Source organism: Macrotis lagotis, chromosome 1, assembly GCF_037893015.1.
Source record: "Macrotis lagotis isolate mMagLag1 chromosome 1, bilby.v1.9.chrom.fasta, whole genome shotgun sequence".
Lineage (NCBI taxonomy): Eukaryota > Metazoa > Chordata > Mammalia > Peramelemorphia > Peramelidae > Macrotis > Macrotis lagotis.
In genome coordinates, this window is record NC_133658.1 from 189,277,274 (window position 1) to 189,349,362 (window position 72,089).

A 72,089-nucleotide genomic window follows, 5' to 3' on the forward strand; every position below is an offset into this window, starting at 1 on the left:
AATCTGAAAGTGATTTTGCCTTCAAACTACCTGGGCAAGTAAAAACATTATTAAACATCACTGAAGTTAAATCTATGGGGCAATCTAGCAATGAAAGAAGAATGAACACCTCTACGAGGAAAACTGGTTATTTGTGACCAATAGCACTCCCATGTGCAAACCTGAACTTGATTTAAATTAAATTGGGAAATATTTAACAAAAGAAACAGAAATATTTCAGAACATTAGATAATACTAATATGTGTTTTTCTAAGACAATTTGCATCAGAAACATGCTTTATATGCTTAAGTGCTCTTCATTTCTTATTTGAAGTTGACCCCACTGTTCTACAATATGTAAAATACCAAATAACCAAGAGGGTTGAATTACTAAGAAGTTTTTGTGTCTCATGGACATGGTCAAAGTATAATTATGGGAAACAAGAAGATCCCTGATTTAGACCGTATCTCCTTCAATGGATGTCCTTCAATGCTTCACTGCTATTTTCCACCTAATTGAAAATGCACAAAATAGTTCTCAAAAGGATGACTGGAAAAAGGTTTATTTTTCTTCCTTTTCCTCCCCCTTCCAAGAATTGAAACTGGAACTTGAACCCAAGATCTCTTAACTTGGAGCATAGTTCTTCTCCACTGAACTTAACATTCATTCATTCATTCATTCAAAATACATTTATTAAAAGTCTACTATATGACAGGCACTGTGCTAGGTACAGGAGATATAAGACAAAAATGAAGCAATTCCTGCTTTTCAGGAGCTCACATCCCATGGGTAGGAAACAAAATATACCTCCTCCCAATAAATATAGAATATACACAAAATGTATACATGACAGTTTCTAGGAGGAAGTTTATGAGCAAGTGGGAAGGGGGAGATTTGGGGTATCAATGTAGGACTCATATAGGAAGTAGTCCTTGAGTTGAGTCTTGGAGAAATTCAAGGATTCTATGAAACACTACCAAGGAAGGAGAAAAATCTTGAGAGAGGAGAGTTCATGCAAAGGTATGGAAATGGGAGGTAGTATGTTATATGTGAGAAATAGGAAGTAGGCTGTTTTGGCTAGAATTCTATTTAGAATATAGGAGGGATAATGAAAAATATAATTTTGGAAAGGTAGATTGGATTCAGTTTTTTGAAGAGCTTCAGTTGCCATTAAGGGAGTTTAAATTTTATTCTAGAGGTAAAATGAAGGTTCTGGAGCCCTTAAGAGATTGATTCCATCAAATCTATGCCTTGGAAATATAAGTTTTTGCAACAAAGTAGAAAATGGAACAAGTAAGAGACTATTGTAGGGGCAGCTAGGTGGTGCAGTGGAGACAGCACTGGCTCCTTGGAGTCAGGAGGACTGGGGTTCAAATCCAGCCTCAGACACTTGATACTTACTAGATGTGTGATCCTGGACAAGGCACTTAATCCCACAAAAACAAAAAAAGAAAAGGAAAATTCCTAGGCTATATAAATTTCTCAATAATTCCAAAAACTGTAAAATTGAGTGAATTCCCACAAAATCCCACAAAATTTCCACAAAACTTGTCCATTTTCTGAAATCTATATACTCTATTGTCTTCATTCCTCTTTAGATGAACCTGCTGAACAGGCAAATTCCTATCAATCTTCTCTCATAACTCAGGGAGCCTTTAGAGACCTTCATGCCACTCCACTCACTTCCCCCACCAAATATATGTATACAGACACATACACTCACACTCAAATATCTCCTCCTTTTTTGCCTGGAAATAAGGAATTAAGTTAGGTAGTGAAGAGGCAAATGAAATTGCAACATGTGCCAATAGGGAGTAGGCAAAATATATTTGTGCTTGTAGTCCTAAACTAGAATGGTACTAGATTAAATTGGGCCTTAATTTATGTTTATATCAAGCTCAAAGAGTCTTAATGGGGGGATGATAACCTCAAGTTGCAGCTTTCCAATAAATTCAGCCAATATTTATTCAATACAGAGTCAGTCAACTGTTCTGGACAATGTTGAAAGATGGGGGGGGGGTGGGAAGAGACAGAGGGAGAGGGAAAGGGAAGAAAGGGAAGAGGAAATAAGATGTAGAGTTTAGATATTTTCCCTATTTTCATAGAACTCATTGTCTAGTAGGGAGTTAAGCAATGCAAAGCTGTGATATATAATATTATTTGATAAACAAATTAGGGAGGTGGAAATAATGTTCTGTAAGATGCCCTTGATAATGACTGGATGGGTCAGGTTCTGTAATTGGTCAATTATAGTCTTTTTTGTTAGTTATTGAAATTAATTTACAGTGATGCACTCATATCCTTCAATGGAAAGATAATCTTCTTGAAAAGCTTCAGTAAGTAAGAACATCATACCCATTATAAAAGTGTTCCTTATCTTCATCCTCATTGAGCCCTGTTCTCCAGTCTTCCTGGCAACCCCCAAAACATGAGGAGTTTTTGTCTTTGCTAAAAATGCCTCCGAGTAAAATGAGAATTTTAACAGGAAGAGATACAAACATGGATAGAAGGGTTGGTGGATGGAGGCTCCAAGGAGGTGATACTGATCCCAGGGGACTCTGAATCATTGTCTGTATTTTTCTGTTTTCCTGGAGGACCAATATAGCATGAATTTTATATTCCACATATAGAGGTAAAGAGAAGCTCATAAGGTCCTAGAATTTAGAACTGGACCAGAGTATAAATAGTTATCAATCTAACCTTTATGTAATGTAAAAACACTTTCTAGAGCATCCCAATAAATTTTCTTTGCATCATCTTCGTGATATCACTGCCCTTTCAAGAAAGGACAAATAACAAGATGTACCATCTGCTTAATAAAGATTCCATGACCATTCAATGCAATGTTATTTCAGAGATGAAAAGCTTTGATTATGAAATTATTGATTTTTTTGAGAAGTAGCTGTCTCCTTCCTCTAGTTTTCACTCCTTCCCAATCCCACTCTCAAAAATTTGGCATGTACAGAGTTGGTTGGTTTTTATCCTGTGACATGGTCATGTGCATGCAGTGGAGAGTGAGTGAGAAGGAACAGTGAGGTGTTCATAGTTGTCAAGATGGGCCTATCCCATTGATCCTGTCTTTTGAACTCTTAATTTCTCAATGGGGCCTTGCCTCCATGACCCATGTTAACCGTGTTTATCAAAAGAATTTGATTATGTTATTGAAGAACAAGTGCTGTTCAAACCTGTTCTGATTCAGCTGGAGTTGGGGGGGGGTCCCTGAGTTTCATCTCAAAGGTTCTAACAATAGAACATGAACTTCGACTTGTCCCACCAAGGGAATGAGAGACCTGCTGATGGAGTATGCATCTATCTCTGAGATACAGCCCATTTGAGTAGAAACAGATTTTATTTGGGGCTAATATCAGGAGGATGAATTTTTCTACCCTTACAGTTCATGGAAACTGGGCATAGAGAGTCTACAGTCTTCTTGAAGAAGTTACTGGATTTTATCCAAGGAGTATAATAGGGAGCCATGGAGCTTCTTGAGCAGGGGATTGACAGACATACCTATGTTATACCAATTTTTGTTTGCCTTCAAGTAAGCATAAGTTCTTAAAGCACTTTACAATTAATTTGATCCTGATATTATGGTATTATATTGATTGTTATAGTTTTATACTGACTATATACTATGTTGATAATGTAATATGGTTGAATACTATAGCATTTATCAATAACACACCCTTTCCCATGTGTGCTTCTTTTATGGGAATGTATTAGATGACTTCTTTCCCTTTATTACAAAATTAAGACTTTCACATGAATATTTATTATATATTATTATATAACATATTCTATTACATATTATATATTTATTATTTATAATATACATATATAAATATATGATCTTATCAACCCAATGACATTGATTATTCCTACTCTCTGATTAAATTGATTTTTCAGTTTCTTTTGTAGATGTCATTTCTCAATTTGTTTTGAATCTCCTCCTTCCACTTAGGAGGGCAGGGACACAATCAAATTTCCATCCTTTCTATTTACCTTCTAGTTGTCTCATTATCTTCTGTCTTTTCAGAGGTCACTGACAATCCTTAATTCAGAAAGTTGATTGTCCTTCATTTTAGGGTAATAGTTATCCTGACTTACCATTTATCCTTGAAATGTTCCATTATTGGACACACTTGATCCCACCCTTAAGACCTATGAACAGTAGCCACCAAAAAAGGGTTTTGTCTCTCACAGTGGTCCTATGACAGTTTGTTCCTGGAGATCTAGTCTCACTGCAGTCCTTCTCTCCCTCAGACATCCTGAGGGCATAATTAGTTGGGGAAAACCCTCCTTGGCTAGAAAGGTTAAGTTCTCTCATTGCCAGTATTAGCTAGCTCATCAGGGTGAGCATAAGACTCACTGGGAACAAGATTTCATTTGAAGAATGGATATGGGCCAAGAAAAGAATGCTAGGGCCATATGGTAAAATACTAGACTTAGTGCCATAGTGGACACCAGGTGAGGACTAGGGTTCCTTCTAAATTGGCCTCAGAAATATAACTGCATACCCAACAGTTTACCCCATTCTTGATAATTTAACTCCAGAACCCAAGTAATCCCCTTCCCTCATTTATCATTGGTTTGAGATCACATCATGCACAAATTTTATGCAAGTAAATGATTAGAGTCATGGATAGGAAATGCAGACTCCACCTTTGCCTGGATCAGGAGAGATCTTAACTAGAGATAATAGCACATTCCACCCCCCCCCCCCCAGTAGTTTTTATTTTACCAAAAGCTTTTCTTGCAGCATTGCAAGTATTATCATACCCATCCTACAAAAAAGAAACTGAGACTTGGGAAGAGATGTAGGTTGCTTAATGTTCTAATCTAACTCTAATCCTAATGCCTCATTTTATATTTATTATCAGTGCTGCTGTTCAAAACTAGGTCTCTTGACCCCACTTTTCTTCCTTGATATTTTTTGCTCTAAATGAAAAGATTCTCTCAAGGGAGAAGCATAGCTCTCATGATGTCTTTGCTCCTTATCCCTGAAGATCATAAGGTTATAGATTTACTGGAGGAAGAGATCTCAAAGGCCACAAAATCCAATCCCTACATTTTACAGAGGCGGAAATTGAGACAAACAAAGATAAAGTGACTCACTCAGGGTCACACAGTAAGTGTCTGAGGCAGAATTTAAAGCCACGCCATTCTATATTCTTGTCCAAGGTACTACCCAATGCACAGCAATGCTCCTGGTTCCTGGGAAGATTCAGCACCATCTTTTTCTTTTTAATATTTAAATATTTATTTATTTATTTTTTCCAACTTCACGCAACTGTAGTTTTCAACAATTTTTTGCAAGTTTGAGTTTTACATTTTCTGCCTCCCTTCCCTCCCCCTCGTCCTGACAGAAATCAATCTAATATAGGTTATACATATATAACAATGCTAAACATAGATACATATTAATCATGTTGTGAAATAAAAATCAAATCCAAATGGGAAAATACATTAGAAAGAAAAAAAGACATAATACATAAGACAACTCTTGAAAATTGAAGATAGCTAGTTTTGGTCTGCATTTAAATTTTGTACTTTAGATATGGATGATATTTTCCATCATACCATATTTCCCCATGTATAAGACTCACTTTAGGGGCAGCTAGGTGGCGCAGTGGATAGAGCACCGGCCCTGGAGTCAGGAGTACCTGAGTTCAAATCTGGCCTCAGACACTTAATAATTACCTAGCTGTGTGGCCTTGGGCAAGCCACTTAACCCCATTGCCTTGAAAAAAAAGACTCACTTTAATTTTGAGGTCAGAAATTTTAAAAAGAATGTATTATATAAAGTTATTGAATTTAAGTTTTATTCATCATAAAATTCATACAACTCCTCATCACTGTCAACCATTAGCTTGTTCTCATCTGTGTTTGATAAGGAATCACTATCTCAGGATAGGCTCTGACTGCTCTCCTGCCCCTGCTCTGGTCTGGGGTTGACTACAAGCACCCCTGGGCAAGTCTGGTGTGCACACATGCTTAGTCTATTCTGTTTCATGAACCTGAAGCACTGATAGTGTCCTCCTTGGAAATCAGGCATTTCTTTTTCATCAGCAATTCTTCTTGTCTCATGCTGAACCGTCTTCATGGAATTCCAAGGGTCTTTTGTTCTTTAATTCATCTCTTCAAATCACTCTCTAACTCAGGCCATTTGGCTGACTTGCCTCTCATGGTCTTCTTCTTCCACATTATTTTCAGTGGGCTTTCTTCTTCCTGTAGCCAGTTTTAAATTGTTTTTTCAGTTGGAGGAGGACCAAACTGACGTTCAGCAGTATGATTTCCATTCACTTTTGCAAACTGGATCACTTTGAACTTGAATTCATCTCTGTATGAAAATCTTTTCTGAGCCATTTCTGGGCAGAATATGGCAAAACATTAACCTAATATACTGGTAACAAAAGCAAAATAATGAATGCAAAGGCAAGTGTGAAAAAGCAGGAAATACAAGTAAAAAAATCTGCAACCACTGTATAAGACACTTTCAATTTCTAGACCCAAGGTTTTTCGAAAAAGGATGTGTCTTATACATGAAGAAATATGGTAAGTCTTGTAGTATTGTCTTTGATTATTGCACTGCTGAAATGAACAAGTCCATCATAACAGAATATCACCCAGGGTCAACACCATCTTTTTCACTCTGTGATACTACATTTTTTTTTCTGTTCTGAGTCAACTAAAGGATCTTTGAATGGTGTGATAGACTAAGAATGAGAAAGGCTCTTAGAACTATAGCCTTAGACATTTATTGCATGACTTTGAGCAAGGTTGAACAGGCATTCTGTGCCTCAATTTCCTCAATATCTTTAGAGTCCTACTAGGTACTGTTGAACTATAAATCTCTCTATTTTATAATCCTATGGCAAGGAAAATGGTTTTGAATGACCAAGGCATGTGTACTGGACTGTTAGGTCTGGGAGATTCAGGGTTGGGTTGAACTCTTCTTTCCACTTGAGTACTTATTTCCTTTAAAGATGAGCTGCTTACATTCATAAAATATTTTTGAATCTCTTCTCAAGGTACTTTTTAAGATATTTTGGAAAAAAGGGGTCATAGTGAAGCTGGACTTGGAGCAAGAAGAAATGAGTTCAAATCCAACCTCGAACATTTGCTAGCTGTATGACCCTGGGCAAGTCCCTTAAACTCTCTGTGCCTTAGTTTAATCATCTTTAGGATAACAACAATAGTTAGAATTTATATAAAAGTTATTTAAAAGTTTGCAAATCACTATCTATCTATCTATCTATCTATCTATCTATCTATCTATCCTCACTTTATACTTTCACAGCTATGGGATATAGAGTCTATTTTATAGATGAGGAAACTAAGAAAGGCAGTATAAGTGTAAATTAAGCATACATATCCCCATAATATTATTGTGAGAATTAAACGAGATAATATTTTTAAAGTTATTTTCAAACTTTAAAGCACTATTTAATTTATATATAAAAATAAATATATTATATATAAAATATATAAATATATATAAATGTATTAAAACTACATAAATTTATAAATATTTAAATATATGTAGGTTGCTTAAGTTCTATTCTACCTCTAATCCTAATGCATCATTTTATGTTATTGTCAATGCTGATGTTCAAAACCAGGTCTCTTGACTACATTTTTCTTCCTTGCTATATATATTTATATATTAATATATTAAAAAAACTAAATATATAAAAATATAAAACTAAATATATAAAATTTATTTACATATTGTTTATATGTAAATATATAAAAAACTAAATAAAGTTCTATAAATGCTAGCTATCATTATTGTTATTAATAATAATAACTGGGCATGTTTCCAAATATCTATAATATAATGCAATATAAGAAAGTAAGCATAACAGATCAATCAATAAATCAATAACATATAATAAATACCTGCGATAAGCTCTGAAGATACAAAGATACAAAGGCAATCCCTACCTTACTTAATTGGGATTCATATACTTCTGAATGGTTCAGCCATATAGAAGCAGAAGTTTGAATAGGGACAGACCTTAGAGGATATCTAGTTGAGTCAAATCTCTCATGTTCCAGATAAGGAAACTAACAACAACCACTCATTTTTGAGGTGAGAAACCTAATGCCTAGTGATTTGTCCCAAGGCACCTAAGTAATAAAAAGCTGGAATTGAAATCTTTTGACTCCAAATAATTCATAGAATCATGGATTTAGGCTAGAAGTATCCTTAGGAGCCATCTGGTTCTACCAACCCAAAATGTGTTACAAAAAGAATGGGGTTATGAAAAATTTTAAAGGTGCTCTGCAACAAAATCCATGTAGCTAAAATTGAAGGAAATAGGTAACTAGGAGAAAAAATTACAAATTTCTCCAAAGAAGGCCTCATTTTCAAGATCTATTAGAAACAAATTAAAATTTACAAGAATAAAATCATCCCCCCAGTTGAAAATTGATCAGAAGATATGAATAGGCAATTTAAAAAATATTTTCACATTAGTACAGTAATTTTGATATGAAAGCAAACATTACCCCTCCCGAAAAAAAAGATAGAGAAGACTCAAGAGAAATGAAGTGAGAACAAAAATGATGTAGTTCAGAATATGTTCATATACCATCAGCTCTGCCTCTAGAATGAGTTGCATTCTTTATCAGAAGTCCAACAGAGAAGTTCTTTTAATATTTTTTTCCCACAGTTGCTATTTTCCCAGTTTCTTCCCCACTCCCATTTATTCTATTCTCTTTCTTTCACCCTGCCCCCTCAGAATTGTGTCCTATCTGACTACCCTCTCCCACAATCTTCTCTCTCTTCTATCACTTAATCCCTTCACCCTCTCTGTTCTCCCATCCCTTTCCTCTAAGGTAAGAATGATTTCTATACCCTATTGAGTGTGTGTTATTTATTCTCTGAACCATTTCTTTTTTCTTTTTGTTTTTTGCAAGGCAATGGGGTTAAATGACTTGCCTAAGATCATACAGGTAATTATTAAGTGTCAGAGTGGATTTAAACTCAGGTACTTCTGACTTCAGGGCTGGTGCTCTATTCACTGCACCACCTAGCTGACCCTTTGAGTCATTTTTGATGAGAATGAAGGCTCACCAATTTGTACTCACTTGTTCCCTTTCACTCCAATGTAAATGATTTTTCTTGACTTTTATGTGAAATATCTTAGTTTATTATACTTCTCCTTTCCCTTTCTACCAGGACATTCATTTTTCACCCACTGATTCCATCTTTATATGATATTATACCATTATATTCAGCTCCCTCCTGAATCTTAACTATATATATACATATATATATATATATATGTATATATACTCCTAAGTACTCTTATAAATGAGAAGATTTATATGAATTATCAGTATCTTCATCTCATTCAGTGATACACACAGTTCAACATCATTAAATCCCTCTTAATTAGCCGTTTCTTTCTACCTACTCTATGCTTTACCTGAGTTCTGTATTTGGAGATCAAATTTTCTGTTCAGCTCTGGTCTTTTCAACAGGAAAATATGAAAGTTCCCTATTGCATTGAATATTCATCTTTTCTCTTGAAAGAGTAAGTTCAGTTTTGTTGGCTAGTTGATCCTTGATTATAATCCAAGCTCTTTTGCCTTCCTGAATATCATATTACAAGCCCTATGAGCCCTTAATGTAGATACTACCAAATCCTGTGTAATCCTGGCTATAGTGTCACAGTAATTGAATTGTTTCTCTATGTTTGCTTGTAGTATTTTCTCTTTGTCTTGGGAGTTCTGGAATTTAGCTATAATATTTCTGGGAGTTTGTTTTTTTTTTGGGGGGGGAAATCTTTTTCAGGAGGTGATTAGTGGATTCCCTCAATTTCTATTTTACCATCTACTTCCAGGATATCAGGGCAGTTTTGCTGGATTATTTCTTGGAAAATGAAGTCTAGGCTCTTTTCCTGGTCATGACTTTCAGGTAGCCCAATAATTATTAAATTGCCTTTTCCATTTTGTTTTCCAGGTCAGTTGTTTTCCCAATGAAATATTTTATGTTTTCTTCTGTTTTTTCATTCTTTTGGTTTTGCTTTATTGTTTCTTGAGTTCTTACAAAGACATCAGCTTCCTTTAGCTTCATTATGAATTTGAAGGAGTTGCTTTCTTCAGAGAGTTTTCTTATTTCCTTTTCCATCTGGCTAATTCTGCTTTTTCAGTTCTTCATCTCATTAACTTTGTGTGCTGCTTTTTCCATTTGACCTAAACTGGTTTTTAACTTATTTTCTTTGGTGTTTTTTTAAATCTCCACCAAACTCCTGACTTGGTTATCATTTTACTGCATTGCTCTCATTTCTCTTCCATTTTTTTCCTCTACTTACTTTACTTGATTTTTAAAGCTGTGGCTTTGTCATTTTCTAAGTGTTTATTTTGATCTTCCATGGGACCAAAGTTATTTTCTATGGTCAGATTATTTTTTTTCCTGCTGTTTGCTCATTTCCTTAGCTATGCCCTGATTTAAGGTAATTCCAAGGTTTTGGGGTCTTTTTGGTACACCCCCCCCCAAGGGAGCTTAATGCCCCTGAGGTCTTATCATAGGTTCTTTCTGCTTTCCTGTCTTGTGCTCTGGTCTGTGAATGACCACTAGCACTCGCCTCTGCCCTGGAGCTTGAGGAAGGTCCCTGTTCTTCTATGGTAGTGGAAGCCCATACTGCAATCAAGGTCTGTCCCAGGAATAGCAGAGAGACCTCTGCAGTCTCTTCTCATCCTTTTCCTTTCTGTGAGCTAAGCACCCTGGAAACTGCTATTGGGTGACTCCACAGGTTCCTGGGATGGGGCTACCATGAGGCCAATGCTGGCCTGGTATCTGAGATCACTCTGGTGTGGCAGAATTCTCCCACTCTCCCTCCAAGCCATCCCCTATGATCTCTGGGCCAAGAGGTCTGAAAACTACTCCCACTTTCAGAGCCCCAGGTGCCCCCAGAGACCCAGGCACCCCACTGGCTATTAGTGGAATGTTGGATCTGGTTTGTTTAGGTATGGTGACTGTAGCCAGGATTGAACTGTGGCTCTTTCCAACCCTGGTTCTAACAGAACAAACTTTTCCCATGTATCTACCAAGTTGTCTTGGGTTGAAAATTTGTTTTACTTGGTCTTTCTGTGCATTCCATCCCACTAGAATTTGGTTAGAGTCATAATTTTATGGTATCTAGAGTATTCTGGGGAAGAGCTTCTGGGAATTCTTACCTTCAGGCCACCATCTCGGCTTCATCCTTGAATAGGCATTTTTTTTTTAGCTTTTGCAAGGCAGTGGGGTGAAATGACTTGCCCAAGGTTACACAGCTAGGTAATTATTATGTGTCTGAGGCTGGATTTGAACTCGGGTCCTCCTGACTCCAGGTCTGGTGCTTTATCCACTGCGCCACCTAACTGCCCCAGTAATTTTCAAAGGAAGAAATCCAAATTATCAATAGCCATGTGGAAAAAAGTTCTAAATTACTATTAGAGAAATGAAAGCTGAAGCAGCTCCATCTTATACCAATTGACAAAGTTGACCAAAAGGTAAATAAATGTTGAAAGGGTAGCAAGACAACAGGTACATTAATGTATTGTTGGTTAAGTTGTGCATTATTCCAGTCATTATGAAAAAAGTAATATTGAATTGAACAGTTAGAAAACTGTTTATACATTTTGATCCAGTGATACTATTAATTCCCAAAGAGATCAAAGAGGAAATGGACATATATGTTCAAAATATTTTTTTGCAGTTCTTTTTCTAGTGACAAAGAACTAGAAAAGAAAGGGGTACCAACCAATTGAGGTATGACTAAATAAATTACAGTATATGAATGTAGAAAGAGATGAAAGAGATAGTGTCAGAGAACCTTGGAAAGAATTGTAGTAACTTTTTTTGCAAGGCAATAGGTTTAGTGACTTGCCCAAAGTCACAGGTAATTAGTAAGTGTCTGAGGCTGCATTTGAACTTGGGACCTCCTGACTCCAGGGCTGATGCTCTATTCACTGGCCACCTAGCTGCCTCTGAACTGTTTTTTGAAGACATATGCAGAAGAAAATGAGTAGAACCAAGAGAACAATACCATAAAATTCTAAAGACAAGCAACTTTGTAAGAATTAAGAACACTGATCAATATAAAGTCTCATTATGATTTCAGAGGACTTGTGATGAAAAATTCTAATGATCTCTTGATAGAAAAATGACTGAATTGAGGATACAAATTGAAACATATATTCTTGGATCAATTCACAATATTTTTTTTTGGCAAGACAATGGGGTTGAGTCATTTGACCAAGGTCACACAGCTAGGTAATTATCAAATATCTAAGCTCAGATTTCAACTCAGGTCCTCCTGACTCCATGGCTAGTGCCCTATTCACTGCACCACCTAGCTATACCTTTTTCTTGAAAATATGTATTTTTATAAGGTTTTTTCCTTCTCTTCCCTCTTCCGCTCAATGGGAAGGGAGAGAAAATATATTTATGGTCATTGAAAAAATGAAATAAGTTTTTTTGTAAATGGGGGGTGGAAGAACAGGAATACTCTGTCAGAAAGCTGGGTAATTAACAGAGTATAAGAAAATTTTTACATCACAATATGTTCTTTGTTACTAAGTTTTTTAAAATTATAATTACATGCCATTCAACTTCTTTTCATGATGGTTGTTCTTTCTATTTATCTTGTTGTGGTCATTTTTAAAATCATGAATTTTTTTTTACCCAAGGTTTCCTTTTTTTCATTTATAGACATGAACCAAGATTGGGTGAAGATGTATTCTACTTCATCATATTATCTCTGAAAATTTGAGAATTTTCTTCTTAAATTTGCTCTTTTGTTGGTAAATGCCCTTGTAATTTTATTTGAATCATGCATCCATTTTTTTAAAGTATAATTTTGTTGGAACCATGGATGACAATATTTATTGTGCTTCAGAATCCCTAAATATAAACCCAAATTCATCATCATTGTAATTATATTCTTCTGTGTAATTTGATGTTCTTAAAGGACTCCAAGTCAATTGTCTATCTGTTTTATTATCAGAATTTTGGATGTAAGCCCATTTGTTATTTCTGCCCAATTTTATACAGTGAATATAATATGCAGCAGTATAAAATATAGTTCATTTGTTTAAAGCTGGAAGACTCTTGGGTGTTTTATTGTACAATTACCCCATTTTACAGATGTTAATGCTGGAGACTACAGAAATTAAGTGCTTTTTGATACATTTTGATACAAGGTGTTACAAGTAGTAGGTACCAGAACCAAAATCTGAATTCTGATTATTTGACTATAAATTCCTTTTTTTTTCACTGAACTTAAGAATCCACAAGTATGTCCTAATGCTCCCAAATTGCAAAGGCAGAATAACAAGCAATACACATTACTGGAAGTTCTTTACTTATCAATAAGAACACAACTTTTTGATCCAATCAAATGCTTAGGGCCTTATATAGAGTAAAAATATAGGGATTTGGTGTGTGTGTTTGTCATCCAAACTTCCTTCTTTTCCATTACAAATTTCTTCTTTTCTTTGATGATCCCAAGGGCCCTAAAGAATTTTGAAAATTTCATATCACTTATACATGACTTCTCAGACATAGCACTCCTGGTGCAGGCCTTTATTTGTATTTATATCTCACACATTATTACTGCAATATCTTCAAGTGTCTTCCTTCTCTCCTCCTCCTACTCCCATTAGTTCAGCTTTCATTTGACTGTCAAAATTAACCTTTAAAAGAACCTATCTGACCATGTCTCTCCCGTTTAAATAATTTTCAGTGCTTCCTTACTACCTCCAAGATCAAATATGAAATTCTGTTTGGATTTCAAAGTCCTTTATAATTTGGTCCTTCTTACCTTTCTTACAACTTATTTCTTCCCTATCCTTTGTCTTCTCATCACATTTGTCCCCTTGCTATTACTTGCACAAGACACTCCATCTTCCATCTCTTGTCATTTTGGCTGGCTGTATCTCATGCCTAGAGTTTTCTCTCCTCATCTCTGCTTCATGTTTTCCTTCATGACTCAGCTGAAGTCCCCATTTCAGCATTGTATTTCTTATTCTCCTTTAATTCTGGAATTTTCCCTTTGTTTATCAACTCCAATTTATCCTGTTTCTATCTAGGCATATTTGTTTGCATATTGTTTCTCTTATTAAATCATACACTCCTTATGGGCAGGGACAATTTTTTCCCCTTTCTTTGTATATCTGAAGTACTTAGAACAGTTTCTGGCATATAATGATTATTTAATAAATGTTAGGTGATCTGAATTGATTTATCATTTCTAGGTTTCAAATCAAAACACTTAGTCTCAGGAAGGATGAATTTCCAGTGTTGCAGAACTACTAGTATTAAGAGGCAAGATATGAATTCACAGATATCCTGACTCAACATTTCCCTGACTAGCCAACTAGTTTTATCTATAGGAAATTGACATTTGTAAGGTTGTTATTCTTTGGGCTATTTTTCCAGGAATAATTTCTTAAGCCAAATAGGAAAAAATATAGTCAAACTTATTTTTGAAACTTTATACTGTTAAATGGGGATATTGGATGATTTGAGTGTGGATTTTACATATCTCTGGGGGTCTGGTTTTAATGACTTTAATTAATAGCTCTTTGTATCTTAGCTCTATCACAGAGATGGATATCTATGTAATTTTGAAATATCTCCCTTTGAACCTTTAATATCTGGCATTCTTCCTGACTATGTATATAAATGGCTGATTAAATTATGGAGATATGGATGACAAAGTGAAGAGAAAGGCTACATGATATAGTAGGCAGAGTATTAGGTGCAAAATCATAATGATCTAAGTTCAAATCTGTCCTCAGATCCTTTTTAGCTATGTGATTCTGGACAAATCACTTTCAGCCTTAGTCTTCATCCATGAAATAGGTGTAATAATAGCACTTATTTTAAAGAATTGTTGTGAAGATGATATATATATATATATATATATATATATATATATATATATATATATATAGGGTACTTTTTAAACCTTAAGTGCTCTATATAAATGCTAGCTATAATTGTTTTTATTATTTGATAAATTTTCTAAGGTCTTAGGTGTTGATAATGTTTTATTTTTCTCTTTAGAAGAAATTTTCTCTTATAACATTATCAGGAGAAAGTATATAAAATAAAACTGACTTTGAATGTCCCTTGCTGGAAAAGGGCAGTTTTCTAAAAGACCATCATCATTGGTATCTCTTTATCTATGCTTTCAAGTCTATATTTCCTGACACAACTCTTTCCAGAGCTCTAGGTTCAAATATTTAGCTGTCTGTTGTACATCACCTGGAAGTCTGTATCTTGTTAAAATTGACATGTACAAAATGAAATTGAAGTTATCTACAAATCCTGCCTCTCCTTTCACTCCTTTATTTCTGATGATGGTAGCACCAGCTTCCCATGTCAACAGAGATGAAATCTTGGAGTCATCCTTAACACTCTTCTCTCTTCTCCTTACTACCCTTTTCTCCCCTTAATCCAATCAAATGTTTTTTATGGCAAGGCAATGGGGTTAAGTGACTTGCCCAAGGTCACACAGCTAGGTAATTATTTTAATCCAATCAAATGTAAAATGTAAAATGGGTTATGCAACAGATCAAGTGTTATGCTCAGAATCAGGAAGATTCATATTCCTAAGTTCAAATACTACTGCTGACACTTACTAGCTTTGTTATCCTGGACAGGTCACTTAACACTATGTTCTCCATTACTCATCTGTAAAATGAACCAGAAAAGAAAAATAACAAATCATTCCAGTATCTTTGCCAAGAATACTCCAAATGGGGTCATGGGAAGTTAGACACGACTGAATTGACTGAACGACAGGAAAAGTTATAGGGGTTGTTGCAAGGATAAAGGCATCTGGAATAGTACCTCGGACATAGTGGGAATTATATTAATGTTTATTCCTTTTCCCTTTCTTCCTGTAGATCCCCAAAATTTAGCCTAAAATGGTTAAAGTCACCTACTGCATTCAGGGCCAACTCCAGTCATTCTGATCTAGATCTGACCGCGAACCCAGATGACTCTGGATGAGAAAGTGAGGCTAGTAACTTTGTACAGCAACTCCTCACTCAAATCCAATTAACTTGCCTGTTATAGAAATCACATCCTTGACATCATGGTCTTCTTCAAGAATGAAGGAGAGATAGCATCTTTCAACATAATCCTATGACTTCTACAGCATTTTGAAAGACCTCTTTAGCTATTGTAGTTATCAACTTGGCCATAGAAGCTTTGATTTTTTTTTTTTTGTCTGACCACATGCTCATTCTTCCCCACTCTCCCTCCTACTCCTCTGTTCCCTAGGGAGACTCTGTACTCCTCATAACTACATTATCTGGAAAGTTTATCTTCCACGGATACCTTTCTTCTATTCTATGCAAGAAAGAAAACTTCCTTGAGTCCTTTTAGAAGCATGAATCCTTTTAGTAAATTCCTGTTACATACATTTGTATTTCTAGGGATTAATTTAGTTCTTTGCATATAGTAGGAGCTTAATAATTTTTTGAGAATTAAAATTGAAAACCAAGATTAGCCCCAAAGAAGAGATAGAGAGTATATATTCCTTCTTTCTTTACAGAGGTGGGGGTACTATGGATATGGAACAATGCATATAATGTCAGACTTGGTAGATATATATAGTACATAGTTTTGATGAGGTGATTTGTTTTCATTCTTTAAATAATATAATTTGTCTTTCTAGGAGGGGGGAATAGATTTATTGGGAAATTCAAATGATACAAAAATAAAATATATCAGTAACATCTCAAGAATCAATCAATTAATTTACTTAATTAAACTAGAGTATCAGAAAGTCAAATTCACTTGACAAAAAAAAGATATGGCTGCCAAAGGAGATCAGTTGAGGCTCATTCCTCTCCCCTCCTAACCCTTCTTCCAAAGGCATAGTTGAGATCTTTATATAAGCAACTTATCTTCTACAAAATACCAAATCATGAAAATTCTTCATGAGAAACTTGGGTTTAGCCATCAGGGTCAAGATGTGAAGAGATATATGGGTTCTGGAAGAGTAATTTCTGAAATCCAAATTTCCATAGGAGTCCTGAATAAATTATTTCATTAAAATATTTCTTTAGTTTTGGAACTATGTTTTGATTTTATTTTATACTGTCTCCTCTAGATGAAAATCAGTGATCACATCTATCCTGAAATATATATTTAATCTCAAAACTTGGAAAAGGCAATAGAAAAATGTTTCTTTTATGCCGAATAATTCAGAACTTGTCTTGAATAGAATAAGCTAGCCCATGGACCTTGTCTCATGCATCAGTAATAACTAATAACTAGCATTTATATGGTACTTGAAGATTTGTGAAACTCTTTATATATGTTATCCCATTTGATTCTGACAACATTCTATGAGGTAGGTATTATTATTATTCACATTTTATATGTGAGGGGACTGAGGCTCAGAGAAATTAAATGTCTTGACTAGGGTCATATAACTAGTAAGTGTTTTAGGAAGGATTTGAACTCAGGTCTTTTCTAGGTCCCTCACTCTATCCACTGTTCCAAAAATATTCTAATAGAATACATAGGATCAGCAGGAAGATAATTATATTTAAATTAATTTATAAAAGTTATAGAAAAGGTTTACAGACCTAAAAGTTGTCAAGTAAGAGGTCAGTTAGTTAATTTCTTATTTAGAATTATGAAATCAGAGAATTACAGGAATTCCAACCTGGAGGTATTCTCATTTGTCATTTACTCCATCTCATACCTTAAAAAAGAATCTCTCTACGACATTTTTGACAGTTAGACACCCAGCCTTTCCTTGAATGTTTCCAGTGAGGGAATATTTCTCAAGATATCCTATTCTATCTTTTTGATGTCTATAATTATAAGGAAATTTTTCTTGATATCAAAACTAAATTTGTTTCTGAAACTTCCATCCCTCATTTCTAGTTCTGCTCTTTGAGTCCAAATAGAACAAATCTTAACCTTGTCCATGTGATAATCCTTCAACTACTGACTGAAGGAGGACTTTGGTTTAATGGGAAGCACTGCATTAACGTAAAAATAAGAACAGCCTGTAAAGAAGCTGATGAATTTGGAAATCTACTCATTGTTTCTGATGTATAATTGAAGATGGCAACTATACTTCTCATTTTTATAACTTGCAAAAGCAAAGACAGAAATATTTTTGAAAAGAATGCTGCCTTAATTTTATACTCATCCGGTATAATTGTGACCACACATTATGAATGATGATCCATGAAACTCATAGAATATATTCCTGCTACTGGGGAAGATTGAGGTTGGTAGATCACTTGAGCTTGGAAGTTTGAGTTGCAATGGGATCAAAACCAGTTAGCTATCTGAACTGTTTGGTGCCAATATGGCATGTCCTCCAGGATCAGGATGGGAGGAGAGGCAGAAAAATGGAGGGAAATAAATCAGTCTGCCTTAGGGAAAACAAAGAAGATTGGAATACAGCAGGCCAAAGTTCTTATTTGATCAGAAGTGTGATGTGGTCTTGAATAGTCCATGTACTTACAGTCTGGGTGAGATAGATAGACCCAGGCTCAATGTTAAAAAAAAAAAGACAAAAGTCAGCTATCTTTCCTTCACATACCCCACCCCCACCCCACCAGTTTTCTATTTTCCAGGTTAACATTTCTATTTCTTTTAACAAGACAATAACAACAACAATAATCATCTCCATTTCTTTCAGTTTATTCTTTATTTTCTTTTCTTTTCAGCTTTTGCAAGGCAATGGAGTTAAGTTACTTGCTCACAGTCAAACAGCTAGGTAATTATTAAGTGTCTGAGGTCAGATTTGAACTCAGGTTCTCTTCATTCCAGGGCCAGTGCCCTGCTATCCACAGCTATCCACTGTGCCATCTAGCTATCCTTTATAATTTCTTTTTTGACTCTCATATTAAGTATTGACCTATACTGGGCTTGAAGTTCATTACTTCCCACTCCCTGCTCCTGCCCCTTATTTTTCAGAATATATAAATTATCTAGCATAATAACAAAAAAACTGCTAACTACTCAGGTTTCTTTCATCTAACACTTGTGAATTTGAGTCGTTGAATACAGGATTGATTTTTTTTTGTTGAAAACTATATATACATGTATTTGGGGAACAAATATGAGGAGTCAGATTTCACAAAAACCTAGAAATATTTATAGGAACTGAATGTATGTGAACTGAGTTCAACAAAGAGAATATTGTACACAGTAACAGCCATATTGTGTGATGATAAACTGTAATATACTTAGCTCTTCACAGCAATACAATGAGCCAAGAGAATTTCTTTATTTTTTTTTTTAGGATTAAATTTATTTTTTTATTCTCATTTTGTACAAATGTTTTTTACATTAATAAAATATTCTTGTTTACAAGTAAACAAAATACCCCCCCCCCCCCCATGAATATAGATAGACTTGCTTGGGCGAAAAAAGTAAAGGGGAGAGAAAAAAAATTAACATTAAAAAAAATAATAGTAATAATTGTAGGTATGGCCAGGTGGTGCAATGGACGAAGCACCAGCCCTGGAGGCACGAGCACCCGAGCCCATATCCAGCCTTGCAGACCCAACAATCACCCAGCCGTGTGACATCCAAGCCACCTGATCCCCACTGCCCTGCAAAATCCAAAAAGAAGAAAAAAAAAAGAAAAAAGACCCAAAATAAAATAAAATAGTAATAATAGTAAGGGGTGGCTGGGTGGCAGACAGAGCATTGGCCCTTGAGCCAGGAGCACCTGGGTCCAAATCTGGCCCCAGATACCCAAAGATCACCCTGCTATGTGACCCCAGGTAGGCCACCCAGCCCCACTTGCCCTGCACCCTCCCCCAAATAATAATAACGAAAAATGTGCTTCAGTCTTTGTTCCAACACCAACAACTCTGTCACGGGTGGATCACATTCTTTATGATAAGTCCATCACAAAAGTTACTTCCATATTTTTCCAATGTTGCCATTGCTGATTGCAACTCCCTCCTTTCTTATTTCTCCACTACCATGTACTATATTTTCTCTCTCCTTTCACTCTGACTCTGCTGTAAGGTCGCTGAGTGGTGCAGCAGACAGATCCCTGGTCCTGGGGCCAAGAAGCCCTGAGCCCCCATACCACCCCTTAGGCCTAGCATCCACCTGGCCCTATGGTCCTAGGCAGGCCTTCCAATCGCAGCCCCTTGCAAGAAGTAAAAAAGAAAATGTGTCATATCTGACCACTCTTCCCCCATGGTCCATCCTCTCCTCCTTTATTCACATCCCCACCCCTTCCCCCCTGCTCCCCCCTCCTTCTTACTCCAGATGTCTATACCCCATTGAGTATATTTGCTGTTTCCTCTCCTAGCCACTTCTGATGAGAGCAAATGTTCCCTCATTAGGGAACCCTTGCCTCCCCCCTTCAATATCATTGCAATAGCTCATTGTAATAAAAAGAAATCTTATTATGTGAAATATCTTGGACTATTCCCCCTCTCCTTTTTCTTTCTCCCATTCCATTTCCCTTTTTTTCTATTGACTCCATTTTACATCATATTTTATCTTCGAATTCAGCTTTCTCCTGTGCTTCAACTATAAAAGCTCCTTCTACCTGCTCTATTAACTGAGAAGGTTCATATAAGTATTATCAGTGTCATTTTTCTATGCAGGAATACATGCAGTTCATCATCATTAAGTCCCTCATATTTCCCCCCTCTCCTCCAATCTCCATGCTTCACCTGAGTCCTGTATCTGAAGATCAAACCTTCTGTTCAGCTCTCGTCATTCCAAAAGGAACCTTTGAAATTCCCCTGGTTCATTGAAAGTCCATCTTTTTCCCTGGAAGAGGACATTCAGCCTTGCTGGGTAGTTCATTCTTGGCTGCATTCTAAGCTCTTTTGCCTTCCAGTATATTGTATTCCATGCCCTACGAGCTTCCAGTGTAGTTGCTGCTAAGTCCTATGTGATCCTGACTGCAGCTCCATGATATTTGAACTGTGTCCTTCTGGCTGCTTGTAATATTTTCTCTTTGACTTGGGAGTTCTGGAACTTGGCTATAATATTCCTAGGGGTTGGTTTTTTGGGATCTCTTTCTCGGGGGGTTTGGTGGATTCTCTCCATTTCTATTTTGCCCTCTGCTTCTAGAATATCAGGGCAATTTTCTTGTAGTAATTCTTTGAAAATGATGTCAAGGCTCTTTTCCTGATTATGACTTTCAGGTATCCCAATAATTTTTCAATTATCTTTTCTAAGTCTGTTTTCCATATCAGTTGTTTTTTCAATGAGATATTTCACATTTTCTTCTAATTTTTCATTTTTTTGGTTTTGAAGTATTGATTTCTGATTTCTGTTAAATTCATCAATCTCCCTGAATTCTATTCTTTGTCTGAAGGATTTGTTCTCCTCGGAGAGTTTTCTTATCTCTTTTTCCATCTGGCCAATTTTGCTTTTTAAAGCATTCTTCTCCTCAATAACTTTTTGAACTGCTTTATCCATTTGACCTAAGCTGGTTTTTTAGCATGCTATTTTCTTCAGCATTTTTTTGGATTTCCTTGACTAAGCTGCTGACTTCATTTTCATGTTTTTCCTGCATCTCTCTCTCCTTTCTTTTCCCAGTTTTTCTTCCAACTCCCTCATTTGATTTTCAAAGTCTTTTTTTGAGCTCCGTCATAGCCTGAGCCCAATTTCTGTTTTTCTTGGAGTCTTTAGATGCAGGAGCTTGTGCTTCCTCATCTTCAGACTGAGTATTTTGATCCTTCTTGGGCTCATTTGCAAAATATTTCTCAATAGTATTCCTTTTGTTTCTCTGCTTGCTCATTTTCCCAGCCTGAGCCTGGTTTTTGGGTGCTTCTTGAACTTTTGGGGCACTCCCACAAGGGTCTCAGTGTGTGAGGCTCTGTCCTCCCTTCTGGTCTATGAATGACCATATGGGCCCCCCTCTGCCACGGGGCTGAGGTGGAGCGTTCCTGCTGTTCTATGGGGGGGCCTAGACTGAGATCAGGATCTGAATGTGGTCAGAGCCTCAGAGTCCTGTTCCAGAGGCAGAGGACAGAGCTCTGCAGTCTCTCTTCACTCCCCTCCCTCAGCTCAATGGGCTCATGCCCTGGAGACTCCTGCTTACTGGCTCCGCCTGCTTCTGTTTCCTGGATCTGGGCTCAGGTGGCCAAGGTGCTCTCTGTGTGCCCTGAGGGCTGGGTTCCATGTGCTTGCTCTGGCAGAGGTCCCCCCCTGCTGTTCCCCCACTTTGTGCCCGGTGCTCTTCAAGGTGCAGCTCAGGAGACTCCTCCGCTGCTGTGAGCTGTGGCTCCCAGCTCCCTGGGGCTGCCTCCAGGAGGCTGAAGTTCTTTCGGGGAGCAGAGCCTTTCTGCTCTTTTCCAGGTTACCTTGAGTAGGAGAACTGCCTCACTGGGTTCCTTTGTGGGTTCTGTCTCTGGAAAGTTTAGTTAGAGTCCTTAGCTTATGAGTTTTATTAGAGAGCTCCTAAGACTGGATTCCTTCTTGTCGCCATCTTGGCCCAAGATTGATTTTTGAATTTTAATTTTCAAATTTCATTTTTCTGATTAGAAAAATCTTTTTTGAATCCTGGCTCAGATTGTCAATGAATTTAGCTTTTTCTTCCTTCTATGTGTCCTCTGGAAAATTGTTGCTTATACTATCTATGCCTTTATTTAAGACAGTGATAAAAAAAAAATGTTAAATGATTTATATCCAAGTCCAAATACCTGGGAAATTCTACTCAAGACTTCTTTCCAAGTTCTTATAGGATAATTTACACCCTTTTGAACTAGTCTTTCAATAATTTTAGAAGTCATCTAATTATGTGGATGTATATAGATGTAATTATACATCTAATTATACTAAAGAATATAAATTTGAAAGTGAAACAGCTAACATTCTAACAGGGAAGATAGTCACATATACAGGAGTGGAAACTAAAGAAAAATGAGAATTAAATTGTTGACTGGAAAGTAATAGAGATGGTTAGTGGAATAATGAGGTGTCCACTGACATACTTTTTAGGCAATATTAGTGTTAATTTCATTTTTAGAACAAAAAGTAGAAGGAATAATGCAAACATAGATGAAAAATGGTCAGAGTTTAGAGATGAATGTAGGAGTTCTTCTCAGGCTGGTCTCAGAAGTTTGGGTTTTAGAGTAGCAGTAACAAATCAAATAAAATAAATGACTAGAGAATATAGACTAGAAAGTTAATATTCCTATAAAATAAGACCTATGTTTTTTTTAAATCTTTGTTTCTCATTTGGTATTTACTATATGCTTAATCAAAATTTACTGAATTGTTAAATTCTATATTATTAATACTTATTCAGAATATTATGAAAGTACAGTTATTTAAATAAAGAAAAAAATCGGGCACCTCTGGTAATGCCAGATTACCATCTCCATCTTAACATAACTTTAAAGTCAGAGTAAATATTAAGCAACTATAATATATGCAGCATTGTGTTAAGCATTGGGGATTAAAAACAAAACAAAATGAAGTATGATAGTCCCTATCCTCAAGAGTCTTGCAGTCTGGTGGGGGAGAGTACACAAAAAATGAAGCTGAAAAGTGGTTGGAGGTTACCTGAGGAGGAGTATGTTATGATGACATTGGATATCTGGAGTGGAATATGATCTAACAAGGTATATTTCTAAGTTGATTTCATCTTTCAGAATAATGAGCTTCTAGAAATGATTAAGTTCAGAAAAGTAGCCAAGTGGAACATTAGAGAAAGAATTCCCATATTTAAAAGGTGAAGGATCAAGGAATAGCTCCCAAATGTCTACTCTCACCCTCTCCAACCAGAGGGAAGGAGGAGTTCCAGAGACAAGGAATGCTGGAGGAGGTTTGAGGCTCCCATCTGGTTCCAGATTCCATCTGATGAGTTTCTAGAGATGATAAAGTCTAGGAGAGTAGCTGAGAGGGAATGGATGATATTCAGAAGTGAGTGCTATGTCTTAACATTATTTTTAAATTCACAAATAAACACTTGTGATATAAATTTGGTGAATTGGATATGTATCATCTTATGACAAACTGGATAGTTATTATAACATAACATAAAGTCCAAATTTCTTCGCTATTCCTCCTATCATATTAATAATCATTGAATAAACAAACATTTATTAAGTTTTTACTGTGTGTATAGTGCTATGTGAGATACTGGAGGAGAAAAGTTTAGCTAAGACATGGTCCTATGGTTTACCATCAATACTGAAATAAGACACAAACACAAATAATGATGGCAAAAGATATTAATTAGGAAATTATTTTTTTGAGAGGCAGGAACAAAAGTCAGAGAGGTTACATCCTAGAGGAAAGGGAAGGAATAATGGGACACAGGGAAGGCATCCTGGATTAAGTTCAATTCTGTTCAAAAAGGGCAAAAGATAGTCCCTGCCCTCGAGAAGTTTATAATCTAAAGATTAAGAAAATATGCAAACAAAAATATATATAAAGCCAACTATATACAGGATCAATGAGAAATAATTAAAACTGGAAAGGCCCTGAAATTAAGAGGCATTAGGGAAGAATTTTTGTAGAAGGTGGGATTTTAGTGGGAGGTTAAAAGAAACCAGGGAGTTAAATATTCAAAGTGGAGCTGAGAGAGAGAGAGAGAGAGAGAGGAGAGAGAGAGAGGAGAGAGGAGAGAGAGAGAGAGAGAGTTCTATGAATAGGGAATAGGCAGAGGAAAATGCTCAGAGCTGAAAAATGGAATGCCTTCTTCACTAGGAAGTCAGGGTCATTGAATTGAAAAGGACCAGTAGGGGTGTAATATGTAGGGAAACTGGAAAGGTATGGCATTTGAATTGAATTTTAGTTATTTTTTTTCTTTTGCAAGGCAATGGGGTTAAGTGACTTGCCCAAGGTCACTCAGCTAGGTAATTATTGTGTCTGAGACTGGATTTGAACTCAGGTACTCCTGACTCCAGGGCTGGTGCCACCTAGCCGCCCCCTGAACTGAATTTTAAAGAAGATGAATCACATGAATTAAATAATCGAGGTTATATTCTTTATTGGCACACTTTAGTACTAAAATGGTACTTAAAAAGAACAAATTTTTTCTTTGGTCTTAACACTCTTACTAAATTAAAAAACTCCTTGAAATAGGGAGAGGACATTGACTTTGAAGTGGGCTTGAAATCAGACATCAATTTAAGATTTAAAATTAACTTCTCAAAGGCCCAGGTTTCTTTATATTTAAACTGAGATAATGACACTTGACTAGGTTGATGATCAGGGTTGTTATAAGGATTAAACGGAATAGTACATATGAAAGTCCACTGGGAACTGATAAATATCATGAATTATTTATGAGTCAGTAGAACAAAATAGGTAGAGAACTAGCCTCTATCACAAAGACATGGGTTCAGGTTCTATATTTAACACAAAATGACTGTGACCCTGATCAAGTGGCATCTCTCTAAAACTGGAATTGGAGATTGGGGCTAATCTGCTTTGGTAGAAGGAGTTTTCTACAAAGAAGTATTCACAGGTCTAGTTAAAACAAAACTATGCCACCCTTTCTCTTCCAAAAGCATTGCTATTATCCTTCTAGTACAGGGGAAAAAGCAAGGGTCCAGAGTCTGACATAAACACTGGGTCACTTTGGACAAGTCCCATCTCCTCTTTGGGTTAAAGTTTCCACACTTGTCAAATAATCAAAATGACCTCAATGTTCATTAAAGTTCCCTGTGAGCCCAACATTTTGTGAATTTTTATATCTTGGGAGGAGTTTTCATGAAACTAAGTGGAAAGAGGTGATCCAACTCCTCCATAAGAGAGTGAGAGCCTAGGCAGAGCAGGAGGGAACAGGGTACATGATCTCCTTGTTTCCCCCATATCCTCTGAATTATTATTTGCCCCCAGTAGTCTTTCCTTTTTTAATAGGCTCAACCTAACAAGTTGTCTTCATAGAAATAATTTGGAAAACTTTACTTAAATTCAAGATTAATATACTGAGATGAATAATTTTATTATTAAAATTGGATTTATGATTTCACAGGCATAATGAATATCCAAGAAACAAACTATTTACATCAACAGATGAAGAGCAGTACCTAACCTGTTATTTATAGTTTTAGAGCAGAATTCTTTTTTTTTAAGGTTTTTGCAAGGCAAACGGGGTTAAGTGGCTTGCCCAAGGCCACACAGCTAGGTAATTATTAAGTGTCTGAGACCAGATTTGAACCCAGGTACTCCTGACTCCAGGGCCCGTGCTTTATCCACAACACCACCTAGCTGCCCCCTAGAGCAGAATTCTTAATATAGAATCCCTGAACTGCTTAGACGGGATAGGTAGATTTTTGTGAATTATGTGAACTTAGATGAGAAAAACATTACATTTTTATTTTTTCTAATCTCTAACTAGAAGTGAGCATTTCTTTCAATTATTTAAAAAACATTATGAGAAGGGATTCAAAATTTCATCAAACTATCAGATATATCTATGACACACAAAAGCTTAAAATCTCTGACTTTAGGATTTCCTGGAGCACTGGGAAGGTAAATGACTTGTTTTTGTGGAAAAAAAAACACCAAGAAAAAAAAAAACAAGCCGAAACTCAGCATGGCATCCATTAAGCGGATATTTGCAAGGGACAATTTTCCTGTAGAGGAGAGAGAAAAAAGATTTGTGTTATTTCACCTAAGTAAGGAAAGTAAATAAAGATATAAATAAAAGTTAAAAAAAACTTATATGTGATGTCCTGGAAGGTTGGAAAGCTAAAGCTGAATCAGCCTATTTCATATACCATTGCTGGTGCCCAATCACTCTTTGCCTTTTCTCTGTCCCTTCAAAGGGAGGACTGTGAGGTATAATTCTAGAAAAGTGGAAAAAATACTTAAGTACAGGATTCTTATCTCTTTGGGAGATAATGTTATTTCTGAAGATTTTGGCATGATTTCCAATTCTAGGACTTATAACAAGACTCCAGATATATAACCCAATGAGTAAATGGAGATGGGACCTTTCCATCTGGTGGTGTCTAGGTACCAAACAAAATATACCTATTTAAAATTTTCACAGTAAGTCAATAGTCTAACAAAATGAAAAATAATAAAACTTTTATTAACCTCTCCCTGAGATTATGACCTAAAAGAAATTTGGTTCTCCTTCGCCCTCCATTCTAAACCATGATGGGGTAGAAAGGGCATATGAATGTGTGCATATGTAATGGAGAAAGGTTGGTGGGAGATCTAGGTGTTCAGGCAAAATTGCTTTTGCTTCCCAACCCAACTTCCAAAGGGGGTCTCATCTGGAATCCTTGGAGGACTTTTCTCAAAACAACCCAATTTTTTTTGACTGTTGGGAAGACAGAAAAAATTAGAAATAGGGATGTATCTTCTATGCAGTGTGTTAGAAAAATCACTAGAATAAATTTTAGGAGACCTCTTTTCTAGTCTAGGACCCATAGTTAATTAACTTAGATCCATTCCTTTCTTTTCTTGGCTCTAGGCTCCTTTTCTATAAAATATAGAGACTTAATGTGTAGTAAGTTTTATAATGCCCCTTTGTTGTTGTCCAGTCATTTATTTGTGTCTGACTTTTGGTGACCCCATGGACCACAAGAAAGGAGGCCCTTCTCTTTTCTACTATCTCTACCATTCCCTTCTCCTTTTGCCTTCAATATTTCCTTGCTGATATATTTGACAATTTTTCTTAACAGCTCTATTAAGAATATTTTATATCTAAGCTCAGATAAACACATAATTAAATTTTCAATGAGCCTTTTTTTGAGAAAACCCAAGTTTCTCCAAAATTCTCTCAATCAAATTTCCTGCCTAACAAGCTTCCCTCAGCTCACTTTAAGTTTCCTAAGCCTCTCGTGAGTCTAACTAAGCTTTCCTTTTCAGCAAGTTGCCCATATCTACCCTAGTCTATAAGAATTCCCCCAAATTCTGGTATTTTATCAGCCTAGGGAATTTTTAAGTTGGAAACTCCATCCATTAATGAACTTAGCATATGAGTCCTAGTAAGTCACCTAGGGAGGTGTTGGGGTGGGGGTTAGATGGGGAAGGACTGAGAAACTGAGACTTGGCAAGAAAGTGTAAGAGGTGGGATTTAAGCCCAGATTTTTCCTGAATCCAACCCAAGCATTTCATCCTAGGCTAGGGTTGCTTTATATTCATAGTAGCATCTAATTGAATTGACATCTTTCCCCATAGGAAAGGACAAGGTGACCTCATTATTATTAACTTTGCTATGTCCTAGAAGCTGGAGATACAAGTACAAAGTTTGAAATAACCCTACACATAAGGATCTTACATTAGAGAGAGGGAGATAATACATAACTAGACACACACATGTAATAGACTCACAAATATGTGTAGCATTCAGGTAACATTTTTCAGTATCTTAGCAGTGTGCTAGGAGTTGGGGACACAAAAGAGGCCAAAGATATTTCCTGTCCACAACGAAGTTATGATCCAATGAAGCAGCTATAAACACACCCACCCACATATATATACATATATATATATATATATATAATATAAATTAAATAGATATGAATATACACAAAGTACTTAGAAATGGGTATTTTGGGAGGGAGGGCACTAGAAATTAAAGTTATCAAGAAAGACAGTGTAGAAGATGTTACTTGAATGACATACTGATAGTGGCAAAGGATTATAGTGTGTTGGACTTGAAGTCAGAAAAATATGAATTGAAATCCATCCTCAGCCACTTCCTAGTTGTGTGACATCAACTAAACCATTTTTCTGCTTATATCAGTTTCCTCATCTATAAAATGAGATAGTAATAGGCTCTTCCTCCCAGGATTTTTATGAGGATTAAATCAGATAGCATTTGCAAGGTGTTTTACAAATCTTAAATTACTCTACAGACACTATTATCTTACAGAAGGTTTGATTCTACCTAGAAACCATTCAGCTTATTCTTCTTTTGGACTAAGACTTTAATGCTTTTAAATTATCAAATGAAAGACAAATAATTAACAAAGAGTAAGCAAATTAAGGCAGTAAATTGTTCCCAGCCCAGTAGTCCCTCCCCCTCTTCTTAGAGTTATTCAAGAAGATTAAAAACATAAGGAAGAGGGCTTTGCCTCTTAACTTCAGTACAAATTAATCCTAGTATCACAAATCATTTTATACACTTCTACTATACTATAAACGTTGTCAAAGAGCAATCTCATGTCTTTGGCAATAATATTTTAGAGTTCTACTAGTCAGACTAACACTTTATGTCCATTCTTGGAATTCTTGCCTCTATTTACCCTTGCTTGAAATCTCTGCGGTAGGATATCTATCTTACTCCTTACCAGAAAGATAATCATAGAGTCCAGAATGACTGTTCCTTTCCCTTCTTTTGTCTCTATCTTTCCTTGCATGTGCACCCAAAATCAGTAAATGTTTGCAAGGCCAAAGGCCTAGAAACCATATGAATCTGGGTAATGTATTTCAATAGACATTTTAATTCACCAAGCTTTCATGATCTTGGGTCCTCCAAAGTGTCTGTTGTTGTTGTTGCTATTTGTCATTTATTCTTTTTTTTAGGTTTTTGCAAGGCAAACAGGGTTAAGTGACTTGCCCAAGGCCACACAGCTAGGTAATTATTAAGTGTCTGAGGCTGGATTTGAACTCAGGTACTACTGACTCCAGGGCTGGTGCTCTATCCACTGTGACACCTAGCTGCCCCTTGCCATTTATTCTTTTTTTTTTTTGCTAGGCAATGGGGTTAAGTGACTTGCCCAAGGCCACACAGCTAGGTAATTATTAAGTGTGTGAGACTGGATTTGAACCCAGGTACCCCTGACTCCAGGGTTGGTGCTTTATCCTTGTCATTTATTCTTCTTTTTTTTTTTTTGCAAGACAAATGGGGTTAAGTGGCTTGCCCAAGGCCACATGGCTAGGTAATTATTAAGTGTCTGAGGTCAGATTTGAACCCAGGTACTCCTGACTCCAAGGCGGGTGCTTTATCCACTATGCCACCTAGCTGCTCCACTTGTCATTTATTCTTGAAGAGCATCATGGCAACAGGAAGGTCATACCTTGCCTTGAAAATGAATTGAATTTTTGCACAGCTATGTGAAGTCAGCAGTCTCACTCTCTTTTCCAGAGTCATCAGAGTCTAGTGGCAAGACATAAGTCTAGACAATTGGTAAATGGCCCAGGATGTAGTGGGAGACCTATTTTTTTAAGTTTAGAGACTTTCTCAAGTCTGTTTGTCTGCTCATGCAGTGATTAAAGGCTAGGTAAGAATTAGACAAATATGGCCTAGTTTGCCTTTCTAAAAGAATCAAACTGGGAATAAATTTTGTTTTTATTATTTTAACCTTTTTCCTTCTATTAATATTATTTGCTTCATTGTCAGATTTATGAACTTGGAATCACGATGCTTCTACTTACAATTTCCAGGAATCTTATCAACAGTTTTGCAAAACAGAGAGTGCAGAAAGCAATAGTTCTAGACTTTTGTCAGCTATAATAACTATTTTGGTTGGAGATGATTGAAAGTTAAAAATGGGAATGATTCTTCAAATAAGATACATAGATGACATGTGACAGGATAGCATAGTCTATAAAGAAGAGAGAAGGTCACAAAAGAAAGTCCAAGTAATGAAATCCCATAACTATACTGATAAAATTAATTCAACTTCATATAATGGGTGGTTTCGATGATACTTTTATCCAAAGTTTAAGGATCTTAAGACAACAGGTTGGAACTTGGGTCAAACTCTTAGCAGGAAATTGTGGGCAAAGGAAGTTTGCATAATTAACAGCCAGTTGGTTCTCAGAGGAATATTTAAAGTAAAGTTCTTCTGTATTACTAGAGGAATCAGACTCTGAATTTTGGCTAAAGCATATGCCATGGAAACCAGGAACAGTTTGTGGTTTAGAATTGAGCAAGGAGGAAATGAGAGAACCAGCATCTCAGTAACCATTTTTTTTTCTCTAATCAGGTCAAAAACGTATAGAAAAAGTAATTTATTGGCTGCATTCAAATAAAAATCATTTAAAATTAATTTGAATGATTCAGTGTTAGGAGGGCGAAGATGTTTTTTTTTTTTAGGTTTTTGCAAGGCAAATGGGGTTAAGTGGATTGCCCAAGGCCACACAGCTAGGTAATTATTAAGTGTCTGAGACTGGATTTGAACTCAGGTACTCCTGACTCCAGGACCAGTGCTCTTTCCACTGCACCACCTAGCCATCCCCAAGAAGATGCTTTTAAAAATAAATGAAATATGCAAAGGAAATATGCACTGCTTTTAAAATTAAGGCCAATGGGAACACAAATAAGCATTATAGAAATGAGACAACACAATTATACTGATAAATATACTAATTCCACTTAATGGGCAGTTGAAGAGGAGAGACTGAGAAGTAAGTGAGGAAAGGAGAAAGAATGAAGAAACTGGAGTCTAAAAGTTGATGGAGTAATAGGGAGATAAAGACTCAATGGGAGAAAAAGGGGAGAAAAATAAGAAAATTAAAGAGAGACAGCCTAGTACTCTAGCCATCATGCTGGATAAGAAAATTCAAATTCAAAAGCTATCTTAGAAACAATAGTTGAGTTTTGAACCTCAGTTTCTTTCTCTGTAAAATGAGAGTATTGGATTCAATGGCTTCAAAGTTTCCTTCCAACTATTTTTTTTGAGAAGATAGTAAGAAGGTGCTGGGCATGATGGGTACCAGGCAAAAAGTATAAGAATGAAATTGAATTTTAACAGGTTGGAAATAATGAATTAAAAACATAGTAGTTACTTCAGAATCAACTTCCATTAATGGTGGAGAGTTTAATTACTCTAATTTTCAAGTTATAGGTCAAATAATAGGATTCTATTATCTATTTGCATGCTTTTCCTGGTTAATCATGTTAAGTGAGGGAAAGAAGCTCCTTTAGATATTGGGATATTAGATATTGGGATATTAGATATTAGCTCAGTGATTTCTGGAGCTCTGCAAGGTGGACTATTACAATTCTTTCAAATTCAATCAATAAGCTTTGTCAATTCAAGATCCAGGTGGGCAACTCTCACATTTAATTTATTACATTTGGGAGAGAAGCTGTCATTTAAATATGAGATCCACAGTTGTCATTAAAGTAGAGCCTATTACTTCTTGTCAGTTTGGAGTTAGATAGGAAAGAAGGAAGTAGGTTTTGAGAAAGAGGACTCAGTGATGGATGCAGGAAAAGGATAAGGTAGCTAGGATATATGGTTAAAAGCTTGTAAACTTATGGGGCCAAGCTGCCCCAGAGACCTGGAAGGGTTAGGAGTCTTAGACTTGAGGATGAGGTACAGGGAGTTTGGGGATTTATGCCAAAGACCCCTTGATTTTCTCCAAGGAGTTGAGAGTCAAGTTGTTGAATTAGTGAAGTCCAGAACTTAATGATGGTAGCAGACTCAGAGTTGCTTAGGAACATCGAGATCATCTAGAGACCAATCAAATAAGAATCTCAGCTGCAACATGTCATATTTAGAGTCATCCAAGTATAATATATCAAAACTAATATGACCAGAAGTGGACAATCTTTGGATACCATTCACAGAAGGAAATATCAAGAAGTGTTTCTTCTAATACAACAGAACCCAATTGCCATATGAGGACAATGAGCTCAGGATTGGAGAGAAAGATTTTCTATGTAAGAAAAAAAGATAATGCTATCCAAACATAAAAAGGGCTGCCTTGAGAGGTGGTAGATTTACTCTTATTGGAAGACATTCAAACAAAGGTGGTGTCCCAACTCTCAGGATGTTATAAAAGATTGAAATAGATGACCTCTGAGATGTTATGTTTCTGGAAAATCTCAATCAGATTCTTGTTTAGATCATGGGCTATGTTGTTATCAGGGTTAATAGTTTAAAAGAGTGATGCCAAACTCAAATAGAAATGTATTTCTTTGAGCTTTATATATTGATTTAGACAAATGCTTGTGGTTCTGAGTTTGTCATCTCCAGGCTAAAATACATGAAGACTTGGAATATGTTTTGTATAGGTTCACTGTCTCTTTTTAAATCAATTGGAGAATAGAGCACTGTCATACTCTAATATACTTGGAAAATTTAACCTCAGGGATGCAAATATACTTCATCATTAGGAGAAAACTAACAAAATTTATCATACTAAGAACAAAAATATCCAAAACCATGTTATCTTGATAATAAAAAAACTTTGAAAAAGTACAGCACTCAATATTAAAACCTCTAAAATGTCTAGGCTTAGAGGAACCTTCTTAATATCATAAAAATTATTCATCTAAAACTAAAAGCAAGCATCCTATGCAAAGGTAATAAGCTAGAAGTTTTCCCAATAAATACAAGAGCAAAACAAGAATGCCCATTCTCCTCACTATTCTTTGATATAGTTGTTGAAATGGTAGCCATAGTAATAAGAAAATCCTAGGAATGCAGCAGGTTCCAATTGAAACAAAAATTTTAAACAAAGTTGCAAACTGCAAAATAAGCCCTCAAAAACCAACAGTAGGCAACTAGATGGCAGTCAGGAGGGCCCAAATTCAGACACCTTGTGAGACTCTGGGAAAATTGTCCTGATTGTTAAAAACAAAAAGAAAAAATAAAACACCAAAAAAAACCCAAATCTAATAACATTTATATAATAAAACCACAATTGAGAAACCAAAAATAGGCTGGGATGAGAGATATCTTCATGGCTAACATTATGGCAAAGTATTGGGGGGAAGCCCCACAAATATAGTGGGGGAGAAAGATGGTTTGATTGGATTGGAACATTGTCTAGCCTGTTGTCAGAGACCTGGATTGTGATTCCGTCAAAGGGTCAGTTTTAGTAACAAAGAAACATTCTGGATTAAAGAGAAATTCATACAGCAACCTGAGAAGTCATAGAAGGAATGGCTCCTGAGGTCATGATCCAGTGGAATCAATGAGGAAATTCTGTCAGAATTTCATAGATTTGAGGAGCTTACTGAATAATTATTTCTACAGTCAATAAAATCAGGTACGTGCTTCCTATGTAGACCACTCTTTGTCTCTTTTTAGATGGCTAAGATCAGGTCCCATAAAGATGAATTTCAATTGCAGTCAGCTTTGCATGGAATTCTGCAAGGGAATGAGTGAATGTCCTAAAAGAAATGTGTTTGATAGATTGCATTTATGTGACACTTCCTAGACCAGTTGCATTCTCTGATTTGCCTGTCAAACAGGCAATTAGGGACTAGCTTTTGGGTGGAGTTCCACCAGAAAGGAAGCAAGTTTTAGTCTTGGATATACAACCTGGTTTGGGCAGGTCAATTATTACAATTTTGTCTAGAGATTGAGACATTAGTGTCCTTCAATGAAAAATATATATGTGTGTTTGAATACATGTCCTGACCTGAACTTGATGAAGAGAAGTCCTATATCCTTCCTGCTTCCAAGTGGATGGAAGATGATGACACCCTCTCCCAGAATGATATGTTGTTTCTCAAGCAATGAATAGATAAGAAAATAATTGATCAGCAGTCCTTTGAGGGCACTAGTGAATTGTACTCGGAAATCTGGGGTAGTTCCTTCAGCTCCTTCCAAGTTTTACTATCCCCCTAAGGTTTTCACCCCACCTTGGCAGCTCCAAGTCACTCACATTGACTTCTGTTACCTGAAATCCAGGTGGGTTATGTTTTTATTCCCCCACAAAGTTCTCTAATACCCTTAAGAGAATCAGCAGTCTAGGCTCTCTGCAAATGACTCCAACCCATATGATGGTACATTCCAAAATATCTCTGTGTACTCCAATTCCAATATAATCTAAATATTTTATTTATTTATTTTTTCCAACTATATATTTGTATATATAAATGTTTATATATGTATTGTATATGTAGGGTGTGAGTAACCCTGTTCAAGTGGAAATGGATAGAAGACCTGTGTGGGGTCACAGTTATAGTGTAGAATGAGTATTAAGAATCTTGGAAATTAATATCCATGAAGGCACTTTTGGGAAGTTCTACAAGTCATTGTGGGAATAGCTAAATGGGAAAATGGAAACACAATCATTTTTTTTTCAAGATTTTGATTTTTTGCATTTTTCTTCCTTCTCCCTTCCCTCCATCATCCCCTGACAGAAATCAATTTAATATAGGCTCTATAGGTATAATCATGCTAAACAATGATTCATCTTAGTCATGTATCCAAGTTCCATTAATCAAAATCAGATTATCTTTTAGGCAAAAGTATTTATTTCAGAAGGTATAAGCACATGTGTACATATTATTCCCCCAGGGCATACTCAAAAAGCCCCTCAAGGACATCTCCTTTTTATATGAAACCTGGGTTATATAAGCTCTTTCTATTTAGATTTGAAGGACTTTGGGGATGAGTCTAATTAGGCCCAGGGTTGAGTTTTCCTTGAGCTTGGGAAGATGTTTTAGTTGTGTTGACCTAGAAAGGAAGAGGACCCAAGTGTATGTATATATATATATATATATATATATATATATATCTATCTGTGTGTGTGTGTGTGTGTGCTATATATTTGTATATATAAATGTTTATATATGTATTGTATATGTAGGGTGTGAGTAACCCTGTTCAAGTGGAAATGGGTGGAAGACCTGTGTGGGGTCACAGTTGTGGTGTGGAATGAGTATTAAGAATCTTGGAAATTAATTTCCATGAAGGCCCTTTTGGCAAGCTCTACAACAAATCATTGTGGGAATAGCTAAATGGGAAAATGGAATCATTTGGAGTTACCTGAACTCTATGTATTTGATGTCAAATAATATTTGTTCATGGAGTGGTGTGTGTGTGTGTGTGTGTGTGTGTGTGTGTGTGAAAATATTTCCTTTTTAGAGACAGAGGTGAAGTAGATTGGAGTACTTCACTCTATCAACTTCCCTTTCAACAACCTGGTATGGTCAATTGAGAGTGTGATTGGAACTTGAGTGTCTTATAGTAGATTTCAGAGAGCTGAATGAGGTTTCCATACTCATTGTTTGAAAGTGTCCTTGCCTTAGTCAATATGATACACCAGGCATGTCAGGTCAAGGGTGAAGAGTATGAAGTTATCAATCTTGCTAATGCTTTCTTCTCTAGTCTTGTGGTTGAAACTGGGTCAGGAGAAAGTTGCCTTCATCTAAGAATGAGTCTACCATGCCTTGACCTTTTTCCTTCAATGTTATCTAAATTTGTTTTAATATTTCCACAATATGGTGGACACAGACCTGAACATGACTTCTCTTTCTGAAAGCAATGGAATACATCACCAAATTAATGATATAATATTGTCTGGACCAGATGAAGCCAAAGTGACCGAGGCACTGGATCAAATGATGACCCATATGAAGTCCAGGTTGGGAAATTAGCCTTAAGAAAATCTAGCACCTAATACACTCAGCAAAGTTCAGACAATACAAATAGTCCAAAAAGGAAGCCTGGATGCTTACTAGACTCTTCAAACTTTGTAGCACTCATATTCCCTATTCATGTATCTTTAGGACCCCCCCCCCCATTTACTTAGTTACCCACAAATCTGTGCTTTTTGAATGGGACTCAGAATAGACTACAACACTGAGGCACATACAGCACATCATCCAACAATCTCTTTCCCTGGACCCTTATGACCCTGTGAAACTCATGCTCTTGGAGGTCTCTGACCACAAAAATCAGGCATAGTGGAGTGTTTGGCAGGCACCTAGAGATAGATAAATGACCATTAAATGTCTGGAGTCAAAAGCTTCCCAGAGCAGCTACTTTTAAATACAATTGCTCTCCTGCTACTGAACCCTATGTGATATAGAACAGATGCCACAAGATCAAAGTAGTTCTGCCCTGAGTTGCCTGTCGTGAGTTGAATGACACAAATTGTGCTCTTATTAAGTACAATAGATTTCTGTTTGCAAATGGAAATGGTCCATTAAAAATTAAGCCTGTCTAGTGCTCTCAAACTGTTCCCTTTCACAAACAGGTTATAACTTTACCTGAGACTGAGGACTTCAGTCCAAGCCCTAGCATCCTGATGCCCCAGATAGCCCAATGGACCCCTACCTATGAAAATCCAACTCCTGGGGAAAGCCATTTCATTTGAATGAGGCAAGCATGCAAAACGGTCATTAATCCTCACAGGGGCTATTCTGAGGGATGGGGGCCCAGGCAAATCCAGTGGATTGAGCAATAAACTGAATTTGGGACATTTGAAAGGTCCTTAAGGAATAAGGCAGATAAGATCTTTGATATCTGGGCAATTCCTATGAGTCTGGAAGAATGATTTGGATTATAGAAGGAACAGAAATGGGCAATCAAGAGCTCTCCCTTTTGTGCTAAGGACCTGTGACAGAATTTTGCTGATTCCTTCCACACAATTATTTGTAGGACATGTTAGTACCCATTGAAGCATCCTATGCCCTTTACTAACTGAATAAGCAAATTGATACCCTTACAAGCATGAGAGAGCATTTGAGAAGTGAGTTCATTGCCAGTTAGGATATGAAGGCTGGGATGACATGTTGCTTTGGACTCAGAACCATGTATGACTCCTCAACAATGGCTAAGCAGCTATTCTGTTCAACTATGTTGCTCTTTCTAATAAGATTGCTCATCTTTGAAAGACCAGCATGGCATAATTCTTCCTCTATATCATTAGAAGGTAGAGTACTTCCCAATAATTCTATCACATGATACCCCAGAACCATGGGTATGGAAAGATGGTCTGAACTATTCCAGGGGAAAGAGATGTACCAATTAAAGGGAGCTTAAACTATTTCTCTGGGGTGAGAATGTTTTGCCAGGTGTTCTAGGGAATATAAGGGAGTGGTTGTATAGAGAGGATCTCAGTATCATTTTAGATCCTGAAAAAGGTTTCATGCAAAAGTTTATGTCTCTTAATCATGGTTCTTTAGATGATCTTGTTTTTAGAAAATTAAATAGTAATTTTGTCACAGTGTCCTTGCAGAGGCTCTGATTTGCCAGAACTACTGTTTATCACCATCTCACATCAGGGACAAGAAATGTTCTACTATATTGAAGGTGCAATCATCATTTCTGTGGCTCTAATATCCTTGGTGATATTCTGCTTCATCATTACCACTTTGCATTAAATTACAAAAATATGAAATCATGTGTAGCAAACAGACTGTAAGACTTTGAGATTGTCTTTTTGGAGGAGGAAGGAAAGACTTAGGATTTCTGACTTTTGTATTTATTTTTGTACTTTTTACACATTTTAAGAATCATTTTTTCTCTTTTAAAATTAAATTAAAATGTTTTATGTGAAGAGGAGTAAAAGATCTAATATTTGATCCTTTTGAAAGTTTGGAGGAGAGGCCTGTAATTTCTGACTTTTTCCCTCAGCATTTTGCTTTTATTGTTTTCATCCCTTTCATCTCTGTTCCCATGCCCCCCCCACTTGACCAAGCTCTCTGCTCCTGCTTAGCCCATCCTGAGAAAACTATCCATTTTTGTTTTTGTTTTGTTTTGCTTTTCAACTTTATTCAATACTATTCAAAATGAGAAGATCTTCCAATAAAACCCCTATTAGCATTTAAGTGTGGTGGAAATATCTTCTAGAAATTTCACTATTCTTTTGACCCTACTTCTCTCTGTTTCCTCAGTGTAGTTTTCTTTCCTTATGAAACTTGATTGATACCAGTTTCTCTCATCTAATGTAATGGACCCAGTTATGTGGACTCCAAGCTTGTCAGACTTAGTGGGTATCTGAGGTCAGGCAGGTAACCAGATCCTGATGATTTACTGATTAGAAGTATTTCTAGATGGAAATGGGGGTCCAGAGAATCTTGGTGCTACTATACCCTTGTGGGATATTCTTGTTATGTTAAGGCAAAGTAAACTCCCTTCTTTGTTAAATGTTTAGTCACTTGAGGGCATCCTATCATCCAATGCTAAGCTTGAAGTAAGAGGGTAACTTTAGAGTCATACCTACAACTAAGGGGAAATTCTATTCTAAATAACCACAAAATGTATTATACATTTGGGGATCAATCTAACAAAATATGAAAAAATACTTGCACAGATTGAATTACAAAAGTCCTTAGAAGAAATCAAGAACAACTCAAATAGCTGGAAGAGTATTCATTGCTCATAGTTGGACCTGCAAATTCAATAAAAATGATGACTTTGCTGTGAATTTGTAACTTTAATCTTATACTATTTCAATTATTGAAGAGAAAATTTACAGAACTTGATAAAATAATAAAAAATGAGACAAACAGGAAAATTTTATTAATTTTGAAAGATAGTCTATGAATTTATATGATACGTAACAAAAATGCATCAAGTTGTTTATAAAAGAGATCACATGGGTTCTTGGAAAGGTGCCTGATTGGTTTTTGGAGTGAGAGGATCTGTCTTTAGATCCTGATTCTGACAATCACTGTCTGTATTAACTCTCCTAGTAAAATATAAGTACCTTGAGTGTAGTGATTTGATTTTTTTTGTCTGTCACTCTGGGACCTAGTGCAATACTTAGAACATAGTAGACACTTAATAAAATTATATTGATTGAAAGAATGACTAATGTACATACTTTCCTCGCATCCCTTTTTACTACTAATAATAGCATTTATAAAGTATTTTAAGTTTTATAAAATTATTTACAAATATCTACTTATTTTATTTTCATAATACTCTGGGAGATGTTATTAAATTATAGATGAAGAAATTGAAGCAGAAAGAGGTAAAATAAGTGACTTGTTTAGAGTCACAAGGATAGTAAGTATGTCTTTGAGTATTTCTTGGAGTCAGGAGGATGGGAGTTTGAATCTGATCTCAGACACTTGACTATTACTAGCTGGGTGATCTTGGGGCAAGTCACTTAACCCTGATTGCCTAGCATCCAGGACCATTTCCAGTCATCTTAATTCATATCTGGCCACCAGCCAGATGACTCTGGGGAACAAAATGAGGCTGGTGACTTAGCACAGCACTCCTTCACTTAAATTCAATTCATATGCTTGTCATGACATCACTTTCCTGATGTCATGGTCTTCTTCAAAAATGAAGGACAAACACTATTATAATTTTTTTCCACATCACCACAAACATAGCCTGTTTTGGGTGAAGGGAACCAAATCTCAATGGAAGATTTTTGGTTAGTTTTTTAAAATCTTAATAGTATTTTTGAGTGTATTTTGTGGTTTATTTATTTTCATATTATTACAATAATCTTGTGGTGAAAGTAAACATAACCCCCCCAAAAGATAGAGAAATCTCAAGAGAAATGATGAAGTGAGAGTCTGTGTTCAGATTCCACCTGCTCTGGCTCTGGGATGAGTTCCCTTCTTCATCATAAGTCCATCAGAGAAGTTGTTTCAGTACCTTTTCTCACAGTTACTAGCTGTATTTCCTTCCATTCTATTCCTCCCCACTTCCATTTATTCTATTCTTTCCCCTTTCACCTTATCCCTGCTCAGAAGTGTTATATCTGATTACCCTCTCCCATGATCTTCTTTCTCTTCTATCACCTATTCCCTCTTCCCCCTTATCCCATCCCTTTCCTCTCATTTTTCTCTAGAGTAAGATAGATTTTTATTCCCTATTGAGTGTGTATGTTATTTCTTCACTGAGTCATTTCTGATGAGAATGAAGGCTCACTCATTTCCCCTCACCTTTCCCCCTTCCACTCCATTGTAAAAGCTTTTTCTTGACTCTTTCATATAAAATATCTTAGCCCATTCTACCTCTCTTTTCCCTTCTTCCCAGTTCTTTCCTTTATCACTCATTGACTTCATCTTTATACTATACCATTATATTCAAACTCCTCCTGTGCCTTGTCTATATATGCTCCTTCTAACTGCTCTTATAAATGAGAAGGTTCATATGAGTTAACAGCATCTTCTTTCCTGTAGAAATACACACAGTTCATCATTATTAAACCCCTCATAATTAGTCCTTCTCTTCCACTCTCTCTGTGCTTCACCTAGTCCTTTACTTGGAGATCAAGCTTTTTGTTCAGCTCTGATAATTTCAACAAGCAAATGTGAAAGTCCCCTGTTTCATTGAAAGTCCATCTTTTTCCCTGAAAAAGGATGTTCAGTTTTGCTGGGTATGTAATTCTCAGTTGTAAACCAAGTTCTTTTGCCTTCTGGAATATCATATTCCAAGTCCTATAAGCCTTTAATGTAGATGCTGCCAGATCCTGTGTAATCCTGACTGTATAGCACCATGGTGGTTGAATTGTTTCTTTCTGGCCACTTGTAGTATTTTCTCTTTGACTTGGGTTGGAATTTACTATAATATTCCTGGGAGTTTTTTTGGGAGGATCTCTTTCAGAAGGTGGTCAGTGAATTCCCTCAATTTATTTTACCTTCTAGGGTAAAATAGGATTTCCTAGGATCTCAGGGAAATTTTGATGAATTATTTCTTTTTTTTCCACAATGATAAATTTTTATTTTTCACCTCATTTAAAAGTTCTTATTTTAGACAGATTCTTGAACTGGTGGTTCATAGCCATCAACCTTTTCTACTTTTGTTCCTGTTTCATCTCCTGAACTTTTTCCAGAGCCATCACCTTCACCATGCAGCTCCATTAGCTTTCCCAATTCAAATTTGGGCTTCTTGAGCATCTTGACTTTTCAAACAAATACATCATGGAGAGGGTAAATGGACTTGGCAAGCCTTTTCTATGTCTTTTCCAATGCTGTCTGGAATTAGTTTGTTGACAACTTCTTTCAAGTCATTTGTCTGCACTTCTTGGGTCATGATTTCCATCACTTTCTTACGAGTTTGACAGACCTGTTGGTGCTTGGGCATAAGAGGTGTTACGGATCTGGTTGTTGCACTTTTTAGTAAAACTAACACAAAAAAGGCAGAGCAAGTAGCCATTGGTAGTTTTGACATCAACATGGGCTTCAATCATGGTCTGCCACTTTTTTGACCATAGAGCACATCTTGTCCTGGGTAAGATCCTTCTCATGGAAATTTGTCAAACAATTTTTACCCTGAACATCTTCAGTAATTAACTTGAACTTGTGAAAAGCAACCTCATCATTCTGCAAATCAACAAGGCTCACTTCAGAAACTCAACCCTTGAGACCATCAGAGGCAATTTTTGTTCCTTGAGTTCTTGTAACCAGTGTCTTGCCAATATTGTGAATGCTTAACATAGCTGGTTCTTTTACATCATACCAATCCTTCTTTGAAAATGGATCAACCACTTTCTTCTTGGCTCCTTTTTTACTGCCTTTTGTCAGCTGCTTATTCTTGCCTACTGTCATGATCCGGCTCTGAAAGCCAAAAGCTGAATTATTTCTTGAAAGATGAAGCCTAGGCTCTTTTCCTGGTCATGACTTTCAGGTAGCCCAATAATTTTTATATGATCTCTGCTGTAACTGGTTTCTAGGTTGGTTGTTTTCCCAATGAGATATTTTACATTTTCTTGTAATTTTTCATTCTTTTGGTTTTGTTTTATTGTTTCTTTTTTTCTTTCAAAGTCCTTTAGTTCCATTCTGTATTTAAAGGAGTTCTTTTCTGTCCAATTCTGCTTTTTTTAAGGCATTCTTCTCCTCATTTGCCTTCTGGGTTGCTTTTTCCAATTGGCCTAAACTGGTTTTTAACATATTCTTTTCTTCATTTTTTTTGTATTTACTTCAACAACTTGCTGACTTGGTTTTCATGAGTTTCCAGCATTGCTCTCATTTCTCTTCCCAATTTTTCCCTCAACTTCCCTTACTTGCTTTTCAAAGTCTTTTCTGAACTCGTCTATTGTCTGAGTCCATTTCCTATTTCTCTTAGAGGCTTTGGATACAGAAGTTTCAACTTTGCCATCTTCTGAGTGTGTATTTTGATCTTCCATGAGACCAAAGTAATTTTCCATAGTCAGGTTGTTCTTTTTTCTGCTTTTTGCTCATTTCCTCGGCCTATGACTGGTTTGCTACTTCCAAGGCTTTGGGGGGTGGTGGTTTGGGGAACCCCACAAGGACCTTAAGACCTTAATTCCTCCAAGGTCTTATGAGAGGCTCTGACCTCGTTCCTGGCCTGGACTCTGATGAGGGGGCTTACATTTTTGTGAAGTGAGAAAATGTATACACTAAATAAAGTTGCTTATCTATCTAAATAAATCACTTATTTATTCTCTGAGGTTAAAATAATCATTATTGGATTTATGAGAGAAAGAGAGCAAGTGTGTGTGTGTGTGTGTGTGTGTGTGTGTGTGAGAGAGAGAGAGAAAGAGAGAGAGAGAGACAGAGAGAGACAGAGAGACAAAGAGAGATAGAGAGACAGAGAGACAGAGACAGAGACACATAGACAGATAAGAGAGACAGACAGACAGATCAGAGAGAGAGGCAGACAGAGACAGAGACACACACTGAGACAGAGACAGAAGCAAAGACAGAGAGAGTGAGAGAAGAGAGACAGAGACAGAAAAAGACAGAGACAAAGAGACAGAGACAGACAGAGACAGACAGAGGCAGACAGAGTAATACAAAGATGGACAGAGACAGAGGCAGACAGAGACAGACAGAGACAGACAGAGACAGACAGAGGCAGACAGAGGCAGAGACAGAGGTAGACAGAGGCAGAGACAGAGGTAGACAGAGAGAGGGGGGATATCAAGGGTATTAAGACCAATAGCACTTGGCAAGGAACAGTTGGCTGAGGTAGGATTTGTGAGAAAAGACTTCTGTTGACAGAGCAGTCATCATCTTGGGGACTTCACTTTGAGTCATGACACTCCTACACAGGTCATTTACAGGGATCCTCACAAAAACTTCATAAAGCAGAGAACGTAGAAAGCAGTAGTTCAGTCATGGTCCTGTATTGCTTGTGGTGACCAGAAGTTGTTAGAATAGTTTTTATATAGGTTCTATAGATGATAAGTGCCAGAACAAAATGACATTTAAAGAACAGAAGGTCAGAAAGAAAGTCCAAAGTAATAATGATAATCCAATTTAATATAATGAAAAGCTTCAAAAACTCTTTTTTTAAAGGAAGAAAACTGCTGGGGTCCAGCCTCCACTGGGTCCTTGGAACCTGACAGGAGGGATAGAATTGGCAAAATGAGTTGAGTCAACACAGGGGTTAAAGGCAGGAGCAGGTTGACTGACTGTCTGCTGCTCAGATTTATTTTTATAGCAAGCAAGCTAAGATCATTTCCTTGGTTACAAAAGTTTACAATTTTCATTATCAATCATATAGTTCATATGGTTACAAGTTTGATCATGTAGTGGTTACAAGTTTGATTATCAATCATGTAGTTAATTTTTATCCCTGCTCAGACCCTGATGACCTCAACCTGTCTGCTACCTAGTTTACTGCTGCATGTAAAGTTATTCATTAAGCGGGGTCTCTCCTAATAATAATCTTCTGATACAATTTCCTTAATGGAATGTTTTTTATGTTTCTATACCATGTGTGTAATGTTTTTCGATATGCTCCCTTGACAACCTATAGTGAGGGCAGTTATGTTTGTCCACCCGTCCGTTGATTCCTTCAATAACCAATTTTCCTTTCAGGCCTTGTTGGTAGATGCCACAGTTTCTAAGAATTTTTATTCTTTCCCAATAAACTAAGGCTGTTAAAGTTCATATATGTTGGTCATCTATACTAACTATTCTTTCACCATCTTTATCATATATTCCTGTGTATGGTAAGGGGGGCAAAACTATTAATTTCTCATGAATTCTACCTAACCCATCTTGTATCTGTTTTCCTAGTATATATTCTGACATCTCCTTGGAATTCCCAGTGTTGAGTTTTCCAGAGATTTCATAATGTTGAAATCTTTTATATGCCTCAGGGAGAGGCAGTCCTGTTAAATTTGGACAGAGTTCACAATCTGTTTTATTCAAGGAATTTCTCTGGAATCCTTCCTTTATAGTCATTCCACTATTAGGATGAATAAGTTTTGCAATGAATATTAGACCTACAAATATTGGTATACATGGAATCCCTATAATATATTGAGGAAGGAAATGTTGTTCCATCAGGTGGTGTGGCTGCCTTGAGTCTTTTTGCTGAGACTGTGTCAAGCAGCTTAGAGACCCTGGCTCTCAACAGAAAACAAGCATTTTCTAAATGTTTACTACGTGCTCAATCCTAGCAATTAAAAATGTAAATTGGAATGCATGCAGAAAACTTGAAGTAAAATGTTTAGGAAGACTCTTTGGGAAAGCAGCAAACCAACAATGAAATCTATCACTTTTTAAAAAAAATTTATTTAGATATTACAAAAAACAAAGGATAAAACCCTCACTTTTATATGATAATGAAAAATAGAAGATGCAAAATTAAGAAAAAGTGTATAAGCACAACAAAAATGCTCAAAATTCTTTTAAATAATATTTCTTGATATACTGTACTCAAATGACATATTAATCAGTCTGTAGGAGATTTAAGAGGGGAAGAAATTAGTTTTTTTATTCCAACTTTATAAACAAATGAGGAATTTTGTTCTGGTACCTATTGCAATTTCATCAATTTCTATGACTTTTGTTCATTGCTTTTGAAGAAATCATTGCATTGTAAGGCTGCTACCTTTTGGAATGTGTACAAGAATCAAAAATCTTCCTTAATGTACCCTCTGTCCATACAAGTTTGGGTTGAAGGAAGCTCAACTTCCCAGGAATTTTCAGGTGTGTTGGGAGGAATATAGCAGGAATGGTGTCATAAAAACAGGAGACTAGTTTCTTTTCTCTATTTCTTCTTCTGGAATATCTGCAAAATCAATTTCACATATTTTTGCATGTGTGTCTGAGCAATTTTTCTCCTCTATTTTTTACCATATCACTTCAATATGAGGGATATGTTTCAATGTGATCATTCTTTCATCATATTTAAGGCTCCACAAATGCTTCTTGCTTGACTTTATCAGATATATCTTCATGAATGTTTAGCTTTTTTGCAGAACTTATAATTCTTCATCTTCTACTTGGATATTTTCTTCTGGTTCACAGAGAACTTTCTGCCAAATAGTATTTATATTTTTCATGTATGATCTGATCAAACAATTCTAATAAGCTGCTGTTCACTTTTCTTACTCATTTTGAACTTTTCTTTCCCTTCTGCTTCTTGATTTTTAAAAACACAGTTTCACTAATCAATGCACACCCTGTGTCCACAGTCTTGCCTTCTAATCTTGATTGACTACCATCCTTTGTATCTATTACAGTAATATTCATTTTATATTGAGAAAAATCTACTGCTGGAGCCATACTCTGCTGACATTTTCCAAGAATGATTTATCTTGAGTATCTTTGTGCTTTAGTTACTCTGCAAGGATTTTAACTGAAGAACAGAGGCTAAGTTCAAAATATTCATGTCCCATCCTGCCTTTCATTTTTTATTGGCTCATAAGTGCCAGTAGCCTTCAAGTCATCAAGGAGACACTCTGACTCTAGCTAGTTACATAGAAGTATATAGATTTTGAAGGAAGGATTTTCTTCTTCTATTTGTATTCTTTTATTTGGGGATAATTCATCATAGGACAGGAAGATGTATTCCTGTGAACAGGAATCTTCTTGGGACTCTATTCTTATTATGTAAGTCCCATTTAAATTTATGCAGCTAGAGGAAAGTCCTTTGGATGGGTTTCAAAGCATCATGCAGAGTAATTTTCCTATATTGTTTTTAACAAACTTCATTTCCTTGGCTTTTTTCTGATAGTGGATAGCTAAAAATTGATCAGATAGGTCTAGGGGCCTATCTCAATGACTCTCTTAATTCAAGGATTTCAGGACAGAAAATTGATGGGTGCTGATATAGGAACTTGGGGCAATGCTCCCAGTGGGAAGTTGGGGTAAAGGAGGGTTACAAAATTAACTGTCAGTTGGTTGCAAAAGATAAGGGGAATATGCTGGAAGCAGGCTGTGGATTTTGACCAGAGGACATGTCAGGGAAATGAAAAACAGTTTGTGGGGCAGACTGAGCAAAGAGGAAGTAAGAGAAGCAGCATCTCAGTCAAAAGCAAGGAAATATTTTTCTTCAGAAGATACTAAAACAGAAAAAAATCAATTCTAGCACTACATACGCATAAAAAGACAATTAAATTAATTTATGAGTGGTTCAGTGTTGGGTTCTTTTTAAAAAATAATGAAATAAACATTTAAGTTACATGATTTTAAAAATTAAGGAAATTCAAGAATGAATTTGCATCTAAAAATAAAAATTCAATGAACAGCATTCAAAGATGTATTTCCAGTTCAAGTAATGAACAATGGATGGAGAAAGGAGGAGATCAAAATGGGACAGGGACAAAGAATGAGACAAGGGAAGAGGAAAATATGGAAGAGAGGCAGGATGAAGAGCTTTATGCTTCTAAGACCTTAAATTCATAGACTGAGAACTGGGAGGCACCTAAAAGTAATATAGTCCAACTCGTTCAGTTTACAAATGAGGACAATGAAATCCAGAGAATTTAAGATTACATAGCTATTAAGAAACAGAACTGAAGTTCAAAATAAGAAAGGGCGGGGGAAAGGGAATTGAAGAGACAGAATTACATGAAGGAGAAAAGTTAGTGAATGGGGAGAAAAAAAGTTAGGGAAAAGAGAGGATTCTTTGGTCCAGCAATACCACTACTAGGATTATAACCCAGAGATAATAAAAAAGGAAAAATGATCCATATGTACACAAATATTTCTAGCAGCTCTTTTTGTGGTGGCAACGGATTTGAAATTGAGGGGATGCACATAAATTGGGGAATGACTGAACAAATTTGTGATATTTGAATGTGACATTTCTGTAACAACATTTCTGTAACAAATGTTGAGAAAGTGGATTTTAGAAAAACCTGAAAATATTTATGTGCATTGTTGTTGAGTGAAATGAACAGAAACAGGAGAACATTGTACACAGTAACAGCAAGCTAACTCTTCTCTGCAATACAGTGATAAAAGGCAATTCTGAAAAACTTGGGATGGAAAATTCCAGCCATATACAAAGAAAGAACTATGGAGTCTGAATGCAAATTAAAGCATACTATTTTCACTTTTTAAAATTTTCTTTTTTTTCCCTTTCCCGTGGATTTTTAAAATCTTTCATTCTGATTCTTCTTTCACAACATGACTAATATGGAAATGCTTAAAAAAACTCAAACAAAAAGATGACAAAAGCCCACTAATCTCTAAAGGAGATATTTTATAATGAAACATAAAATTCACATCCAGTTTATAATGAGGTGCTTGCCACAAGTTAATATTTTTTTATAACTAATTCAATATACTTATTAGCTCTTTAGTAGTTAACTCTTCACAGTTTTTCATAGATTTTTTTTTTAGATTTTTGTAAGGCAAATGGGGTTAAGTGGCTTGCCCAAGGCCACACAGCTAGGTAATTATTAAGTGTCTGAGGCAGGATTTGAATTCAGGTACTCCTGACTCCAGGGCTGGTGCTCTATCCACTGCACCACCTAGCTTCCCCTTCTTCATAGATTTTCACCAAATCTTATGTTCTCTTGTGGGTGAAATAATGACAGCCTACTCACTGGATGGCTGTTGGGGAAGGAATTCAGATGATTTAGTGAAGAGATTGCTTAAAGATGAAATTGAGAGTGGTGAGCAGAGAGTTGACCTCAAAGTCCAGAAGATAGACTTAAGACTTGCCTCTGCCATATACTAATTGTGTGACTTTGGGCAATTCACTTAAATTCTTAGGGTTCCGGGCAACTCTCTAAGGATATAGGTTGCAAAGATAATGTTGACCTGCACTGGAAATTCCAGGTCAAGTCCTCTTATTATTAATTATCCTTTAAGTAATGTAAACATACACACATATACACATATGACTGTGTATATAAACACATGCATATAAATGTATGCAATACATATAGACACATTTTATTCATACCATATAAATAGTATATATTATGTTTTACACATAACTGTGTGTATATTCTGTAAATATATATGTAATAAAATATGCACATATAGTTATATATAGATACATATATATGAATGTATTATTTAAAAAAGCTATGCATTGTGTGATTATAGCAACCTCTGTCCTCTTTTCTGTTCCTTTACCACCAAGTGGAAGTGGGACTGGATAAATAAATGCATAAACACAATATACATATATATATTCTTTACTTAGTATGTATATATGCATATATTATATATATATATTGTATGTTTATGTATATGTACGTCTGACCAGGTCCAAATCCTTGATAGCTTCACTGGTGGAGTAGTAAACTATATTTCCTCCAGGGCTATATATTTAATCCCTAAAAGATGCATTCTCAGGGGATGCTACATAATTTTATTTTACATTAATTTAACTCTTTGTATTTAAAATGTGAGATTCAACAGTCAGCAAATTGCTCTACTATTGGAAGAATTGGACTCTGTTTATATTGACATTCTGGTTCATCAGTGAAACCAGAATAGAAATTTTCAGACAAATGGAAGTACAATTCACTCAATCTCCTGAAAAAAAAAGATGAATTAAGAGGTGGTTTCACTGCATGCCCAAGGGGAGCAAGAAATATCATTTCATGCAATATTTTATCAGTTGAAGTATGCTTGAAGTATATGGAAATGTAATCAAAAAGAGCACAATGAAGATGTTCAATCAATAAATTGATTAATAAACCTGTTTATATTAATTTCTTAAAATGTTCTGGACCTAGCATTGGGTATACAAAAACAAATTTGAAATGATTTCTGCTTTGAAAGAGTTTATCATCTATTCAGGGAGACATCATATTTAAATACATATTTATAAAAAATAAACATATAAAGAACAAATTCAAAACAAAGTGAAGATAATCAATTACAGTATAGTAAGAGAGATTGCCAGTAGTCTGGGGCACAGAAAAGGTTTACAGTGGAATCTGGAGCTTGAGATGAGAGTCTTGTAAGAAGTGAGGGATTCTATGAGATAGAAAAGGAGGATACATCCCAAGGATGGAAGACAAGGAGATGGAAAATTGAGTGCTATGGGTGAGGAATAGGCAGAAGACTGACTTGGATGATCTGTTGAGATTGAAAAAGGGAGTAATATATAAGAATGGAAAGATAAAGTTTAAGTTGCTAAGAACTTTAAAAACCAAAGAAGGACTTCATATTTAGTAACTTATATGCCAATCTCTGTTTCAGAGGAAGAAGTAATAAAAAATCCAATAGAACTTGACAAAAACCCTTAACCTTGACTAAATCAGCATATACCTTGATTCTTGATCACTTCAATAGAGGGTAAGCAGAACAGAAAATCACATAAAATAGACGCAGTAGATTAGTGATTAGAAAAACAGTAGGATTAGTGAAATAAAAGAAGACTAATCAGAAGCATAATTTTTAATACACATCTTGTACATTTTGAGTACTTTCTTTTAAAAGAACCAGAAGGGATTAGACACTGTGAATGTCACATAAAATTATATAATTTCTCCTGGACTTCTTCAGATACTAAATGTATAACCCCCTGGAAATTATGAGTTGTTGTCCCAGTGAAGCCATCTTCCAGAATTTGCAGCAAACACAGAAATGTTTGTATGTATGAGCAAACTATATATATACAGTCATATAAACTATTCATATAGATATGCATACATATATGTATATATGCACATATACATATCAAGAATATATGTATGTATTATAGTCAATTGAGTTTGCTGAATGACTGGAACTTGAGACTGTGAAAAGCAGGTGTCCAAAGAGAGAACAGAGATTAGCAGCTGAGAAGTTTTGAGTGGGGAAGAGGAAAGAAAGGTAACGGTAATGATGTCTAATATGCCATAGTAGTTAGAAGCTTCATTTTCCCCAGGCAGCACCAGAAGAGATTATATCTAAAAAGCAGCTCCAAGTGTTAAAAATATAGAATTCTCTCTCCTTTCTATCTTTCTATCCTCCCTACCCTGTCCTTTAATAAATCAAATCTAATAATCATGTGTAGCTTGGATTGTATAATAGAAGTGCTGGGAAGGGATAATTAAGAGAAAAGCAGAAATATTGGGAATATTTTTATTTACTTTTGACTTTGTTAACTAAACAAATTTCCAAAGAAATATCATTCATGCAAATTGACATTTTAGAATTAAAAAATTAATTGTTCCCGATTTAAGACTATGCATCCCATTTTAATAATCCCACCCAATTTAATAATCCCACCAAAAGGACAATTAGGTAGTGCAGTGAATAGTGTACTGGTCCTGAAGTCAAGAAGACTTAATTTCCTGAATTCAAATCTATCCTCAGATCTTGATTAGCTATGTGACCTTGAGCAAAGTCACTTAAAACTGGCTAACTTAGTTTCCTCATTTATAAAATAAACTGAAGAAGGAAATGACAAACTACTCTAGTTTCTTTGTCAAGAAAACCCCAAATGGGTCTTGATGATTATGAGCCCAGAGTTAGTACCTGTTCTACTATTCCAGACTGCTTCCTGAAAACATTGAGGCATTAGACCCTCAGAATGGTCAAAAACAAGACATGATGCCTTGTTAAAACTTCTTTCCTACAAACAAAGGAAAACTTTCTCCTAGAGCAGGGGCTGTCTGGTCTGGTCCAAGGGCCATTTGGTCTGACAGTGCCATGGCACTGGAAATTCAATAAATGTAGGAGCTTTTAGGAGCAAATTGAATGTTTGACCAAAAATAGTAGATGAATAATGTTATAAATATCCAAATGACCCATGGCTAAAAAAAATTTCCCCACCACTGCCCTAGAGGGTCGGAACAACCAAAAAAACTGAACATATTATATTTGGGCAATGGAACTGAGAGAAGTGTGTTCCTTGGAATGCAGAAAGCAGAAAGGAAGGAAGGAAAGATACATTTCTTACACATTTAATATATGCCATTTATTGTACTAAACACTTTACAAATACTATCTCATTTGATTCTCACAACAGTTCTGGGAAATGAGTGCTATTATTAATTTTATTTTATACTTGAGGAAACTGAGGTTGGCAAAGGTTAAGTGACTTACTCAGATAATAAATATTTGAGACTAGATTTGATCTCAGACTCCAGATCTAAAGTTTCATCAACTTTGCCACCCAACTCCCTTTTGGCATGCTAAGGCAGAAAGTGACTCTTTATTGGGTGAGGGTCTTTATAGGAATTTCTAAGACTGACCCTAAAGGACACCCTTCCACCACTGAAAGCTTGGGGAGCTGGGTATTCTTGGTAGTGAATAATTCCATTCACTAATTAATGACAAAGAATGTCATTAAAGTAAAGTGCAGAATGTTAGATTTAAAAAAAGATTGAATTTAGGCCACATTATTATAGATGCTCACATCCAGGACCATGGAAAGAATGTTCTGCTAGATTCTACTCTGGTGAATCCACATCTGCAATAGAGTTTGGTGCCACATTTTAATGAACAAAGTGAGAAGCAAGGTTAACCAGATTGGTTACATTTCTTGAGGGCATTCCCTATGAAGATTAATGGAAAGAACTAGAGATATTCTGTCTGGAGAAGAGAAGACTTAAAAATCATCACGTGGAAGAGAAAATAGATTTGCTCTATTTGGCCCAAAGGTGAGAATTAAGAGCAATGAATGAATTGAATGAATTAATGAATTAATTGAAAGAAGGCAAATTTGACCTTTATATAAGGAACATTTCCTAACAATTAGATTTATTCAACCTGGAATAGACTGAATCTATGATGATTCATCATGAATTGTGATGATTATGTATGTCCTTTGTTCTTGAAGAAGACCATGACATAAGGGGAGGTGATGCCATAACAAGCTTAATGAATTGGATTTGAGTGAGAAGGCTGTGCTAAGTCACCAGTTACCCTTTCACCTCCAGAGTCATCTGGGTCCAGTGGCCAGATAGGAATCAAGAGGACAGAAGACAGCTCTTGAGGAGAGGCAATCAGGGTTAATTGACTTGTCCAAGGTCACATAACTAATAAGTGTCAAATGTCTAAGATTGGACTCAAACTCCTATCCTCCTGTCTCCAAGGCCAGTACTCTATTTACCTGGCAATAAGCATTTATTATATGCTTACTATGTACTAGGTACTCTATTAATCCACTGTGAGGAAACAAAAACATGTACCCTGTTCTTATGGAACTCAAATTATATAAAGGAGATAAGGTGCAAATAACTGGGTTTTTAAAAAATGGATGCCTTTGGGGGATTGGGCAGGAAGGGTCTCCTGCAGAAGATTTTAAAGAAGTTGAGCCATGAGGACAGAGAGAATTTCACCAAATGTTTAGAGTGTAGAATATGGAGATGCAGTGAGAAACAGTAGTAGGCCAGTGTAGGATAACAGAGTATGGAGAGTAGGGAATTACTTAAGTTTATTGAGGGGGGTGGTGGTATGAAATTGTCATACCACTTAGGAAATATCACTTTGGAAGCAGAATTGAAAATAGGTTGTAGTGGAGAAAGAAGAGGCAGGAAGACTGATTATAAGGATATTCAGTAGTTTAGATGAAAGGGATGAGGGCCTTGTGAAAAATAAGTTGTGTGAATGAAGAGGAAGTATATGAGATATTGTGAAGGTAAAAATGGGGCAAGAATGAGCAGTTGAATTTGATACCAAAATTTCAAGTTTGTATGACTGGAAGGGTGGTGGTATTCTTGACAATAATAGAAGAGTTGGGCAGAAGGGAAGAGTTTAAAGTGAAAGGTACTGAGTTCTGATTTGGACTTGGTAAAATTCAAGATCCTTCTTCTATATTCAATTCAAGAAGTCCAAAAGGTAGTTAGTGATGAAATATTGGAGCTCAAGAGAGAGATTAGAGCTAGAGGCATATAGATCTAGATAGGTTTACCTTCATTAGAAGTCTTTGAATAAGAGCTGAATGAATTCTTGTCAAATAGTAAGTATTCAGGAAATATTCTTGCTCATGCAATGAGTTGTATTAAAAGTCTTATGAGGTCCTTGGCAAGGCTGAAATTCTATAAAATTTTGTTTCTGAGTTATATTTGTGGTCCTTGTTTAGGTGAAGTGTCAAACAGTTATTTACTTTTCTTGACTTGTGAGGGATGTGGTTTCTGACTGTCAGAAAGATTTGAATAGAATTACATCAGTTCTGCTTTTGTGGGGAGATAACAGCTCTATAAATACAAGGATTCTCTACATACCTTAAGACTTTGGCAAGGCTATTAACTATCTTAATTCTGGGTTCTGAGAAAGCAGTGACACTTCTACCATGAAATTCCTGTATTTTCTCTTCATTGGTGTCTTTGCCCTATCCATGGCAACATCAGGTAAGACCCAGGATAAAAGTTTTCAGGTTCTGTTGACTGTCTAGAACATTTGGAATGTGGGGCAAGGGTGAGGAACTCTGTTTCCCAGAGTAATTTTGTGATTTAGATAGTAATTGGGAGGGGATTTCCACTGAATTCCTATTGAGAAGACAAATCATAGTAGTTAGTTAGAGTCATCATTTACCCAGAGCAGAAAAGATTGTGTCTGTACTTTTGGGAGAGGAGGCTCACTCCCCATGCTTCAAAGTGGACAAGTAGGACTTTGATGGGGATGAAGTACACTAGCTTCTAAAGCTTTTAGTTACTGCTTATTTTTTTCCTTAGTGTCATTGAAATGGTCAACACTAAGTCATCCCTCATCGATTACTTGGTCCAATTACCTGGTTGTTCTGAAACTTCTCTTCCTTTAATATATACTCACAGAAACTTTGGTTTTCACCCTATCCCTAAATTTCTGTAAATAAGTTAATTTAATTTTACTCAGAATAATGAAACTCCCTAATGTGAACTCCATCATTTAAATCTCTTCATCTTATGGGGTGGCTAGGTGGCGCAGTGAATAGAGCACTGGCTTTGGAGTCAGGAGTACCTGGGTTCAAATCTGTCCTCAGACACTTAATAATTACCTAGCTGTGTGACCTTGGGCAAGCCACTTAACCCCATTGCTTAAGTTTCAGCCTCTTCATCTATAAAATGGGGATATTGCTATCTGGGGTACCTGTTTTCTACAGTGGTTGAGGGGATCAAATGAGATAAGATATTTAAGAGTGTCAGATTTAAAGGACAGTGTAAATGTCAGTTATTATTAGTCTTGTTCCTTTTTCCACAAAGCTTGTGCTGTACACTTTTCCTATCTCAGTTACTTTATCAGTTAAATGGAGTAGTTGGAGTAGAAGATCTGTAAGGTGCCCTCCATTTTAACATTTATGATCATAACTGAGTAAAAATGTGAACAAATGCAGAGGAGATTCAGTAGGCAGAACAAAAGGCAAAGCATTGCAGGTTTAAAGTGGAAAAAACACTGTTCTCCAAATAAGAGAATCCTGGGTAAAAATCTAATCTCTCCTATTTGCTAGCTATGTGATTTTGAATAAATTAATCCTTCTCTCTGGGCCTCATTTACCTTATCAGTAAAATAAAGACTTTATATCTCTATGGTCTCTTCCAGTTTAAAATGATGAAGACATAGTAGGTTCAACTTTGTAGAGGTGCAAGGCCATCTGGTATAAAACTGCCATTTGGAAAATGAGAAACTGAAGCCCACAGAAGTTCAGTGATTGACCCAAGGTCATTTAAATAGTAATTTTCAGAGAGGGGGAATCTGAACCCAAAGATTGAAGAGACTTTTTCATGAATATAATTAATTGGGATAAGAACTAGTTCAGGGCAAAACTGTAGAGGAGGCCAATTTTGTCTTGAAAGTGCTTCAAGTGCTCTCTGTTTTTACTCTTTACCAATCCTTCCCATGAGACAATGATTTCATCATCTTCTCTTTCGGGACCTGATCTCAAGACCAGCTCGTTACATGCTCAAGCTGCCTTTGAAGCCAATAGCTTCCAATATGTTTGTTCTCCTTTGGTGAGGCTGTGTCTTCTTGGGTTACAGACAGTGACTTGCTGTATCTTGAAAGCACAATAGGTGAAGGTATTTAATAGTGTGCAAATGTGTGAATATACATATATTCACTCACATACAAATATAATCTACCTATATACATGTATACATACACACACATATAATATATATATATATATATATATATATATAGTTTATGAATTTGTATTTAGGAGAAAAAATAGATGACTACATGAAACAACACAGGTAACACAACTTCTTTTTCTCAAGGATTATTGAAATATACTGCTAGTTCTGAAGAAATTCATATTTACTGATGATAACTGAGGGCTAGTTCTTAAATATCTGTTAGAGGAATTATTTATGGGGATGTGGCAGGAATGAAATCTTTATCCCCTTCTCCCTAATTCCTTTACCTCAGGCTTCAGACTTATCACAGTAGATTTTTTTTTGTTCAATTGATTTTCAATCCTATCCAACTCTTCATGACCCCTAGGATTTTCTTGGCAAAGATATTGGAATAGTTTGCCCTTTCCTTGCCAGCTGATCTTACAGATGGTGAACCGAACCCAAAGCAAAAGTGTTAAGTTACTTGCCCAGAATCACACAGCTAATAAATATCTGAGGTCAGATTGGAATTCAGGAAAATTCATCTTCCTGACTCTGGGTCAAGAACCTAGTCATCGCATCACATAATTGTCTCTTAGTAGATATTTTACAACTATAAAAAGGAGGCAGATTCTAATAGCCATGTCTGAAAAGCAGGCTTATTATTTTAGTAAATCTTTCTGAAGTTTACTTTTTTTTGACTCAGAGCTCTCAAATCATAACAAGAAAATAATAGGCATTCTCTGAGCTAAAGATGATGTGCCTCTGTACTTTAGATGACACTGAAATTCTGAGAAGATCTCCCGATTCCTGCAGTGTATGCCCTCCTGCAACCTGTCGGTCAACATCATTATCCTGCAAAAAGGCAATTGATGGTACCTGTCCTGATGGTATGCAGTGCTGTGTGACTGGTTCATCTCCAAAAGGATGCTGAAGAGTTGTATCTCTGGATGGAACATGCAACATAAATGTTACTGCCTTGAATAAAAAAGCGCAGACTTCCTCTGAGTCTCATTTCTTTATTTCCTCCTGCTGAGGGGTCAGGATGGTAGGATTATGGGAAGAGTTGGAGTTCAGATGTAAATAATTAGGAGATGCAGGGAGCAAAGGAGGGTCTGGTCCAAAGGCAAAATTGCAGTTCTGGTTCTGCAATTTAACTAGATATACAACCTTGGTCAAGACCTAAGACCATCTGTTTACTCTTTTCACTTCTAGGTGGCAAATTGGTGGGAACAGTTAGCCTTTCTCTTTTATGTATTTGTGCACAATGCAGGTAGAAGGGTCCCCTCTGTTGCAGCAATAGACTCAACTATCTAATAATTCTCAGGTTTAGAGCAATCCTTCCCATGTAAATTGATTTGGCAGATGATGTCTGACTTGACGAATTGAGGGATATGAGAAACTATTGTAAAATATAGCTCTACCCCACCCCCATCTCATTTGCATATATCACAAAGACTGAAATCCCATTCAGTTAGTTTAAGCATTTTTCCCCTATTGGAATCCCTCCACTTTTCCAGATAAATGCACTCTGGGAAGGTTAAAATATACTGACATGCTATATTAAATTTGGAAGAGATTTTAGAAATCATTTTTCTCCATCCTGCTATTGGATAAATGAAGAAAATGAGGCAATTTACTATACATTAATTGATTATTATTCATTAAGAGGAAGTACATTTCTCTGTCCTATTAAATAAAGCTATGTGGACAGAGGGATTTAGCTTTGTTTTAGTTGGTTGATATTCAAAATAACCCTGACTGATCAGAACACAGACATAGACCAAGACTTCAATGGCAGAGAAGCGAAATTCTGAACTTCTTTATTGAGATGTCTACAGAGGAAACTACATCCCATGACTCCATGACTAAAAAGCCTTTGAATGACCCTAGATTGTAAACTCAGCTGCAAAAATTTTCCATCTGGATATTTATTATTTCATAAATATGAAACCATTTGTTGGTTCTTTACTTCTCTGTCATCAGATTGATTAGAATGATAATTTGGATAAAATATAGTTGTTGAAAGGAAGTAATATGGAAAAGGAGGTAAGTCTGTAAAAGTAGGTGGGGACCAGATTGGGAAAAAAATTAAATATCAGATTGAAGATTCTGCATTATATAACAGAGGTAACAGAGAGCCTTCAAAAATGTAGATTTTTTTGAGTGGCATGGCATAGCCAGATTTGTTTTAGGAACATAATTTTCATAGCTGATTGGAGTGCAAATTGTAGAGGAAACAGAATAGAATTGGTGGTTAGCATAGAAGACTAGACTAGCCAAAAGGAGAGAGAGAGAGAGATGATTATTGATTTTGTAGATTGAATAAAAGAGACTTGGCAACTAATGAAAACTAAAGAAGAGTTAAGGACGTTAACAGATTGATAGTGTCAGAGAATCTCCCTCTAAGAATCTCTTCAAAACTGGTCTTATTGGGGCTGCTAGGTGGTACAGTGGATAGAGCAGCTGCCCTGGAGTCAGGACGACCTGAGTTCAAATTTGACACTTGATAATTACCTGTGTTACCTTGGGCAAGTCACTTAATCCCGTTGCCTTGCAAAAAAAAGCCAAAAAAAAACCCCCAACTGGTCATAGAAGTTTCATTGCTGCCTTGTGACAAACATCAACTTTCATGGGTTCACTTAGTACTTTTATGCAAATTTATAACTCTATATCTCTAGTTCTAGTATCTCTCTTGAGCTATCTAAGTCCAAAACACCAAACCAGATTTCCTATATACATGTCCAATGAAATATATCTACAACAGAATCTCTTTGGTATATCTATATCCCTGTCAAAGATGCTGCTATCCAGCTAGTTATCCAAGTTTGCAATCTTGGTATCATATACAAACCTGTACTCTTGCTCTCCCCACAAATTCAATCAGTTAACAGATTTTATCATTTCTAACACCATGATTCATATGCATCCCTTTATCTTTGTTCACAAAACCATCACCCTAATTCAGTCATATTTTGACTAGACCAATGCAATAGCCTCCTAAGTTTTTCTTGCTTCTATTCTTTCTCTTCTGTAATTCAGTCTTCTGCATAGCACCAAAGTGATCTTCTTAAAGTGCAAGTGTGATCATATCACCCCTTTATTGGTTTTCTAGCACCTCTAGGAAAAAATTATAAGTCTTTTGTTTGATAATTAAGGCTCTTTACAGCTGACTTTATCCTACCTTAACTGTCTCCTATTACATTAATGATAGATAAAATATTATGATAAATTTTTTATGATCACTTTTAGAATCAAATAAAGCTCTTTTGGTAGTAAAATTCTTTATAACTATGCCCTATCCTATCTTGGGCAGCTAGGTGGTATAGTAGATAGAGTTATAGGCCTAGAGTCAGAAAATCCTGAGTTTAAATGTGGCCTCAAGCATTTAACAACTATGTGACTTGGGCAGGTCACTTAACCTTATTTGCCTCAGTTACCTCATCTGTAAGATGAATTGGAAAAGAAAGTGAAAAGTTACTCCAATATATTTGCCAAGAAAGCCCCATATGGTATTACACAGAGTTGGGCATGACTGAAAAACAACTGAATATCATCCAACCTTACCAGCCTCCTAACATATTAATGATGGTAAAAATATCAATTACATATCAAAGGCATGACCATTTCTGTGTCTTAGATGGAATAGAGGAGTAGTGTCTTAAGTAAATTGAAGAACTGAGAAGTTAGAGAATGTGAAGGAGCATTGAAGGAATATGTTGAAGAATGGCCTGGGGATTGGTAGATAATGGGCACCAGCATCTGAATTTGTGGACAGATTTGGGAAACAGGAAATTCAAATGAGTACATTTACTGAGGGTTGGCGGCAGATTCTAGAAGTGGTAATAGGTAGTAAGGAATTTTTTGACTCTCCCAGTGAGACAAATGAGAGAAAGCATAGTTAGTACCAGAAAGAGTGGTAGAGGCACCAGTTTCATTGGGGGATACCAGATCTTAGAGAAAATGCTAGAAGATGGAAAGTAAGAAAAATGAAGGGATAAACCTTCATCTGTGATGGAAGTTCAAGTACCAACACTTTCATAGTCTTTCCTAATCATAGTAAATGCTAGACATGAAATCTGAGAGAAGAGAGTTTAATGAGAGCAGAAATGTGGGTTGTGGCCAAGCTGTGAAGGAGAAGGATACATTAAGAGGAAAAAAAGGAAGAAGGATAGGGGAGGTACTTATGATCTCATAAAACTGGAGTATCAAATGGAGTACAAGGAGGGGCAGAGAACGGACATCTCTTTAACTCTTCTTTCATCTAAATTGGTCAAAAGAGGATAAGACGTATAAATATGCCTACATGCAAAGAGTTTGGAATTGGAAAGTATTCAGCTCAACAAGGACACAGAAAAACAGGAGGATAGAAAAGGTATACATATAACAGAGGATCGATTCAGAAAGGAATTAGTCATAAGGAAAACAAACTTTAAGCTTGGAAAGGAAATACATTTGAAATATGATTCACACAGGTAAAATAAAGGATTAGAACAAAATTCATTATGTCTCAACTAAACATGAAAAAGTAGCTATAACAGTTATGATTTTAGACAATAGCAAAAATAGACTTAAAGAAGAAAGAGAAGAAAGTGACATTCTAATGAAAACTACTATAAGCAATGAATTAATTTAAAATACTAATACACATACTCCAAATGGCCTAATATGTAAATATTATAGAATTTAAAGATAAATAGAAAATAAAATTATAATGGTAGTGAGCAGTTTGCAGTTTTTCCTGTAGGAATATAGGTTTGTTTTAATATAGAAAAATTATAAACTTAACTAAGGATTTTTATAAACAAAATAATAACATACCAATTGTTGCAGAAAAAAAACTTTTGATAGAATACAAAACACATTTTCATTAAAAAAGCACTAGAAAACATGAGAATAAATGAGGCTTACCTTAACATGTTAAATAATATAAAGGTCTCATTTCCAAGGTGTATAAGGAAGAGATTCAAATTGTTAAGATCCACAGTCATTCCCCAATTGATAAACGAAGAAACTATCATTAGAAACACAAAAAAGCTCCCTATCACTAATAATTAAAGAAAATTAAATTAAAGCAATTTTGATTGACAAAGATAATAAAAAGAATTTACAAAGGTTGGAGGAATTGCATGAAAACTGGAACACTGATGTTGCATTGGTGGAGTTATGAATGAAATTAATCCATTCTGACAAGAAATTTTGAATTAACTATTTCATCCCATTTGATCTAGCTATGCCACTGTTCATCTTGAAACTTCAAAAAGATCAAGCAAAGGAAAAAAAATGTTCCTAAACACTAAAATATTTATAGAAGTTCCTTTTTTGGAGAAAAAAAGTGGGAATAAGAGTATGTCTATCAACTGAAGAATGACTGAATAACATGTAGTATATGGACTAATGGATTACTGTTGTCCTAAAAGATTTCAAGAAACATTGACTCAATGTGAGCTGATGCAAAGTGAAATGAGCAGAACCAGAAGAATAGAGCCAATATTATAAAAGTGTCCACTTTTTAAAACTTCAGAACTCTGATCAACTAATTGATCAACTATGAATTCAGACATTCCTTAAAGCAGAATGCTATCTATCACATGACAGAGAATGATGAAATAATATGAAAGATAAGAAATCTTTTTTGGAAGAGAAATATATTTTGCTTGACTACTTTTGGGAAACAGGTTTCTTTATTTGATTTAATATCATAAAATTTTGCTTCCTCTGCTTTTTTTTTTGTGTGTGTGTGTTCAGTTGAGGATCATGTTCCTTGCACATGATAACTCATTCCCAGTTGAATTTTGCTCCAATTTCTTTTTTTTTTTTTTTTTTTTTTAGTTTTTGCAAGGCAATGGGGTTTAAGTGGCTTGCCCAAGGCCACACAGCCAAGTAATTATTAAGTATCTGAGGCCAGATTTGAACTCAGTTATTCCCGACTCCAGGGCTGGTGCACTATCCATTGTGCCACCTAGCCACCCCTCCAATTTCTTATTTAATAAATCTTATGTTTCATATGTGTTTCTTGTAAACATCATATTCTTGGATTCCTCCCTTTTCAATGGGTGGAAGGAGGTAGGTGAGAATGAATGCTTGATAACTAAAAAAATAAAAATAAAAATTTTTACAGTGATGTAAAAGCTAGAGGGCAAATAGGTGGTACAATGGATAGAACACTGGCCCTGGAATCAGGAGGAACTGAGCTCAAATATTCTTCAGACATTTAATAATTACCTAGCTATGTGATCTTGGGCAAGTTACTTATTCCCACTACCTTGCAGAAACAACAACAAAAAAGATGATTTAAAAGCTAAATGGAAGAGTTTAAATTTTATCCTAGAAGTAGTACATAATTACTAGTGTTAACTGAGTAGTAAAGTCACTTGGTCGGATTTGTGCTTAAAGAAAATTACAATGGATTCCCTGCACTGGAGAGAACAGATATTTGAGGTAGTGAAAAAAATTGGGAGGCTATTGGAAATTAATGCTTATTGATTAAATGAAACATTGGAAAGAGACTTAGATTGGTATATAAGGTATTTAGAAACTATAGAGCACTAGATAAATATATTATATGCCTTTTTTTTAATCTCCAGCTCTTAAAACAGTGACTGACTCGTAATAGGCTCTTCATAAATGCTTTTGATTGTTGATTGATTATTTTATATTTAATTTGTAGCTATTTAAATATTTATATTCTGTTCTTCTTACAGAATGTAGATTCCTGAGGGCAGGAACTGTTTCATTTTACCTTTGTATCTGAAATGCCTAGCATATTATCTGACACCTAGCAGGTACTTTAAAAAATACTTGTCATTAGGATTTGTTGAATTTAGTTTGCATTGCAGTTTGGTTGTCACCATAGAATCTACTTTTTTCATCAATTGATTTCTAACAATAAGACCACTGGTCTTGGATTCAGGAGGACAGGAGATCAAATTTGACTTCAGACACTTGACACTTACCAGCTGTGTGACCCTGGGCAAGTCACTTAGTACTGATTGTCTTGCCTCCAGGGCTATCTTCAGTCATCCTGATCCATAGTTGGCCACTGGACCCAGATGGCTCTGGAGGAGAAAGTGAGGCTGGTGACTTAGCCTGGCCTCCCTCACTCAAATCCAGTTCATAGCCTTGTCATGGCCTCACTTCCTTAATGTTGTGGTTTTCTTTGAAAATGAAGTACAAACATTATTATTAATAATAATAATTCTCATTTCTATTGTGCTTTCAGGTTTATAAATCACTATCCTCATATCAACCCTGCTAACACAACTATGATCTTCATTTTACAGAGGAAGAAATTGAGACTTTAAGAGGGAAATATCTAGATTAAGGACACATGGTGCCAAAGATTCAGAGTTATTCATTACCCTTGCTCTTACATACATTGCACATATATGTAGCTGGTCTCTCTTTAGATACTCACTAAATCAAGCTAGGTCAGCATGAGCCCCACATTCTCCTTCTACTTCACCTAGCATGTGGCATGAGGTAGCATTTGAATATCAGTTAATTTATAGTCTTCAGAAACTGTTTCCCCTCTCTCTTGGATTTTCACAGATTCTCAGAGTTTGAGTTACAATCTAAGAGGTCTGCACATCCCATGAAATGCCCCTAATATGATCACTCTCCAAATCATACAAAGCATGATATGCTGATGAACCCCAATCATCACAGGAAGTATGTAGGATAATATTCAGTTACCTAATTGTGTAAACTCAGTTGCATTAGGTCAAGATCTCTAGGTCACTTTTGACTGGTTGAGAACTGGATTCTTCTAATCTTGAGTTTTCCATCTCTGGAATGGGATTAGGAAAATTCTCCCCATCTGTGATTGGCTGGTACATTTCCCCTTTGTACTGAATTCCCTAGGGGCCCCCCTCCACACTCTGTGAAGATCAACACCCTACATTCCCCACACTGATGATTCACTGTTATGCTGTCTATTTCTATAAAATCAATCAGATAATACCACTAACTCTTAAATATAAACATTTCTTTAACAGTAAGATAAAAGCAAGAATCAGCAATATATCAGTCACTCAATACAAAGCAAATGCATGAATGATCTTTCTATCACAATTCATACATAAACCTTGGTCACACTCTCCCAAAGTTTCAAGAAATTCAAGAGGAGCAGTTTGCACAGTTCATGGGTAAATCTGGACTACAAGTTTTGATATTCTTGATCCCTTCACGAACAATCTGAATCACACAAAGATCCAGTTCTGCTAACTACTCCCCTCCTATTTTTCTCTATTCTGCTACTAAAACTACTCATCTGATAAAGCCAATAAAACTGATAAAGCAGAGATAAATGCTTTTAAATTCACAGTCACCATCCTTTTATAGGGACATTGAACAAATGTTATACTGTTATAATTACAAAGTCTTTTTTTTAGCCAGAGAAGTGCAAAATTCCTTAGAACAATTATTTAAGCAAAACAGACAAACCTGCATACAATTCCTCAAGGTTGCTTTATTCAATCAATTCCTAGACCAGTTCTCAGGTCTCTTTCCCCCTGTTTTTCCCCTCTCTTAACAGAAGAGGGGGCATCTCTGAGAAGCTTTACCTCTTTCAAGCTGTAGATGGTGCTAAAGGGCAATAAGCAAAATTTAGATCTCCCTCCAAAGTGCTTCATCTTTTTCAGCCAGTTAGCAATTCCCAGCTATGCAGTCCATGCTAGAATCATTTTAACTCCTGTTGTCTTTTTAACTTCTCTTGATATTTCTTGCCCTAGGTACTAGGGTACATTGCTGCCTCAGTAACTCAAATCAGATCATACCTATCAATGACTTATAGTTCCTTTAATAAATAAAATTATTAAAATTCATCATTTTGTTAGTATTTAAACCAACAGTCTTTATTTAATCACCCCATAGACTACAAACTATTATATGATTTATGGTTTTAAGAGTTCTAACTTGTCAACCTCTCAGAATCTTAAAATATGTAAATATCTCATGCAAATGAATAAGGGACTACAACACCTTGCAGTCTCAAGATTTCTTAGTCTTCAAACACATTCTTTTGTTTCTTTTCCTGGTTCTTCAAGCCTATCTGTCTGCTCACAGTTTACCCTGAAAACCATATTTCTTCATACTTGAATTTTTAAAAATTGTTTTATTTAAATAAGTTTAAGTAATCTTTAATTTAAATAATTTTGCTTGCTTTTTTGCTCCTTTTGACTATAATGTTCATACAAGAAAGGGGCAGTACCATATATCCTTCACAAGTTGTTTAAATTTTTGTTTTATGGAGAAGCTCATTTTATGCCCTTAAAGATAATTTTCTTCTCTTTTCAACTACCAGGCTGCCTCATACAAAAGGGCAACACTTTACATTCATAATGTAACAAGAGAAGTATAATGTCTATCTCTTCTCAAAAAAAAGGAATTCTTTCTCTTTGTTTTCTTACCTGCAAAATTGGGGGAGAAGGAGTTGGACTTAATGGTCTCTAAGGTCACTTTAAGGTCTAACATTAAAAAAAAAATCTGAGACTGTCTACCCCACCTTCTGTCTACACAAAGAGAAGATGCATGGGAAACTATTACTATTTACTGTGTTTCTTACTATTTCAACTTACCACTTGTGACTACTTATGCTTTATAGAAATTTTGTAGGTAATTGCAAGAGAATCCTAATACTGTTGCTACTTACTAAAGTTTTTATGCTTTAGTATTACAAAGCAATTTACATACAATTTTTAATTTCAATATTCTACTGGTGGAGTTATATGACTACAAGTGATAGACCTGAAAATAAGTACCATCAAGAAGGCACTTGACATGCTACAACAGTTAATAAACAATGAATAATGAAATAAAACTGGAGGAAAAGATCCTTCAAAGAAATTACATGAGAAAAACAGATGGACTAGGAATAATAATGAACAGACATGTACTCTGAATCCACCTGTCATTGTCCCTATCCATGTAGATGAACTCCCTTTGGGAAACTTTGGGGAAGGAATGAACAACAATGCCTCAGGCATGGCTGGTTACAATTTGAATTCGTGGATAAAATACTAATGTCAATGAGATCATGAATGAATTTGAATATCTGTGGGCATCTCCTTTCATAATGACACCTTGTCAAATATTTTCTCTAGACAAATATTTTCCCCTCTGGCTTCCTAGTCATATACAAGGGGAAATGTAGCATGGAGAATTGGTCAGTATTAGAAGTGCCACCCTACTTCCCTGCAGTGGCCAATAGTAATGCTGGGCAGCAGAATTGTTTGCCCTCTATCAGATTTCCCAGATACTGATTATGGGCAGGCATAGTTGAATTGCTCTCCCTTCTTCCTTTCAACTTCTATTGCCATGATCTTCATTTTGACCCTTTTAACATTCTGCTCAGAAATAATAAAAGTTCTCTACTGCCTTCAGTATTTGAGTTCAAGTCAGATTTCAGATATGTATTAGCTGTGTGATCTTGGGCAAGTCACTTAACCCTGTTGGCCTCAGTTTCCTCATCAGTAAAATGAACTAGAGAAGGAAATGGCAAACCACTCCAAGAAAATATCAAATGAGTCACAGGTAATTGAATATGACTGAAAAATGATTGATTAGCAACATCACCTTCAGGAATGGAGTAGGGAATGGATCTGTGATTTCAATGCTACAAGGAACTCTTGTTGAGGAAATTCTTGCTACCAAAGCACTTTTATATTCTCTGCATTCTATAATCTTAGAGAATCGCTGAGAAATCTAATGGTTATATAACTTGTCCAAAGACCTATAGACACAATGTATCAAAAGTAAATTTTGAATTTAGGTCTATCTGGCTCCAAGGCTAGCTCTCAAACTACTAGACAATTCTACTTCTAGGTCCTTTACTTTTATCCTAAATATAAAAGCTCCATTTGTTTGGTGCTTTAAGTTCCTCCCCAAGATTGTTGTAGTTTTTTTCAGTCTTATTTCACACTATCTGCTTTCATACACTAAATAATAGCTAAATTAATTTAGTGCATAACCACTGTCAATGCAACATTGTGCATCTGCATAAGTCACCTCCCATTCCTGGAATGTACTTCCTTATCTCAGAATCCTTTTCTTTTTTCCCAGGCTCAACTCATGTGCCACCTTCCATGGGAAGCCTTCCTTGATCTTCACAGTCATTAGTACTCTGTTCCTCCTCATATGATCTTGCATCATACTCACTTGTGCACATGTTGTATCCTATCCTAAGAGTTGAAATAAGAATTTGAATATTATTAGCTGCTTGTACTTGGATGAGTCACTTAACTGCTACATCCCTCAGTTTCCTCATCTGCAAAATGGGAACAATAGAACCAGCTACTCTGAGGATTGTTATGAGGATCAGATGAGATAGTATTTATAAACTGCTTTGCAAATCTTAAAGCTTTATGTCCAGCTAATATAATAATAATTATTATTATTAATAACAATTATAATCATTAATTTTCAATCTTCTTGAGGGAAGCTTTTGTTCCTAGCACACAGTAAATAAGTGCTAAATGAACCTTTGCTGACCTTAGTTCTTACCCTTGTCATCTTTACTGGCACTGCTACAATAGTCACTTTTTGGTTTGTTAGTGAAAAAAAATTAGACGCGAAAATATTGCAGAATAGCATAGAGAAAGGGAAGGAGTAGCATATAGATCTCAAAGAAGGAAAGAAGGAATTACATAACCTGAAGCTGTAATTGTCTGTAGGATCTTTGTAGAACAATAATTGCCCACAATCAGTGATTGCTGGTAATTGGATTGGTTCCTAGAATTCTATAGTGTCAACAAAGAACCTATCATTGAGCAACAATGGAAATAGTTTAGAATCAGAGATTTCAGCACAATTAATAATTTTGAGACAAATTCCCAGAGCCTAACTCTACCATGTAAGTCTTTAGAAATTGCTTGGTTTGATCACAGTCTTGTGTTGTGTGTCCTTGGGATAAGAATATTCTGGGTCACTCTATTGGTCTTAATAATAACTAGTGGCACAGTGATTGAGCTGTTCAAATTTAGCCTCAGATATTTCCTAGCAGTATGACTCTAGACATGTCTCTTCTGACTGATAAAAGGATTCATTGGATCCACTGGAAAAGAAAATGGCAAACCAATCTAGTATCTTTGTCAAGAAAATCCCATAGGGATGCCCATCAATTGGGGAATGGCTGAACAAGTTAAGGTATAAGAAACCATGAGTGGTCAGACTTTAGAAAATCATGGAAAGAATTACATGAATAGATGCTGATCAAAGGGAGCATAACCAATTTGACACCATGCACATCAACAACAACATTTTTAATTTTAGATTCAGTTCTCCTCTCAGCAGTTCAGAGAGCAAGAACAACCATGGGAGACCTGTTATGGACAATGCTATCCACATCTAGAGAGAAAAAACTCAACAACAAAAAACCCCATAGATTCTGAAGTTTTAAAAACTTCTCTAATGTTTTTTCCCAGTCTGTTCACCACCAAGAGGATGGGGGAAGGAAGGGAGAATGGTAGAAAAATGTGTAACATAAATATGCAAATGGATAAATATTGAAAAACTACCATTATTTGTAATTAGAAAAATAAAATAAAATATTAAGTAAAAAACATGGATGGCTATGGTTGTTGGGGTCTTGAAGAGTCAGATGTGACTGAAAAACTTTAAGAGCTGGCACTTACCTTGAGTTTACCATGAACTATGCTAAGCATTTTTCAGTTATTATCTCATTGATCCTTACAAAAAACCCTGGAAGGTAGGCCCATTATTGCTACCATTTTCCATATGAGTAAACAGGAACACAGCAGTTAAGTGACTTTTCTCAGCGTCAAATACCTATTACATGTCTGAAGCCAGATTTGAACTGACTTCACATTCAGTGCTCTATGACAACCACTTAGCTGCCTATTGAGTTGGTTTGACCAGAAAAGAGACTATAATAGAGATTTTTATATAGATATATTGAGATAATACAGCAGATAAAGTACTGGTCCTTGAGTCAGACAGACCCCTGAGTTAAAATCTGGCATCATAATTTTACTAATTGCATGACCCTTGGCAAATCAATTAAACTCTGTTCCCTTTAGTTTCCTCAAATCTAAAATGGAGATAGTAATGGCAGGTTTGCTATAATTGTATTCATAAAGTACTTAACATGGTGTTTGGCACATAGAAGCATTACATAAATGTTTATCCCCTTTCTTGCCCCAGCAGAAATGGGCTAAATGGAGACTTAGTCACCAGAATCATTGGGATTAAGTCCATGTGGATAAATTTTCCCAATCTTGGGGAAATTGTGCCTCTAATATGAGGGAGAATCAGCAAATAGGAGATTCTTAGTTCAATTGCTTGATTGATCTTTTTGAGAGTCACAAAGAGGGAATAAATTAGTGGAGAATATAAAACACTTAGTCTTCATTTTCATAAAATCATAGAACTTGGGGAACATAAAGGAATTTAACTGATCATTTCCAAACAACACCTTTATAGTATTATTGAATTAGTAAATATTGGGACCAGGAATTGAATCCAGAGCTTCAGATTCCTACCACAATACATTTTTTTTATTACATCAAACTGAGGCTTCTAATTATTTTAATTTTTAATTTATGGAATAAAATGATCATTTCCATAACATAGTAAAACAGAAAAGATGATTGTATATGAAACTATAAATCCACTATGAACAACTTATTATTCCTTTCAAATATATAACAAAATTATCACATAAATTTTTTTTCTACCTATCACCCTACAGATGGCTAGCATTAGACACAAGTAAGTATATATTATATATTTACATATAAATATACTCATACATATTTATAATATGTAATATATGTATAATATGCAATATATGCAAATTATTTTATACATTTATTTTTTAGTTCTTTCTTTGGATGTAGATAGTGTCTTCCTTCATATGTCCTTTATAGTTAATTTGGGTATTTATAATAGTCAAAATAACTAATTGCTCATTTTAAAAACAATATTGCTGAGATAATATACATGAGAACAATAATATTCTCTTGGTTCTATTTATTTCACTCTTCATTATTTCATGCATATCTATTCATGTTTTCCTAAGATCATTAAGTTCATCATTTCTTATGGCACAGTAGTATTCCATCACAATTATCATCTACTACAGCTTGTTCAGCCAGGATGCTCTTCATCTTTAGTCATCCCCAGGCAGATTCATCTTCCTGGAGGTAGCCTCTGTCACAGCATATACTAGGCAGTGTATTGGCTAGATTGCCTGTTTTCTAGTTCTATTTCTATCACTGACTGGAAGTATTAACCAATTAGGTTCCTATGCCTCATTTTGGTCTTGAATTTCTTGACTGTAAAATGAGGGTTGGAAGAATTTGGGATAAAGATTTTTTAGATTCCTTCCTATGGTTCACTGCCACTTTGTTTTATTTTTCCCTTCAAAATGCCAAACCCTAACCTTTTCTTTGTTTCAGGAAACTTTCCTAAGCTAGCCACACCTTATTCTGCTTAATTATCACCCATCCTTTTTTCTCAGTTATGACCGATGTGTCTGTCATATGTTGCAAAGACAGAGAAATAAGAACAGACCCATTTGTTGAAGCTGGGGGAAAGGATGGGTCACAGAGCAGAACTGGGTGTGACTAGCTTAAGAAGGCTTCTGGAATTAGAGGAAAGGGTAGGGTTGACATTTTTAAGGAGGGGAGAGACAATAGGGAAAAGAACACAGGAAGGGAGGGGAAATATGAAGTTTGGAATGAGAAAAGAAAGGGAGGGAAAAAAAGGAAGGATTTTTTTGATAGACTCCGGAGAGTAAAGCTGTATATATAGAGGAACTTGGAATAAGATTTGACTGGTTGGAGCAGCATTTGAGTAGGGGAACAATTAATAGAATTATCTTGTTTGTATGGTATAATGGAAAAGCATTTAATTTGAACTTGGAGGACCTAGATTCAAAAATCAATAATATTTTGGGCCAAGACACTAAAATTATCTGGGCTTCAGTTTCTGTACACACATATGTGCTATGTATGCATGTGTGTGTATACATACATACATACATATACATTACTAGAAGGTAGGGAGGAGTATGGACATGTGGACATGTGATTTCACTGAGAGGTTAAGTGATTATGTGTGTATGTATGTGTTTGCATTAACACATAGAAATATGCGCATAGTGTATACAAAAATATATGCATATATGTAAATATACATATACAGAAATAAGTGTAAAAGAAGGAAAATGATCATATATATTATGTGTATATATACATATATAAGTAGTCTATACATGCACAAATACTAAACATAGTACAGATATAAACTGATTCTTTAGAAATTTAGGGGAGAGGAAAATGAGGGTCAAGAAGGACTTCATGGGGAGGTGAAATCTGAGGGACATATCAAAGGACAGATAGGATTTAGGGAAGCAGAAAGGAAGGACAGCCAAGTAGAAAGTATGATATAAACAAAAGGTGCAAAGAAAGCAAAACTAAGGCATTTTGTTTAATAAACATTATTAAATATTTATTTTATGCAAGGTCATGTCAATTCTAAAGATGTGTTCAAGAAACTGATGGGATTTGTCTTGGAAGGTTCATATGGGGAATATGATAATTCATATTTCATATTTACATAATATGCAATAGTGTCATCACATGGCCATAATCCTGGAAAGTTATTTTTCCAGTATTGTAGTAAAAGTATTTGAATGTCGATATGAGAAGTTTGTCCTGTTAAGGAGTAAGAGCTGTGAAAGGTTATGAGCAGGGAAAAACATTGATGAAAATGATGTTTTAGGAAGAATAACTGACAGTGTTTAGGATATATCAGAATGGGTAAGACTGAAGAAGATGAGAGAAAAGGGACAGAGACTATAAATACAGACACAACTATCAATAGAAATATATGCTATGTGCATGGGCATATGTATAGATATAAGTATAGATGATACAGAAGGCCACCAAGTGTTTCTTAAGCATTTCCTATGTGCTTGGCAGTATGCTGTTTAAAAATTACAAAGGACTAGGGATAGCTATATAGCCCTGGATGGATATCTCCATTTTTAGATAGATATATAGGCCATAAAGATGATAACTGATCCTATGAAAGCTGATGAAATCACAAAATCAGAGATAAAAGAAGGAAAAGGCAGGAGAGCCCACAGCAGAATTTTGACTATTAGTGGATGTGACATGGATAAAGATCTATCTTTAAAGGACATTAAGAAGGATCAGTATTTTACTCTATTCCACACATTTTGCAATCCAGTTACCTGGCTTAATGACTATTCCTCACACACGACTATCTATTAATTGTGCATTTGCATTGCCTATTTCCCAAGCCTGGACTGTTCCCTCTCTTTTTTTCCTACTTCCTAGCTTTCCTTGTACAACATTCAACTGAAATTTTACCTTCTAACTACCCCACCTCCCCTCAACTGCATACATCTGAGTGTCTTCCCTGTGACATTACCTTCCATATACA

The 72,089-nt window shown here is 35.8% G+C and overlaps 1 long non-coding RNA gene and 2 pseudogenes across 1 annotated transcript; 1 reads left to right on the top strand and 2 right to left on the bottom strand.

The window, feature by feature from the left end:
* Positions 1–41,216: 41,216 nt before the first annotated feature.
* On the bottom strand, positions 41,217–42,072 carry LOC141514930 (small ribosomal subunit protein eS1-like; annotated as a pseudogene).
* A 3,198-nt stretch (positions 42,073–45,270) lies between these two features.
* LOC141520064 (DNA endonuclease RBBP8 pseudogene) lies at positions 45,271–52,568 on the bottom strand (annotated as a pseudogene).
* Positions 52,569–53,867: 1,299 nt separating this feature from the next.
* On the top strand, positions 53,868–56,661 carry LOC141504483 (uncharacterized). Its single transcript, XR_012473387.1, has 2 exons — positions 53,868–53,975; positions 56,435–56,661. It is a non-coding gene; the product is annotated as an uncharacterized LOC141504483 (long non-coding RNA).
* The last annotated feature ends 15,428 nt before the right edge of the window (positions 56,662–72,089 follow it).